Source organism: Papaver somniferum, unplaced genomic scaffold (genome assembly GCF_003573695.1).
Source record: "Papaver somniferum cultivar HN1 unplaced genomic scaffold, ASM357369v1 unplaced-scaffold_76, whole genome shotgun sequence".
In the NCBI taxonomy this organism is placed as follows: Eukaryota; Viridiplantae; Streptophyta; class Magnoliopsida; order Ranunculales; family Papaveraceae; genus Papaver; species Papaver somniferum.
In genome coordinates, this window is record NW_020650526.1 from 2,106,360 (window position 1) to 2,178,448 (window position 72,089).

The 72,089-nt window shown below is 36.6% G+C and overlaps 2 protein-coding genes and 1 long non-coding RNA gene across 5 annotated transcripts; all 3 read left to right on the forward strand.

Annotated features, from left to right (window-relative positions):
• Positions 1 to 10,446: 10,446 nt before the first annotated feature.
• On the forward strand, positions 10,447 to 12,881 carry LOC113344445 (chloroplast envelope quinone oxidoreductase homolog). Its single transcript, XM_026588417.1, has 4 exons — positions 10,447 to 10,580; positions 10,727 to 10,868; positions 11,555 to 11,646; positions 11,957 to 12,881. The coding sequence occupies exons 1-4, from the start codon at positions 10,515 to 10,517 to the stop codon at positions 12,644 to 12,646; spliced, it is 990 nt and encodes a 329-aa protein (XP_026444202.1). The 5' UTR covers positions 10,447 to 10,514; the 3' UTR covers positions 12,647 to 12,881.
• Positions 12,882 to 15,808: 2,927 nt separating this feature from the next.
• On the forward strand, positions 15,809 to 19,903 carry LOC113344386. Of its 3 annotated transcripts, none has more exons than XR_003357783.1 (5): positions 15,809 to 16,161; positions 18,034 to 18,292; positions 18,735 to 18,877; positions 19,263 to 19,393; positions 19,521 to 19,903. It is a non-coding gene; the product is annotated as an uncharacterized LOC113344386 (long non-coding RNA). The 3 variants fall into 3 exon arrangements; XR_003357784.1 differs by having other exon boundaries at positions 18,043 to 18,292; XR_003357782.1 differs by lacking the exon at positions 15,809 to 16,161 and having other exon boundaries at positions 17,098 to 18,292.
• A 28,311-nt stretch (positions 19,904 to 48,214) lies between these two features.
• Positions 48,215 to 51,081, forward strand: LOC113344319 (3-oxoacyl-[acyl-carrier-protein] synthase I, chloroplastic-like). The gene is made up of 8 exons (XM_026588322.1): positions 48,215 to 48,452; positions 48,699 to 49,057; positions 49,177 to 49,608; positions 49,772 to 49,945; positions 50,052 to 50,165; positions 50,335 to 50,436; positions 50,549 to 50,615; positions 50,757 to 51,081. The coding sequence occupies exons 1-8, from the start codon at positions 48,296 to 48,298 to the stop codon at positions 50,822 to 50,824; spliced, it is 1,473 nt and encodes a 490-aa protein (XP_026444107.1). The 5' UTR covers positions 48,215 to 48,295; the 3' UTR covers positions 50,825 to 51,081.
• Positions 51,082 to 72,089: the final 21,008 nt, after the last annotated feature.

Below are 72,089 nucleotides of genomic sequence, written 5' to 3' on the forward strand. Positions count from 1 at the left end.
TTGTGTTTTTGTTTTTATGAATTGGAGTTTTAATTAAGTTGGTAGGTTTAGGAGGGAGGTTATTAGGTTAGTCATAATTTAAACAGGATAAAGGATAATTTAATCATTTCCTAAATGTAGGACGAACACCCCTTATAAATGTAGGGAAGGTAGCCTAAGTACATCATGGCCCCGTCCAAAAAAATCGTTCTTAATTTTATTTCCCGGCTTGGTATCCTTGTAAAAGCCTCTTATTTATGCCCTCTAATAGGCCCATTTGTTAATAAAATCATTTATTAATGCTCTTTCCGTTTAATTTTATAAGCCGGCTTTGGCAAAGTCAAGATATAAGGAGAACGGAGAAATTTTCGTCTCTACCCCTATTTAGTGCTATATTTTTATTAAAAATAAAAATAAACATGAATGTTTGGTGATTTTATTATTATTGGAATGGAAGGAAGGAAGATAAAAAGAAAAGAAAACGGATTCGTTTCTTACTTATGAAAATTCTCATTAAGATTTTAGATTGTGTTATATTAAAATATACTTTCAAAATTATAAAAAAATTAAAGGGCATATTGAGAATTTAATAGGAAAGTATAACTATAAACATATGTAGGCCAATATTTTAGTACATATGAAGATATAATAGAGGACGAAAAAAGAAAAAAAAGATGGGGCGAGTATGACTTATAAGTTTAGTTATATATTTCTTGTTTAACAATTTCAATAAATCTCTTACAGTTATATTAAATTGCTATTTTTACTCTAAGCGAACAAAATGGGCCAGAGACAATCACGTGAAACTGAATTCACGAAATAATTTGATCATTGGAAAACATCATTGTGGTACGTGAAGTCGTATTGTTAAATGCGTCATTGTGAATTATAGTTCAAATTTCTTTATATATGGATTCCGTGTTTCAGGATTTAGAATAAATTTCCATCGGGGAAGAACCATTTCTGTCGAGATGACAAACCTATTTTCTATACAGTTAATACGTTCAATTATATTTGAAAATAGAAAAACAAAGAAAATTTCACGATCGAGCTACCAAAATGCTCTATAAAGTCCTAAGTAATTTCCTTTTTATTAAAATCCATGACTTCGTAGTTCTTATGAAGCTAACTCATTGAAATATCGTCCAGTAAAATAGAAGAATTATCAATCTTTAAAATTGATACATAAGAATACCGCAAATAAAGCGATTGGGACATCCATACATATAAATTTTTTTAGCTATAATCAATACTTACAAAATATTTACGACAATACATTTTTCAATTTTTCAATTTTCTTTTTGTATCCTTATTAATTGTTTAGCATAAGGAAAAAGATAAGAATTTCATTGGACAATCAAAATTTAAATATAAAATTATTTTAATCACAATATTATTTAAAATAGTATTACGCACAATATGTTAAACTTGGAAAAAAGAAACAGACACTCTATAAAAAAGAAATAATAAAGTCTGAGAACCGTATTTGAAACTGAAGGTTTAAAAATTTCCAACTTACGAGATAGTGACGTGTCTTGCCTAACCTAGCGCTCCTGCATAGAAAAGGAGGCTTTGGGCGTTAAACTATTTAATTTTATCTATGATAACGCGAGACTTAATAAAAATAAATAAATATATTATTTAATTATTGTTATTTATATTTTATTAGCGATATTTTAATATAAAATATACTAATTTTTAAATCTATTTAATAGGATAAGCTCTGGATAGTTTAAAGGTACATTTAAGAGTTTTAATAAGTTAGGTTTATTTAAGAGAAATTATCTACATAAGGAGGTCCAGAAACGCGAAAAATAAAAAAGAATTATTTTTTATTGTTTAACTTGATTTTTATTTTTATTTATAGTCAGGTTCACCCTGATATATAAACAATTATATTCTCCATTGTTGTGATTCTTTGGAGTTGTGAGGTCTGAAACATTTATTCATAGCCGTTATTTGTAAAAATAATTTGAAATTCGAGCAATAAATCATCTCCTTATTCCATTTAGATATCTGCTAAATCATTATCATATTTCCCTCCGTCTTTTTAAATATCTATTCCACTGGAAAGTAATTATCAATTTAAACATTCTCAATCTACACCAGAGCAAAGTCGATTTTAGGGCCAATAAGTTGTACTATGAGTAGTATTCACTATTCAGGTTTAATAGGTTGTCACTAAAACGAGGTGTGATAAGACGTGAAGATCTTGATTAAATTAAAAAAGGAGATTCTAAAAGATATCTATGACAAATTTCACTAGGTCGATCTATTCGAAGAAGTCACAATAGTTTTTTGCTAATCAATACTCGCTCAGGAAAGAAAATAATAGCAAAGACTGCGACGTTGAAGATATATTATCCTTTCATGAGGGTGAACAACATAAAGTTATTGTTGATTGGCATACAACTCTGATCTGCGATAAATATACCGACTCTGGTACATGAAATTTACTTCATAAAAAAGCAAAGATCATTCACTGCTTACTAATAAAAATTGTCCTAGGAAGTCTTACATGATTTTGCACCATTCGATGGTGAGTCATCCACTCCTGATAAACTTGTTGATTTTCTAATTCATCTTATTTATGAGTTGTGTTTGACCGAGAGTAAGCTAGTTATTAATTATCGTGATACATAAATTATATCACATATCTACCCTAACAAGGGAGAATTTGTTGAATCAACTTATGAAGATCCTTTCCGGGTTTCCATCATACCTCATGCTTCTATATGAAAATTAGATTATTATTTTACGACGACAATTCATGTGTATAAAGACTCATCAACGAGTTACACGTGCATAACATAGTACAAATCTTCTCTAACACCGGTAGAATGATGGAACTAAATTTATAAAAAAAGAAAATATTTTATTAAACTTCACCTCCGAGGGCCTTTATTAAAGAAAAGAATCAAGAGTTGTTTTTAGATTAAGTTAGTTGGTAACCTAGTGACAAGCTGGACCCCAACACCCTTTTCACCTAATCTATGAAAAAGAAAACTGCCAGCACCACTATTCGTGTCATTATTAACTAGAAAATTCTTCAGCCTCTTCACAAAGGTGACAGTGTCATCTCCAAGTCCGTCTAGAGTCAAGAATGCCAAGATACTTACATTGTCCAATGACGGTGCAGATGATGAGCCTTAAGCTTTGAAGATTAAATGCAGACCGAGTTCTAGGCATGGTTTCTGCAAAACCATGAAAATGTATGTAACTTCCCTAACTGAATTAATGACGGAAGAGAATGGCGGTAAGAGAAGCATCAATCAAAAGAGAAAAACAAGGGGGAAGCACTAGGAAAGAAAGAACTTGTGGTTGTGTAAAGAATCACACATAAAAAGCTGGGGATTGATTAAGGCTTTTTGTCTCCAATATAATCGGGTGAATATTATTATTATTTATGTTTTAATGATAATATTTTAATATAAAAATAATAGTTTTCGGTGACTATTGTTATTATTTACACCACAATATTTTAAAAATCAATCTATAAGGCCAGTTTCTTAAGTGATCATCCATGAACAGAGTCGAGACAATACAACTTAAGTCTTATACCTTGTGTGATTCTTTCTGGACGAGGTAGAATCAATATGACCACAAGATATTTACTTCAAATAGTTAGGATAATAACCGATAGACTATTAGGATCAATTTCAAGTGATTCGGATTAACGTACTTGTGTAATTTACTTAATTATAATAAAAATTATAATGCCGAAAACAAAGCAAATGACACAACAAATTTTTTTTAACGAGGAAACCGCAAATGTAGAAAACACGGGACCTAGTCCAGTTTTCAATACTCTCTGAATTAAGACGCTATACAAAATCTAATACCAAATTCATATAGTTGAGACCATGTAGACTACCCCTAGCTACTTAGTTTCCTTAGTATCCCTGCGCCTTCGACTTCTAGAGTCACGCACGTGAACAAGTCCTTTGGATCATATTCCAAATAGAAAAGGAAGAATTTTTTTGGTAACCACTCTACTCAATCTTTGTCATAAAGATATTATTGGCTCATTGACAAAGGGTCTTCCATTTAAACTAATAAACTCCTTTGTATGGTTAGATCAACCTAAACTTTGATTATCGAAATAACCAAACTCTAGATTTGCAATCAATTAATATAGATCTCAAAGAGAAACTATCAGGTGATGCCGATCTCACGCAACTAACCAATCAAGTCTATCAAAGATAAAAATGATTTTAGTTGGATCCCATCTGATCAAGGTTTGTGCACACAAATCACAAGATACGAAAACTAATAAGAAAAAACTTTGTCGTCTTCAGATCTTCGTTTGTCTTTAATAATAACATGGTTCTAAAGATCCCGTCGATACTTTAATCTAGTTTGAGTGAGCCTTATATCAGAAGAGAAGGTTCTCAAGAACAAATAAACTATATGCAATCAAAGTTTCAACAACCGTTAGTCAATCAAATCAATAAACGAAAGCTAAAATATCAACGAAATTATCTAGTTCCCACCAACGGTACTCGTAGAGCTTCTTGATCCCACGGAAGTCTTTAAACGAGCGATCATAAGAGATTTCGCCTAATTAGGGTACTTTCAACTTCGGATAGACGGCTCCACCAGAAACAACAAAAAAGAAGTTCACATGGCTCTTAGGATAGTTTGTAAGAAATGCAAACTCAAGTACTTATAGACCAAAGTTGTTTGGACAACAAGAAAATTCCAAAACTGAAAATATTCTCGAGATATTATCATTAAAGTACCTAAATTCGGTTTTACTATTTTGAATTAATTACCAAATCATATTTCCAAAAAATATCTTAGAAAACCTTTATTATTAGTCTAGCACATTAACTAATAATATTTTCCAGATGATATGCTTTAATTACTGGTAATTAAAACATTTATTATATATGAAAATCATAATTAAATTCTTTTCAATTTTTCGGTATGGGAACACCTTGAGAATCAAGGAATATTTTTGAACAATTAATGATAAGAGTTATGTACATGTTCAAATATGTCGACATCTAGAAGTTTCTCAGCAAACTATAATTCCAAGATTTACACAAAACATAAATTGATATGTGAATATTGGAAACTTGGTTTTTCTCCTTGGGATCGGTTGTACCAAACTCACAATATAAGTTGTGATCGGTTATCCCATGCTTCCCAAACTAGGTTATGACCGGTTACACCTTGCTTCGCAGAGGTAGCTTGTGATCGGTTACAGCTTACTTCCCGAGTTATCTTGTGATCGGTTACACCTTGGTTCCCAAAGAAACTTGTGACCGATTACAACTAACTTCCCAAATTAGCTTGTGATTGGTTACACCATGCTTCTAAAAGGTAGCTTGTGAACGATTACAACTAAATTCCCAATATAGCTTGTGACCGGTTACACCATGCTTCACAAAGTAGCTGGTGACCGATTACAACATGCTACATAATATAGGGTATGACCGGTTATACCTCAAATCTCAACAAGTTAAGATAGTTTATACTTTGTCATCTTATATTAGTGCATTCAAAAGATATTCAATGAAGAACCTAACCAGTCATAATTTCCTTTCGATTATGAAACAAGTTCATATATGTACTTCCTTTAAACAAATGTTATAAAACATTATTTCCTAGGGTGAAATCATACAAATGTTATAAAACATTATTGAAGTTAGGGTTTCTGAGTCTGTAATCAGGTGGAGAAATCAGTTGAAGTTGGTCCGTGGATCGATTGAGTCAATGGGTCTGTGGAATTGGTGGTGGTTAAGAATTCATGGGTCAGTGGTGTTTGAAATGGAATCAAACTGCAATTGATGTTGTTCGCAGTTAGGAAGAATGAGGCAGTGCTGGTACCGTTAAGAAGAATTAGAAGTGCTGAGCTTGAACTGAGTTAGTATGAGCACAAGAACAAAGTTACAGTGGATGATATGGGGTTTGAGTGGCTGTTGATTTTGAGCATAATTGGTGACAAGATGATGCTACTGGAGAAAGGGTTACTGCCGTCGAACTACAAACAGAAAGAATGGGTTTTGCTGTGGTTGTTTTAAGAGGTTCAAGAAGCTACCGAAAGTGGAGGAGATGGCTTGAATTAGCGGTGCTGTGTAACAGCTAAATGGAGTTGCAGTTAGCGTGAGGAGATGGTACTGATTCATTTGGTTGCAACTGAGCTGGAGCTGAATGTGGTGGATGAAATGAGTTCGAGTCACTGCTGTTCGTTCCAGAAAGAAGAGTGATTTGTTGTGCTGTTTCAATGGGTTATGGTGGTCGTTCTGGAAGGGGTTTAGAGCTTCAATTAGAGATTGTCATGGGTTTGCTGTTGGTGTTATCACAGTGGAGTTGGACTGCAGCTGTAGGAATCAATTGAGAGATCTTTGTTGGTGAGATGTTGCTTCTTGGTTGGAATAGATGGAGGAACTGGCTGGCAGAAGAACTAGGAGAAGTTGTTGGATGGTGTTGATATTGCAGCTTACATGGTTTTGAATGTATGGCAATGCAGGGAACTACAAGTTCACTTGTGCCGATTAAATGGGATGTTTGCTGAGTCGAGTTCAAGAAGAAATCAGAAATGGAGATTTCCAAGGTTGTGATGCTGAGTTTGTGGTTTGAGTTATCAGTTATGAGCAGCCGCAGGTGCATTGGGTGTGATGAAGATTAGGTAAAATATAAGATGAAATGGAGTGGTGCAGAGGCCAAGCAGAAAGAGTGCATGGCATGAATGTGTATGCTTGTGTCAAATTCAGTATTTACAGGGAACTGAGCATGGGAATGTGAGCTGAGTTGCAATAGAATTGGTGATGCAATCAGTGATATTGGAGAATTGAACTGCATGCGATGGTTGTGGCCTGAATGGTGGATGTAGGAGCCTGAGCTAGCCGTGTTCCTGGTGTTATTAATGTCAACTGGCCATGTCTTGTTGGTGCTGGAATGGCTTGTCAGTTTTGTGAAACTGACAAGCATAGCAGTTAATGGGCTTTGAGGCCTGGATTGTGGTTGTGAGAATGGGCCAGACAGACATTAGGCGTGACCTAAATTTAGAACTTGGTGGAGAAAGGAACAGGATATAAAAGGAACCTATCTCAAATCTCTCTATTCAATTTTTTATCTTCTACTTTTGTTCTAGGGTTTGTGAACATGATAGATTATTATTATTGGTTATGGAATAATTGGATTTCACATAATATGCTTTTTGATATGATACATTAGTTTTGTCTCCATATTATCGATTATGATTCACTATTTATATTATTACATGATTTGAATGCTTGTTTGATCGAGTCGCGAGTCAGTTGAGTTTGTATTCATCTCTATTGCTAGATTAAGATTTGTTATACGCAAAAGTGGTAAATTTCTGTTTACAAGTAGCATCATTAAATATGGTTATAGCTTGTAGTGATGCATCCTTGTAATCATATGTGAACCATAACCTTTGTTAAATCGGATTTGTGCTTTTACACATTCAATTGCTTTGATTGGCCTGATTTCATAGAACTTAATGCATCTAGGGAATTAAACTTGATTAGTGCTTTTACACGTTAGGTTGTTCTCTAAGATAGAATTCATATTCGCATCTTTTAATGTGTTTGTTGATGATAAGAGGAGATTTGCGGGATAAACTTGCGATCAAGGTATCCTAGGGCCTTTGATAAAAATTGAGATTAAAATATAAATTCTAGTTATTGTGTCGAAAACATGTTTGTGATTGAAGACGAAATCCTTAACCAATATCTTCACATATTTGCGTGCTTGCTTTGCTTTGTTTGTTATTAGTTTAATTTCCTTTACATAAAATCAGAAAAATCCCCCATTTGTTTATATAAGAAATCGAAACATATTGACAACCTAGACCTCTCTGTGGGAACGATCCTCTCTTGCCCTTGCTATATTTATATTTTGAGTAGTAAGAAAGTGTAATTATTTTTGACGCCTACGACAACGATCAGTTACTAAATCCAATGGTTACTGATACCGATTGGTTTAGTTAGTTATCAAAGGAAAACCATATCTGTAGACAGGTCCTTTTCTAGACAGACATGTCTTCTCCTGGACAGACATGAATCTCCTCTCAATAGGTACTTCTGGCCTATAAATAGAGGATTGTTAAGGATAGCAAACATCAGAAAAATCTCTGCAATACTAGTTACTCAATTAGGTTTATCTTTTAGGCATTATCAGCAACAAGAATACTCTTCGGTATGATCAAACAGCGCACATTTGACATCACACAAACTGTTAGACTCCATTGTATCCCGACGACAGTTATTTCTTGGAATCCCTTGTGCATTCTATAGGGAAGAAATATTGTTTGAAAGACAGCGATTATGTGCCTTGGAGTGCTTGGTTTCTCATTGTTTTCTCCATCACATTAACAACACCATTTTTGATAGATAGTATCTAGAGTCGAAGTTAGAAGCCATAACTTTTGTGTCATCCTCGTCTGTGTAATCCACAGTATCTTTGTACACAGCCATTCCGACATCGTTAACCTATGCCAGTATACAGATTCTTTCATCAGTCAGGATTGAAGGTAGGAAGGGGCAAAAGAAAAAAATCCACCGAATGAGACAAACAATGAATTAAAAACAAGGCTCCTTGTTTGGACGCTGTTGTAATTTCAAATAATTGGTTAGTCAAGAAAAGCAGTTGTAAACACTTACAAGGAAACAGTCTTAATTAACTTCTCTCTATCACCTGGAACCGTAGCATCACTGACTGAACCAGTTACTGTAACCCTTTTTCTCTCCAATTTCGCAAGCACTGCTGAATAGCATTTTCATTTCGAGCAGTGATATGAACAGCTGCACCAAACCAGCCAGCTCCTCCGCTATTGCGTGTCCAATCCCTTTGGTTGAACCAGTGACAACAGCAGTCTTTCCTTTAAGAGACCATCTAAGATTTAGATCGCTACTACTTTATGTATTATCCATGTTTTTGCAACTCTAGTTAATTTGTATTTGCATTGATTCTTACTGAGTTATGTACAATTTGATTATATCACCAATAATTACAAAGACGCTTAGTGAAGCTAAGTAGCTAACAAAATTGATAGTTGACCGTTTGGTATGTGAAGCAGTTAATAATTAGTGTACGAACAGTACTAGTCAGTCACAGGACTAACTTCACTTTTGATTTGATGGTTCGACAACATTTCCCATCTAACGAGGCTGGTTCTGAATTATTTAGTCGCTAAGCCTTTTCTTTCCGGTCGCGCTAGGCGGATCGCTGTTTGCTCGCCACTTTCACGCATGGTGAGTTGGGTCAATGATGTGGCAGGAGAGTTGGATTTTATGGATTCCACGTATCAGCTTCTGGAGATAGAAATAAAATGAGTATTTTTATTGACCAAAACACTCTGTGACTTTCTCACTCAATGTTCTTCAGATTTTAGGTTTCTCATCGTATTCCTCATCCTCATACTCCGCAAAAAAAATGCAAATTAAGACAAATTAGTACTTCCCTTTTTCCTCTTAAACCAGAATACATCGACACCACAATTTAACAATTCGAGTTAACAAATCAATATATACAGACAGAAAAGCAGAAAAATTGTTGTTTGCCAAGAATTAAGGGGAAAAAAAGAAGATGTTACAAGAAACTTACACTATTACTCATCTTATTTTGTAATTAATTTGGAGAGAAGTTGTTCAGATTTGAGATCTGCTGTTAAGTTTTCTTAGGATGAGTTCTAAATCTTTAAGTCTTGATGAGAATATTAGGGTCAAAAGATTTCGCGGGATTTTGATATAATCGAAGGAACGAGGGTTTCACTTTAATTTGAATTAACGGCTGAGACTTAGATCTAATTTTTCTCTGTCTTATACACTCATCACTGACGTGTAATGTCCTAAATCTCCAGCTAACCACTGTCACGATGGAGTGCGTGGAAACAGCATGAATAAAGCGCGCTTTCTATCATTTCCCTTATCTTTTTCCTACACTCTCATGCGCCTAATGATTGCCTAATGGATCGCAGATACAACCATTATGAAACTGCTACTCATTTCTTCTTTGAATGTTCGTTTGCTGTAGATGTTTGGAAATGGTTCAGCTCTATCTTCTGCGTAAATCTCCATTGTACTTCAATTTAGGAGCCATTACTTAAAGCTTTTTTTTTTTTTCTTTTTGATAGAAAATTAAGGAAAATTTTACTGAAGACTGACAGAATTTACAAGATGTACATAGAATACAAAAATGGACCCTAAGGTTTATCAGCAGCAAGTCTTCAAGTTGATCTCCATCCTTTAGACCACTGACCATTAGGCAATACGAGGGAGTCGATATGATTAAAAAGCTTTATTCCTTAAAAAAATAAAAATAAAAACAGATTGAAACCTTCCTTACAGCCTAAAAATGGTTATATATTCAACAACAGTGCTTCTCCTCGTTCACCTTCATATATATTAGTATGTTATATAGTAAAGGAAACCTTTTTTAAAGCTTGTGGAATGACCTTTTTTTCATCTTTATAATCAAGAATATCTAGTTTCCCAAATTCATATTGTTTTCGTCTTCCATTAAGTTTTTGCTCTCTGTCTCTTTCTCTCAGCGTTTGATTAATGGCTGGGAAACTTATGCATGCAGTTCAGTTTGAAGGTTATGGAGGTGGAGCTGCTGGATTAAAGGTTCTGATTAATTTTCACATTATTCAGTTGCTTACCAAGTGTTAGTTCGTGGTTATGATTCCGTGACTCTTGTTTTACATGCATGCAAGGCTTCAAGTAAATACTCGATGTTATATGATTAATAATATTAATTACTGTTTCAACAGCATGTGGAAGTTCCTGTACCTTCTCCAAAGAAAGATGAGGTTTTGCTAAAGCTGGAAGCGACAAGTATAAATCCAATGGATTGGAAACTTCAGAAAGGGTATTTGCGACCGTTTATGATACGCAAGTTCCCTTACATACCAGGTAACTTTGATGAAATTTTGTGGATATTTATTTTTGTCATTGGTTCAGGGCTCAAGGGATACTTTTCTTGTTGTAAGTTCAAAAAACCGTGGATCTAAAAGAAGAAATGAGAACAGTCCAAAGCAGAAGTGGCCTAGGAAGTGGGTCCAAGTTGAAATTTTTGTTTCAGTGTAGGTGGATAAAAAGTGAAAATGAATACGTGGTTCCATAACCTTGGGACTTGTCTAATCTTAGAGTAAGATCGTTCCCGACTCAATACAGTATTCAAGTGGAATGATAAAAATATTTGTACAGAACAGTTTTTTTTTTTTTTTTTCATTATATTATAATGAAACGTATTTCGTATGGGTCGGAGAACCTGAAAACAATCGGACAACCTTACAGTTGTTTACAGCATCATACGTAATCCCTGCCCACCTTACCTCCTTGATCGAGGTTATTCTTTCGAGTTCATAAAACTGATGAGGTGCCCCTTGTTGGAAAGCGGGCATCTATGAACACAACATTTTAGCACAAAAGATGTATTTGTGTATAACTGCCACTTTAATGGCACAGTAATCTGTTTAATACTTGAAGTTACAATTCATCTCCATTTTATAGCATAAGATTTTTGAAATTTATGAGAGTCATTACTCACGAAAAATAGGCATCACAAACATTTCTGCTGACCTTTCTCCTTGAATCAGGTACTGATGTTGCAGGTGAGGTGATAGAGGTTGGTCCAGGAGTCGATAACTTTAAAGCTGGTGACAAAGTAGTAGCTTTTCTTAGCCATGCTGTGAGTGGTTATACGTAATTGTAATTTGTTCCTAGAATTATGCATATAGCTTATTTTTCAAATAACTGTGTGGTTGATGGGTTGCCAACGACTTCATGAACACCATTACTGTTCATCCTAGAGAATGACTCATTTTCCAATAAATTAAGATACGAGCATTGATGTTCAGAACTAGAAGCATGCATATTTCACATTGGGGTAACTACTATTACTGAAAAATATCCCGAAAACTATGATGTTCTTGTATGTATTACTTCTGATTCATTGTTTACTTAATAATTTTTTGAACATTTGCAATTGTGTTTGTTAGAGTGGAGGCGGATTAGCTGAATATGCAGTGGCTTCGAAAAGCTTGACAGTTGAAAGGACAAATGAAGTATCTGCTGCTGAAGGTGCTGGCTTACCTGTAGCAGGCCTTACTGCACTCCAAGCCCTGACTGATGCATCAGGGATCAAGCTAGATAGCTCAGCGAAACAAACTAACATCCTTATCACAGCTGCCTCAGGTGGAGTGGGTCAGTACGCTGTTCAGCTTGCAAAGCTCGGAAATGTTCATGTCACAGCAACCTGTGGAACACGTAACATTGATTTTGTGAAGAGCTTAGGGGCGGATGAAGTTCTCGATTATAAAACCCCAGCAGGGGCATCCCTTAAAAGCCCATCCGGATGCAAGTATGACTTTGTCATCCATTGTGCGACAGGCATTCCATTTTCTACATTTGAGCCCAATTTAAGTGAGAACGGTAAAGTGATTGATATTACTCCTGGTCCTGCTTCCCTGATGGTATCTGTATTTAAAAAGTTGACATTTTCGAAGAAGGGATTGGTGCCACTGGTTATGACTCCAAAGAGTGAGAACTTGGCATATCTAGTTAATTTGGTGAAAGAAGGAAAGCTTAAGACGACCGTTGATTCAAAGCATCCATTGAGTAAGGCTGAAGATGCATGGGCAAAGAGCATAGAGGGCCATGCCACAGGAAAGATAATTGTGGAGCCCTAAGCACCATTTTGGCTGCGCCACCCTTATGACCAGCATGATATACTCAATTCTTATATAGAATGTCACAAACACCACAATCGTGTATGTCATCTGGAAATGTAACTTGTTTTCATCTGAATATGTTTGTAATGTAAGGAGAGTTTATTTCTTATGCACTCTGGATCCATAAAGATGTACTACTGATACACTGCTGTATTTAGGTTTCTTCAATATGCGTTGGTTTTCTTTTGGGTGACGCTTCATTTGACACGTAAAGTATATTACTTCATTCGTGTCTAACCTGATTCAATAATTGAATTGCTGCATTTCACTGTATGTAACCCAACTTATTGGGCAACCAGAAGTAAATTCCCATAACTTTTTCAGAAAAATCAAGGCCCTGTCTGTGTTAACATACATTTCAAGTCTAATTGTCAAAAATGGTTCTTTAAAACTCAAACCTACTCTTCAGGCTTCCAAACATGAATCCCCCCGCCAACGGATGAAAGTGATACTGATTTGAATAAGATCTATTTATATGATTATACCTGTATTGTTCACCGTTAAACTCTTACTAAAAGAATGTTTGCATTATGGGCTACAGGTTGACGTAATAGAACTCATTTTTCTTGGTATTTTGCTTGAGCCAGATGCAGTGGCGGAGCCAAGAAATATTTTTAAGGGATGCTAAAAATATTTATGTACAAATATGTGGACTAAATTCAAAATTTTAGGTGGGCTAAATAAAAAAATATCAGATAAATACAAGGGATTTTTATCGACTTTATTGATTATAGGGGGTAGAGCCAGGGTTAGTCAATCCTTGGCTCCGCCCCTGGCCAGATGAAATTTCTGCGTAAAAAGTACTACCTCTGTTTCCAAAAAATAAGCTTGTTTCATGCATAAATTACACATGAAATAAGCCTATCTTTTTGAAACAGAGAGAGTATCAAATTTCCCACAAAATTTTTACTCTGACAAAGCGGGTCCGGTCATTATGAACATATTCCATGTATTCTAGTAAAATGTATTGTATGCTCGTTAATTTGACAGCGTATTTTCTGTTGAACTTCCATTGCGTGATTTTACAATTCCTTATCAAAAATTTCGAAAGCGGCATTTTGGACTTTTTGCAACATTTTCGTACCTTTTTTACCCCCACGGTGGACTTTTCACAATATTTTTGTTAGAGAGTCATTTTAGAGTCCAGTTTTTTTTTTTTTTTTTTTTTTTTTTTTTAATCTAAGGCCTTCAAAAAGGCTAATGATCCTCCTCAACTGTTGGTAGGAGCCAAACAGGAGGGGCAGACCATTACATAGTAGAATTTTTTTTCTTAGCCCATAAAGCTAGTTCATGTGCTGCAGAGTTACAAATCCGAGGTTGAAAACTAAAGACACAAGCAATTAACTTAAAAGAAAAAAGTTGAATATCCTTAAAAAGAGCATTCGTACGCGAGGTTCCTTCAAACTTTCCAGCTGAAAATTGGTCGATGAGAGATTTCGCATCACTTTCAACAATGATATGAGTAAACTGTTGCTCCAGAGCTTTATTCAAGACTGCCCAGATGGCTCTGGCTTCACCTTCTTCAGCAGAATGAACTTCAAAGACTAAGGAAGGTTGCTTTTCTTGAGAAATCACGCATCACATACCCTACACCATTTGCTCCAGAAGTAACATCAAAGGAACCATCAGTATTGCATTTAATCCATCCAAAATATGAGGGCATCCATTTATCACAAATACTGACAAAAGTGGTAGTAGAAACTGTAAAGCTAATTTTCCTAGCAAGGAGCATAGCTCTAGCTCTAGCAAGGACGGTGGTATGATTTTCAGAGAGGTTTTGGAAAATAAAATTGTTTCTACTAGTCCAAATAGACCATAAGATAGCAACAAACAGGCTTTGATCTTCATCAGAAAGTTTAGACATAGGGTCAGTTAACCAAAAAAGAAGCCAGTCAATGAAAGACTTGTTTTGAAAAAACTGGGTGTTTATATTGAGATCAGAGATAAACCAGACTCTTCTAGCAAAGGGACAAAGGACCAAAGCATGCATAATAGATTCATAAGGATCAGTACACCTAGGACAATCCACACTATGCATAGGCATTCTAGTATGAAGAATAGTTCTGGCAGGCAGAGCATTTCTAGCTGCTCTCTAGACAAACACTTGAATTTTGTAAGGAACTCTGACGTTCCAGATAGGCTTCCAAAGGTTTTTACAAGGGGAGGTCCTAAGACCTCTGAGCCCCATGTAGGCAGATTTAAAAGAAAACTTGTCATTCTTTGAAAGATCCCAAGCCCTCCTATCGAGAGTGCAAAGCTGGCTTAAGGGAATGGTGATAAACTTCTGAACAAAAGCATTATCAAAGTGGGTGTTGAGTCCAGACACATCCCAACTTCTGGTTTGGGAGTTAATAAAATAAGACACTTTAATACTAGGATCAGGGGGGACAAGAGGGTTGGGTGTAGCAGAACCCAAAGTGAGTATCCATTTATCACACAATGGGTCAATAAATTGACCATCCCCAACTATCCAAGAAATGAAAGGCTTAATTAGTTCTTTAATGGCATGCGATCACTTCCAAGTCCAAGACCACTTACTAGTGCACTTGGCATTCAAGAAATCAGTTCTAGGAAAGTATTTAGCCTTAAGAACAGTAGCTAACAAGTAATTAGGATTTTCCAGAATCCTCCAGGCATTTCTGGCCAACATAGCCAAATTTTTTAGTTCAGCCTTTCTAAAACCCAAACCACCTTCAGCCTTGGGGGAGCATAAAATATCCCAACCAAACAGGTGTAATTTCATATCTTTTGTATCTAAAGTTTCACCCCTCCAAAACTTACAAAGATGAGCATCCATTTGTTTACAAAGGTGCTTAGGAATAAGAAAAGCTCTCATTTAAAAAATGGGAATAGCTCGGCCAATCTTACTAATATAAAGAAATGAGGATTTTTTGGTACGACCTCAAATTTCCGTGTGTATTTTTTATGCTGTCCATCAGATCAGATGATTTAAAAACTCGGAGTTTGATTACAGCCGTCCATTTAATGAGGATCTCGGTATGATATTTATGAATTATGAGGGTTTATATTAAATTACTTAAATTTTTAAGGACCTAAAAGTTAAAATTATATATAAGAAATCTCAGGCACAAATTTCATTTCTCTCTTTAGGTTCTTCGACTTAGGTTTAGTGGAGAAAAAAAAAGGTTTCGAGGAGAAAACGCAGACGAGAGCAATGACATATGTTCTGATTTAGCTCCAATATTCAATCTTCTCCAACTCCAACTTCAATTCAAGCAATTCAAGTTTTGTTCGTCAAATCTACTAAATTATTAACCTTCATCTCAATTTCCCATTGAACTTAGGGTTTCCCATTGAGTAATTTAAACAACAAAAATTGAGCCGAGAAAAAATGGATTGAAGAACTGGAATGCTTCAACTACACAGGTATGTATGAACACCAGATTTCTGAGGGTCGGATTGATGTTTGAATCAACATTATCAAATTGGGGGTTTCGATTTTTCTTTTCCAGGTTTGTACGAAACTATTAATTCCATCTCTTTGTAGTAATAACATGTATCATTCCTTTCAATTTTGGTTTTGTTAGATTCAGATACCTCTCTCACTTTTTTTTTAATCCCAAACATAAGACTTTGTTTTGTAATGTTTCTGTCAATCCTCCTTCCTTGTGAATCATTCAGTTGGACTGACATTGGAATTCCAATTGGTTAGTGAATATTTGGACATTAAATGTAATACATCGTGTTTTTAGCATGGCGCATGCTAAAGGATACGCCATGGCTTGTGATGAAGCTTCATCCAAAGCTTCTTTGCATAGTGAGATGCATTTTAGCGAAGGGCCATATTTGGTGCTAAGGAAGGCACATAGCGTAGGCATATTGGCAAAAGTACAATGTTGCATCATCATGATGCATTAGGACAGTTGGGTAGGTTTCCTTGAACTTGCAGCGTAATCATTGTGCATTACGAAAGTTATTGGCCTACAGCATATGCAGACTATGTACCAAGTAAGCTTCATAGCTTAGCCAAAGGAGTATAAATGATGCCTAAGGCTCATTTATAGTTGAGTATCCTTACGAGGAGGACATTTGATGCTTATACATCACTATGCCATGTCGCGGACCCGATGATGCATGATCATTGTGCATCTTTGACAGAATGGCTTACGGACCAGGACATTACCATTTTCGCTAGCTATGGCCTTGCAAACGAGTTGGTTAAGCTTCTATCCCTTCGTTGATGAACTACGGTCTGTGCTTGATCCCTTTAGAGTAGGTAAGGGTACGTAGGCAGCCGCAATGAGTTGCAACATTGTCGGTCCAACACTTTGTCGCTCATATCATCTAATTGGGAGATGATTGCGACATTTTGGCCCCTCATATCATCTGGCTCGGTAGCTCGACGCAAGAGATGATTGTGGCCAAACTTGATGAGGAAAGTTGCATTCCATTCATTGGATGCTCATACTTCCTATCAAGCTACAAAGAGCAAGTTATAGCTTATCTGGAGGCTAAAAACCCGAGTGTCGTAATTTAGCTCAAGAGGAGTCCATTTTGATGGGAAATGACCCAAAGATTGAGACATGTTGATCTACAGATCCACATGGTCACCAGAATTTAGCCAAATTCCATCGTTTAGGGCCTCAAATGGCCATTTTTATCGTTTTAGGAAAGTGTTTGTTTTCTTAATAAACCCTTCGCGGATCAAGGGTAAGTTGGAACGGTGTGGAAGCTAAGTTAGCTGCATCATGCTCCACGAGCATGCTTGGAAGGACAAATGGACGTGCATTTATCGATATTTTAGGCCCGGATCGTAACTTCATCATGGCGCATCGGGAAAGTTACGGCGTGCGGGGCAACGCGCCAAAGGCGTAATTTTCCGGTCCGTCACATTAATAGTCATTGACCTGATATGTGTGTTACTTTGTTTGAGCACCAATCCCTCCATCCTTGCATGAATCTTACTGTGTTTCTTTTCCATTACTGTTTAAATGTTTTTGGGGTTATTGGAATAAGGAGGCTGCTTTAGTTGCTTCTGTCCTTTCTCGACGTTCACAACCTTAAGTCCCTCCTTTAATAAGACTAATGCATATTAGTAGTTAGGCTTACACTGTGTTTATTTTTGTTTTTAGTTTTTACGTTCATCATGCTTGATATAATTCCTGAATGAGAAGGTTATTTCCATAGGTAGTAATGGCTCTCTATTCAATTTCGTATCCTTAGTTTATCATCTTGGCATATAAGCATATTAGGCATTCAGCATCAGGGAACAAAATTTTGGCATATAAGCATTGGCCTCTTGAATCTTTTGACCCAGGTACAAATTGGAGCCTGAATCCATTCCTATTGATTCGAATACTATTAGTACTAATGTCTTCTTACAGAAAATGCAGCTGGCTAAAACAAGAAAATTTTGCTTTGAATGCGTCGTCATTGATCATGACCCTGAAGATAACCTAGATAAGGATTTTAATGGAGCTAGTAAAGGAAGTAGAAATTCACTTGCTATGAGTAGAGTGGAGAAAAGCGAACAAATAGAGATTTGGTATAAAATTCAAGACAGAGAAGGTATGGGTGGTAATAATGTTCAGACTTCAGAGTAACGTTTCTACCAATAGGAGGGGTTCAATTGCTGCTGCTATTGTAAGTTGTTTCTACTTCTTCATGATTTGGATTTTTTTTATTGTAGTTGGGTACTTCTTCTCGAGTGTTTTAATGTAAAGTTAGTTATAAATTGAAATGTGATTGAAATTCGAAACCATGTTAGTTGTTGCTTAATCTAAAGTAATAAATTCTCAGCTGTGATGGTGCTCATATAGATGGGGCAGAAGTTAGCTCTAAAATTGTATGTTAATGTTAAATGGACACAATTACATGAGTTAGGCTCAACTGGAAAATAGGGTACTTCCAGAGTATTAATTGACAACTGAAGGGATTCTCAAGCATAATTGGTTGGTGAAGGTGTAGTTAGGCAGAGAGAACTTTCTGCTTTGGCACATGGCTGAACTTTGTTTCTTCATCTTGGCGTTCATGTTTATACTCATTCTCATGGTCATAACTTCCTTCTCCTGTTACATATATGCAGGTGGATGTAGCTGCAGAGATCCGGGGAAGCTCTAGGTGGCATGGTCAGACAGCTTTCGATGGATCAGTTTGACTCCACAGAGCGCCATAACGGCTAAGAATCTAATGGATAGACAATTGTGTGTCACTATGGTGGCTTGGAAGGTACAATTTCAGTCACAATGCTTAGTTCCTTTAGAATCTACCAAAAGGGCCATAACTTGGAGCTTCCTTTTATGTTTTCCTTAATGAGAGCGCAGACTTATGTAAACTGATTCTACATATTTGGAGTTAGCTACAACAATACCTAATTGCAGGTATTGCCAAACAAAAAAAAAGGCATTGCAAATAAAAATGTAATTTGTGTGTTCTTATAGGATGGCTTCAATGGCTAATGTGATTCTAACATTCTAATTGCCGGTCTTCACAAGTTTAAATGCCGCTTAATAGACTGACATAGTTAACTTTACCATACACCTTTTTTCGGGTGTCAACCTAATAAATACTGTCATTCTGGTAGTACTCATAACCGATATTTGTTTTAATGTAGCCACAGATGATCGAAGCAGATGACTACATAATGAAATTGGCTAGACATGCAAAGTTATCAGATCATTTTATGTTAACAAAATTCACCAGATGCACATGCCGGATGCTTATATGTGGGTTTGTTTGAACTTGGTAAGTCAATCTTGCTCTAGACCAACCACTTAATTTCATTAGCCTTAATTAAATCCTTTTCCTCTGACCAATTTCATATAAACTAATATGCAAGGTAGATTATAATTTCTTATTGTTCGGTGTGCAGGTTGATTTTTTGCTTTGCCTACACTCTTTCTTACTAAGAAGAAGTGATGAGAGTGGTAATACTTGCTTAATTAGTATCTCCTTCAATTCATTTGCCTTCTGTAATTTTACTCAAGTCCGTTTTTGTTGTCCAAATAGTCATATATGGGACTGTTTATTTTGAGTTAATTTTCGATTACGTCTAACATTATTATTGTTTACCCCATTTTTCTTAACTGGTCTGCGTTGAAAAGCATATTGATGTTCAAGGTCTGAATGTTTGTATCACTCTTTATACAAATGATCCATATCTGTAGTAATTGACATCAATATCAACTGCTTGCACTAATTTGCTTTTATTTTAAGTAATGTCAGACCATTGGGTGTGTAACAGGAACATGGTAGAACACGAATGAATCTTTAGTTTATGCTATTTTTTAGTTGAACTACAAAATTATTGAATGCAGTGTTGTATTTTCTTTTGAGCGAAATGGCAGGCGCATCGCGCATGCGTGTTATACTAGTATGCTTAATCAGAGTAGTTCTAGCAGCTTGGGACAGGAGCTTATGAAGCCAGATGGAGATTCTGACATCAACAGCTTGGAGAATACCCATGTGAGTCTGGATTTTAGAGGTTTGGAACACAATATGGGTGCCAATATATTTTTCTCCTAAGTCCCTGCTCTGGATCTCTAAAATATTAGCTAGGAGAGTTTCCTATGCTCAAGAATCTTCCTGCTAAAAAGAATACCATATTTCTCAAAATTTATTTCTTTCCCAGAAGCTAAGCAGTATTTTTGAAGATAGTCTTTGATGACTTGAAAATTTTGAGAAGTAGCTTTTGAGAACAAGAGAGAATCATCATCAAACAAAAGGTGTGTCATTTCAGATGCATCTTTACAAATTTTGATACCTTCTAAAATACCCTTTTTCTAAGGCTATCAATGTAAGAAGATAAAGCTTCAGAGTACATGATGTAAAGATATAAGGGACCCCAAAATAGCCACATGTCGCTTCCACAATCAGTTTTGATTTTGGTGAAGCCACATCAGCACTATCTTTCCCTATCATCGTAATCTGATTGGCCACTCCAATAGTCACTTCCATATTAGATGAAATCCAGTTGGCACCTTGAATAATGCACACAGATGTCGTTTGGAAAAAATTCTCTATTCAAGATTTTTGTAAAGACACGACCGTTGGGAAGTGCAGCAAGTCCAAACTGCAGAACTCCATTCGACGGATGTATCCTCCTATGCAACCTTTGGCCCAAGAGATAATGTTAAAGGTAACCTTTCCATTTAGCATCTGTAGACCAAGAGGCAAGAGATAGTGAGATAACGAGTACACAAATTGAAATGCGCTCCGTCTACGATATGGTCGGGCCACATACAATGAGTATGTGGCTCATCTTTATTTCTTGACACCTATATAACTTAAAAATCTGCCCCCTTTAAATCTCGTAAAGTATTCATTTTTTGAGAAAAAGTAGGAAGGGGTAATTTGCGTTACCTCCCCTGGAGAAGATCATAATTTGAGTTACCTCCCCTACAGAACAAATATTAGTAAAACCTCCTCTCGTCACTTTTTCCATCCAAACCCGATTAGCTGAGTCAGCTGCTTCGTACAGCTGGATGCTCTTACGGGAGGTAACTCAAATTATGATCTTCTCTAGGGGAGGTAACTCAAATTATGATCTTCTCAGCTAACTGGATTTGGATGGAAAAAATGACGAGAGGAGGTTTTAATAACTCAAATTATGATCTTCTCAGCTAATCGGATTCTCTAATAATGTTGTTCGATCTTTAGGTTATATATTGATTTCCGTAATTATAGGTGCTCATCTGTGTAAGTAAATTTGCTGAAGGTACTTCCCCATTAGGAGCGAATCCAATATTTCATCGGTTTGATTTACTAATAAACTTCAACGTTTTGATCACATTAATATAATATCGCTGTTCAATCTCTTCTCTCGTTTTGATCACATTGTGTCAGATTTCGAAATGACCACCACCAAATGACGAACCTTTGAAATACTAACTTACGCCAATATAGACTTTCATGTAGGTTACCATTCATAGGTTACCTGCATTTGCAGCATCATCAAATCCATCCCAATCTCCACCTCCATCGTCTTCTTCTTGCATAACATCATCAAATCCCCCACCACTGTCACCTTCCCATCATCATAATCCATCCCTAAACTATAACCCTAGCTAGATCGAGAAATTCCCTCCTCAATTAACATTTCCACCTGAAATTCAGAAAAGAGAGAATTGGGTGATGGTAATGATTCTGAAATTGCAGATGGAGAACAAGGAAGTATTAATGGGTTTTAATGCTTGTCAAGAACAAGAAAATGGTGTTTCTGTAGAGACTAGAACTAATTGAAGGAGAGATGAAGTTGTTATCAGATTTACAGGGAAGAACATTGATTGGATGAACATCGATTGTTGCTGGTGATTTGAGAGATTGGTGGAAATTTATGGTGATAATAAGCTTGAACAGGAGGATGAAAATAGGGTTTGCATCAATTTTGGGTTCTAAATCTAGTTATGAGAAGACTGTGAAATTAGGGTTCTTAAACAGAGAGGAGTAATGGAGACGGGTACTAGATGTTGAACATTATTATTGTTTACCCCATTTTTCTTAATTGCAAAATGCATAGGTGCTAATGAAGGAAACGTTCACCACATATTTTCTCATCATGTTGTTCACCAGAATGGAAGGATTATAATTAAAACTCCATTGGCTTAAACACCAGCAATTACCCAACACAACCGAACACATACCAACTAGTTCATGATGTTAAATGGAAATTGATAATGCTGAAAACAATTCCCTTATATATATATTGCACAACCATACATGATACTGAAAACAAACGAAAACCAGTTGAATAAAGACGTCGTCAGCGGTCTTATCAAAATGCTACATGAAAGTACTCTTCTCGCACAATGGTTCATAACAGGGCTGTAGCAAACTATATGGGGCTTTAGGCGAAGTTAGAGAAACGGGGGCCTCTGTAAGCCAATTTTTTTTCTCTCGTTTGATAATCAACGGTTTTGGTACATACACAATGAAGTGTACACCGAGAGGGGATCCAACGGTAGAAAGGTCATCCTCTCTGTATTGGGATAGGGGTGCATAGAAATGGGCCCCGCCCCTCCCTCACACGGTACATACACTTCGTTGTGTATATATCATTTTCGGATAATCAAATGATAAAATTGGCTCAGAAAAGATGTTTAAAAAACCGAAAAAACACCCTATCTTACAAAGAGATATTCCTGTCCTTTTCAAATCAAAATCGTACGAAATAACTTTATCCATTATCAACTTCCAAACTGTGTTTGGACAAGCCTATTGTTGCTAGGATTGTCAATAAAAATTTTGCATGACATACATTGAGATAGCATTTTTCAATATCTTTTAAGTAAATCAACAAAAAAAAATTCCATTTTTGTTTGGGCGGAACTTCAAAAGGTTTCAATTATGCATATAAGTCATGTACGTTAATATATCAGGACTCATATCATGCCTTAGATAACTTTCAAGTTGATATAAGAAACTGTAAAATTAGTTGTTTGCCAATCGCCCAACTTAACTTTTTTTTTCGAAGCACTTGCACCATATTTATATATATTTTATACACAACAACTAAATTGAATTGTTGATTTTCTTTCGTTTTTAAGACAGTGGATTTTTGAATTAAAAGTTTGGAAGTGGAATCTGAACAGAAGAATTAAAAGTCAAATTTACTTTGATTTCATTAGCAAAAATTTTGTTCTTGTTCTTTAATTATGGAAGGAGAAATCGTAGAACTTGTAAATTGTAGTAAGTATAAGGACATAAAAACAGTATAATGGATTAGACAGGAAATGAGATCAGAGAAAGAAAAAATGAAAGAAAAAAAAATCGATTAGTGATGGGAAATAGATAGGATTTGGAACCCTAAGATTTGGGGGCCCTAGGCCGTCGCCTAGCTGGCCTATGCTCAGCGACGGCCCTGGTTCATAATGGCAAACTGATCCCAATCAAGAATTTGAAAGTGTGCCAGTCAGAGTCGTACTGATTCATCAAGGGGAAAAAAAAAAGGCGCCAATATAACTCACCAACAATATCAGAGGTGTCTGCTTTATAACTTAAAGGGAATTGCTAAATTTCGTCCAAGTTTTATGGAAATACAATTATAACGGTTACTGTTTCCTCATGATTAAGATGAAAATGGACATATCCAAACTACCCGACACAGAGACGTCACTTCCAACAAACGCAAAAAGGTCAGAAGCTTATAATAACGCTGGAGTATTATGCATATAAGAGCAACCACAGTGGGCGAGTATAACCAAATATTTGGTTAAAAAACGAGACACAGCGGACAGACTATCGATTAAAAACCGGACCAAAGACCAAATCCCAGACTATATTTAGTCCAAGACCAACACCAAAACCAAATATAGTCGAGCGAACGTATAGTTAATGCCCCACCACCAGGCGAGTGTATAGTTAACGTCCCACATCAGGCGTGCATAAAGTCCCCGCCCCACACCAGGCGTGTTTTATACCTCCGCTCCATTTTTTTTTTCTTTTGGGTGGGGCGGGGTTTATACCTCCGCCCACTCTTTTTTTTTTAATTCACCTTATATATGGGGCGGGCTTTATACCTCCGCCCCATTTTTTTTTTTGTTTACTTTTTTTTTTTGTTTTTTGGAATCTCATCGGGCGTACGTATAGTTTATGCCCCACACCAGGCGAACGTATAGTGCATGCTCGACCAAATTTAGTCTTCTACCCATAATGTCACACACCAGACTAAACTCAAACTTTGTCGTTTTTTTTAGCCTTTAATCTTTGGTTATACTCGCATCACTGTAATTGTTCTAAGGCACAGCAACGACCAAAAATAAGAAAAAAAACATCATTATTATTCAGGAAGGTGGTCTGTTCCAACCATGTTTGGCTAAGAGTCCAAATTGAGATTTGTTGTGAAAAGCCAAAACAATTAAGAGCTAAACTTTAGAATGGTTTGAAAGACGAAGTCATATCAGGCCAGGGACGGATCCAAGAAGTTTTAATTTTTTCTAAGCCTGGGCTAATAGTCTTGGTTCAGTATAGCATTTCAATTTTTAAGTTGTTGGGCTGTGACGACTACCTGGGCTAAAGCCCGGATTAGCCCGGGTTGTAGGTCCGTCAGTGTATCAGGCGACACATCACCTACGCTTGCTAGAAAAATTGATTGTGTTACCATCTTCCATTACTGAAGGGCCAACATACATATGTTTTACAACACTATCATGATGCAAATTCAAATTAGCCATATGCAGATTTAGGGGACTCACCACATTTCATCATAAGCCCGATGAGGCCGTAAATAAAACAATCTCTGAATTTGATGATAGGACAAAGAATACATGACCAACCTGATACCGTCTCAAGGTTATTCAAGATTAACTCAAATCAACTAACGAAGGCCTTGAGAGAACAAAAAATATTTGGCAAAGTTTGGGTATTGGTGCGTAAACCGCATCATCTAACTTGAACAAATGCATGCCATGTGGATGACGCCTTACTTATTTATCTGTTTCCACAAATTAATGGAGGAGTAGGGCCAAATATACGATATTTACGTACAACGCATTATGTACTTTCCGTGCGTATGCACCGGGTTAGAAGCTTGTAAGGAGAAAGAGGGTCTCTCCGTCTCAGACCTCTTTCAGGTTGGAAGAACCCAGTTGGACTACCATTAAGAAGAACAGAGTAGGAGACAATAGAAACACACTGATTTATGAGTTTAACCCAGTGGTTAAAGAGATCCATTTTAGTTAATACCTTTTCTAAGAAATCTCATTCAAGCTTGTAATAAGTTTTAGACATATCAAGTTTGACGGCAGCAATGCCTTCAACTTTGTCATTGTGGTTGACAGCATATATGGCCTCATTAGCTAGCAGAATATTATCAGGAATGCTCCTCTTAGGAATAAAGGCACTTTGATTTTGGGATATTATATTATTCATAAAGGGGTTTTTGAAAGAATTTTGTTGATGAAATTACAGAGCCCTATAAATCTGTATTGAGAAACAAGTTCAGTAAGAGGAACTTTGGGATAAGGGCAATATTAATATGGTTAAAAATCTTAGCAATATGCCCAGTTCTGAAGCAGGTCTGAGTCATATCAATGACAGCATCTCCCATAATGTCCTGGTGTTTTTAGTAAAAAAGACATGTGAAACCATCAGGTCCAGAAGCTTCCCCATTTGAAAAACAACATTCTTAATTTCCTCTGGAAATACAACCATATTCAAGGTTGTGTTATCCTCTTCGTAGAGTCCAGTCAAATGAGTCCAGTTAACCAGTCAAAGATGGGGTTGCATTCTCACTACGCACCCGAATATAATATCGTTGACGGCTCAAAATTAGTCCAATTCACCAGTCAATTTTTGGAACGCACTATTAGTGCACTACACTCCAAGAAAAGTACTTACTGCAATCTAAGGTTCTGGAGGATGCAAAATTTCACCTTTTTTCAAGTCCTAAAGCGGCGGAAATGGTGAAATTTTGGTTCTATTTACACGTTGGTGCACTACGTAATGTTCAAAAGAATCTAGCTAGGATAGTCAACATGTGTTTACTAGAATAGTCAACATGTGTTTACCAGAATCTTTTACTGGAATGAAAATTACCGCAAAAAGACTTGAAACGAAAACCGGTATTCTTCGTCCCCTCGTGAGTCATGGTCAATTCCAACACCAGCTCATAGGACTATAAGGGTAAAATATCTTGAAATGATGACGTGTAAGAGTTTAGTAGGAGTAATTTTCGGAGCGCAGTAAGGTGCACTCCTGTTTTTGACCAAGTCCACCATACAGGAGTGGAGTAAAAGTGCACTCGTGTCCTTGACTAGTCAATAACCGCGGCGAAAAGTTCATCAAGGAAAAAAAATAAGTATAAAAGCGTTGCTGAAAGTTAAATGTATTACTTTTCGAAATCATAGCAGAAAAAACTTTAACTTGGGAAAGGATTTATGCGTATAAATCGATAAACAAATGACAATAAAGATAATGGTATATCTAAGCAACACATCGCAGTAAAACCTAGATCAATCTCCACAGACGAGGTTCTTGACTGGTAGTTGGTTTAGTGCTTCACGTTCTCCATAGAATAGATTATTATTATAACGAGCCATTAATTTCCGTAGCCGTGCTCTCATGATTACTGAGGGAACAACAAAAAGACGGGTCTCTCTCTATCTCTTTCTCATTCTCTCTAAAAACATAAAATATCTACTACTTTGAAATCAATCTCAGATGTGTTTTTGTGTTTGAATGATTCTCAAACATCAATCAGTTGAGAATTTTGTTGAATTTGAGTCAGAGAGAGATTTGAAAGAAGAAGAAGACAGTAGTAATAATGTTCATGGATATGCACCAATTTGTTTAGGTCTTAAAGATTTCTATGTTAGACGATTGATAGTTACAAGACAAACTGTAGGGGAGCACCGGAGTATCTATTGTTGATTTGTTATTTTTAAACTGTTGCCAACGGTAGAGGACGACTGCAACGAATATAATCGTACTTAAGAAATCTTCAAGATCTAAACAAATCGGTGCATATCCATTATGACTACTACTGTCTTTCCATGCTCACTACACCTGTGCGCGAATGGCAGGCTTCGAGTTCTAAATTCCTGGAATGCATATAGTCGTTCCTAATTTTTCTCATTTAAATTTTAATTTGATATTCGTGGTTGCATAAGATCAAATCTGATATGGTTTTTTTGTTTTTTTGAAATTTGCATGCATCAAAAGGATTGTTACAATCGACCAATTGCAAGCGCTATTGATTCTTAAATTGATATGATGTGGTTGAGTGTTATATTCTGTTGATCGTAACAAGGCACTCAAGTGAGTTTCCTACTTTGGTTTACGATCGACTTCTTTTATGAACGTAAGAATTGCTACTTTCATATAAGAATTGTTTAGGACTTCTTGGATCTAGTAATACTCGTAATGATACTAAAGATACATATAACTAGAGGACGGCGTAGTTGCCGCGATCTTCTTGGATTAGACCTCTATAATGAGTCTTATCAACTTTTCTTCCTCCATAATTTTTATGGATTTTCTTGTTTACTGTGAGCGTATTGATGTTGGATTACAATCAAGTATATCATACTTTCTCCATCTTGATGTAATTCTATACCAAGAAATAACGAAGTAAGACCATGCATTCGTAATTTATTCCTTGAAATGTTCAATCATATAAATATATATTATTACCCGTAAAAATAAGGTCATTAAAGTGCAAAAATGAATCGGTCGCGCTAGGCGGATCGCTCCTTCCTCGCTCCTTACCCGCACGCTGAGGTGGTTAAATCATGTGGCGTAGTGATTTGGCTATTCCGTATACCACGTCAATAGTTTGAAGAAAAAGAAACAAAAAGAGGAGTTCTCTCCCACGTGAGACTCAGTAAACACAGAGAGAGCAAAAAAAAATCTTCATCTCATCTTCTTTCTACAAGCTGTAGTCCTTGGATTTCTCTTATTCACTTGATTTTTATTCAGGGTTTTTTGGTTCTTCAACTTTTTCTCGAAAACACAGTGGGAAAAATCTGCATCTTTCACTGATTTCGGGTTTTAATGGATGGTGGGTTTGTTGATTTTCGGTGTTCTCAATGTCTATTCAAGGTCATGCAATTCAACTCCTCTTTGATGTCAGCTAACAAATGTTAGTTTTGAGTGATTATGAAATTCGATTTGATCGATCATAAAAAGGAAGAAGAAATTGGGTTTGAGAAGGACTCTTCTTTCTCTCTCTTAATCTCATATCAATTGTTACTTAAATTTCATTTGCAATAGATATTCCTGGAGTGTTTGATTTCTAAAGATTTTTAGGGTTGGATTTTCAAATTTAAGGGTAAATTTGTGTATGTATTTTTTTCTGTTCTTGTTGATGGGAAATTTTAAGATCACCAAATGGTTTGATTCTGGAATATTCAATAGTGCAGCAGCCATTTGATTGTAAGAAGAACAAGAAGAATTTCGATTTAGAGATTTTAGAGGATTTTGTTGAAATGAAATTGGGTTCTTTTTGGAACCCCAGATTTGAGTGTGAAATTGAATTTTTTTTTTGTTGATTCTTAAGAAGAAATTCAGTCATAAGGATTTCACAAACAGAATCTAGGAGTTTTTCTTGTGATTTGTTTATGGTTTTAAAAGTATGTTCAATCCTCTGATTATTTTTGTGTTTCGATCTTAGACAAAGAAGAAAGAAAGATTTCATCAATGGCTGCTAAGCCATGATCGTTCATCGCATTTACCTTCTCTCTGCTAACCAACTGACACGACAACCCAAAGTAGCCACATCACATTGCCACATGGGAGTGCGAATAAATAGCTAGTAACTAGAGCGAGTTTTCTATACCTTGAACCATCACATAAAGTATAGATTCCCTCAATCTTTTGCTGAAATTATTTTGCACTTTCAAGTAGCTAGCTGATAGGACTTGACTGCTAACCATAACTTGACCAGGGATGGTTCGTCGAATAGGCGCAACATAACTAATATATTACTATATTACTGCTGAGTTGTTGGGTTACTTGTTTTCCTTGTTATCCTAGTCATGTAATACATGGTCTTGGAGTGACTTGTAGACAGATATTTATACCCAGTCAGGATATTGGTTTGGTTTATCAAAAAGTTAATCAAAGTACTATTGTTTTGGTATATCCGCACCTCCGTGATAAGAACCCTAGCAAGGTTCTTATCAGTTGGTATTTCAGAGACAACCGCTGCTAAAAAAAGACTCAATTGATGCCTAAGAAAAACGAAATTATGGAAAAACATCTACAAGATTTCACTAGTTAAATTTCTTCTATGGCTGAATCCAGCAATCGATTGGTAAGAGTGTTAGAAGCAAGAAAGTCGGCATCTCCACCTGTGAATACGGGATCTAGAAAACAAACCGACGGAACGGGAAAATTATTGCTTCCTCACTTTGATGGAATCGATCCTAAAGGTTGGATATATAAATCTGAACTCTATTTTGAATTTTATGAAACACCACCACTACAACAGGTTAAAATTGCAGGTTTCCATCTAAAGGGTAAAGCTTTACAATGGTATAAATTGATGAAATTAGTTGAACCAATCCAATCTTGGGTAGGGTTTTCAACTTCCTTGCTCAAATGATAAGCACGTAAGTGCTACATTTTATGCCCATATTTATATTAGTTAGGACTTGATATTTTGGCTAATAACACTATTTTAGTGCTTTTGCAGAAAGTACAAGTAAATCCAATCACGAGAGCGATAAATGGTTAAAGGGAGGCAAAATGATGTTTGTTACAAAAATGATCAATAGGAGAGCCTCAAATGTGGTGGCCTGGTATGTTTATATATCAGCACCACTCAAGCCCGGCCCACTTGTTATTTATCATCAAAGAGAAGTGAGAAACTTTGAGCAGCAAGAGCTATAGAGAAATGGAAAATGAACAGAGGGTTCGATGAAAAGGAATTTCTCTCCATGAAGGAAATTTCTTGATGACGAATTGAATTGGGGGTATTGATATGGATCTGAGATCAGGCTGAATGGCGTTGCTGCTGTATAGAGAGCTCGAGGTGGAGAACATATGGGTATTGCTAAAATGTTGTTAACAGTTGAGTGAGAGGCTGTAATGAATTGTTTGGTGCCGATTCTGTTTGATTGCCATGGGTGGTCTTGTTTGGATGGCCTGCTGGTTCGAGTCAAGTGCGAAATATGTGTTTGAGAAATTATCGCAGTGGATTCTCTGTGTGTTGCTGGAGTTGGCCGTTGTGAAGCTGCTGCAACCGGTAGATGACAATTTGAGGCCGAGATGAAGATGTCTAGGACTGAATAAAGCCATGGTCCTGATGTTGGACGGAAGTGTAATTCTGAAATTGGGTTTAGTTCTTCAACTCGTGTTGGTTACGGTGGCTGCAATCTGGAATTGATCTCAATGTTAATCGTTGTTGAGCAGTTTGGGTATTTTGATTGCGATAACACAAGAAGATGGAGGAGCTAGTGGCTGAAGTAATGCATGGCAGTGGTGGCTCCTCTCATATCGGTGATGGTGAATATAATTGTGACAGTGGTGGTGTTTGCTGATGCCTCGAATGAGTCTGGTTTGCAATGATCTTGGCAGGTGCTGTGTGTGCAGTTGGTGGAGGATAGCCAGTGAGAAGATGAAGAGAAGCAGTTGATGCTGTATCCTGGAATGCAGAATGAATTGGCAGTGTGAAAGTTACTTGAGATGCTGGTGTTGAAGAAACTTGATTGATAGATCTGTGTCTTGATTAAATGGTGGAAAAGGTTGCCGGTTTGCTAGGGGAATCTCATGGGCTGCAGAATGATGTTGGAGTTTGTATGTGTGACTCAGTTTTAGCCATTGCAAGCGGCAAGGAGATGTTCTGAGTAATTGCAGGGGAAGGGCTGTATCCGTTGTTGTATTTGGAATTTTTGGCAGAATGGAATGGAGTCAAATGCTTGAGCTGGTTGCAGGCGATGAAGTGAAATGATGTCTGGTGTTGGCTGAACTTGTTTTCTGTGGATCGAAATGGAAATTTTTAGGAGCGTTAATGGCATGGATTCGATCGCAAACGAAGATTTATAGTTCTATCCAATGTCTTAATTGATTTGTATATTGATAGAGGGGACCTTATTCGCGACGCGCCCCTCCCACGTTCAATATAGCTCTTATATCAAGTAGAGTAGATCTATTTCCAAGTAGAGTAGGTCTATTATGGTACAATAAGTCTATTTTCAAGGACAATAATCCATGTCAGAGTATGCCATGTCAACGAACACTGTCTCGCAACACTTTCACATCCCCATCCCACGTGCTAATCATCTTCTTAATTGTGGTGTTGTGAACTTATGATCCACATCATCACATACAAAGTATTTAATATTTTCCTGATACAGAAAGCCTATAAACAAGTAAGGAAAGAAACAATATAGATCTGGTCAAGATTTGACAAGCAGTAGGTTAAGTAATTCTTTGAGAAGAATCATCCATATGAACTTTTTTTCTTGATTTAATGGAAGGACTTAAGCTTCTGTTGAATCATGTATATGATGTCCCTGTATATGTGATCGTTAATGGAAGGACTTAAGCTTCTGTTGAATCATGTGTTGTTAAACACCCAGCTGCCAGTGATGGTAGTATGAGCTGCCATGAGAGCGAGACAAGGAGCTGGTGGTGTAGTTGAATGCGAGAAGAGAGAATGGTCAGTTTGTTAGCCGGAGTTCATGTGGCCAGAATACCAGGGAGAGGACAAGGAAGAACGGCAACAACTCTTGGCAGTCCTGAGGGTGAAATCAATGGAGATGCAGGTGACGATTGAGTGGTTCTGATCGGGAAAGATCGGCAGTGGTGATTGTATTCAGATTTAAGGAAAGAACTGGTAATGTTACTGTTGATATTTAGGATTGGTTTTGGCTGTATAAATCAGTAGAGAAAGAGGACTCGAAGGACGCTTTGCTATGAACTCCGGTGGTGCATGGACGGATCGAAACTGGTGGTGATGAACTGAGGCATGAACGAAGATAGCAGATACCGAAGTTAGCCGTGAACTTAATGTTTAGAAGTGATGACTAGTGGGTCTAACTCGAGATTCAGAGAATGGAAAGTTGTTGTGGCCGGAGTTGGGAGAATCCAGTAATAGTGCTCGAATGGGATTGGTGTTTTAGTTGGATCGAGAAGATGGCGGGCAATGGAATTGGTCTTGTGGTCGGTCTGGCAGAAGACAATTGGTGGAGCTGGTGCATTGGCCGGACTGGAGATGGAGTTGGATGTTCGGGTAATTGGGCTGGGCCGTTGCAGTGGCAGATGTCGCTAGGTTTTGTCTTGAAATCCTTTGCATCACCTATATGAAGAGATACGAACAGAAAGTTGGGGGGAGGCCGACGAGGCTTCTGAAGCCGCAACAGAGAGAGCCAAGAAGAGGAGGTTGCGGCAACAAGCCAAAACGAGGAAGGAGGCGCGGCGGAGAGCCGTGAACAGGAGCTAGGATTTGAGAAGTTTCATTACCCATTTTTCAATTATTTTGGTTTAGCTAATTTTGATTTCAATTTGTTTATGGTTTTTGGAGAAAGCCATAGCTAGCTAATCCATATTAGGGTTTAGATAGAAGCCATTTAGTTTTATAAACTCTACGATGATATTTCTAATAATGATTCATTGATTAGTGATTTCTCTTCATATATCTTGGTGTTTTATCGTTCATGTGATTTTCTAGATTATTTATGCTTTTGAATTGATATTTCGTGCTTCGGTTAAATCCCTAGACGAGGTATGCAAGGATAGATAGGTAATGCTTTAGGATCGCTACTTACGAAGCGAAGGAAGTTACAGCGGAGAAACTATATTTTAGAATTTAATATAACATCTTCCGGGACATGAGATTGATTTCGAAATTTGTCTTGAGTGATAAATAGAGATTACTAGAGTTTTATATGATTGAATTGGTGGAAATCGAAAACCCTAACAACCCTTTCTCATTTTTGTTACGTCTTTGTTATTTATTATTTCATTTTGTCCGAATTTCTGAAAACTCTCAAAAACATCATTTTACGATTACTTAGTTTTTGGTATTAGTTGGTAGAGTATTTCACACTCCTCGTGGGAACGACCTGTACTTGCCATTGTTCTACTAGTTAGACACTGTGCACTTGCAGTATTTTATTGTGGGTTTTCTGAATACATCATCAAACGATTTGGATGAAATCGTTATGATGATCCGACTGCATCACTTGCAAAGTTAAGCCAAACGAGTTCTCTAGCTGAATATCAAGAAGAATTTGAAAGATTATCAAATATGGTGACAGGGTTATCTGAGGATTGCTTGATTAGTTGTTATATTGGAGGGTTGAAGGAGGAACTTCGATTGGAAGTACAATCATTTAACCCATTAACCCTGGTGAATGCAATTGGAATTGCTCGATTACAAAATCATAAGTTGGCAATTTTAAGTAAAGGTTATCGGAACTATCAGAAAACCCATGTGGTTGCAGCTCAACCTTTAGCCATCAAAGCAACACCACAAGCTACCAATTCACCCCATATTAAACGGTTAACACCTGAGGAAGCTGCTGCAAGGCGTGCACAAAAGTTGTGTTATAACTGCGATGAACGTTGGGTTCGAGGGCATCGTTTCAAGAAGCAAACATTGTTCTTGATTGAAGGAGAGGATGGGAACGTTGGCGAGGAAGAAAAAGAGATCAGTGATGATGAGAATGGCGTGGAAACAGTGGAAATATCACTTCATGCGTTAGCTGGGTCTGTCACGCCTCAAACAATGCGTGTGCAAGGTGAAATTAAACGTTTACCCCTTACCATATTAATCGATACAGGAAGTACGCATAATTTCATTGATCCTTCAATTTCTAAGCGGGTGAACCTAAAATTCGTTAAGGATACTCAATTTGAAGTTATGCGGACCCGTCAAAGATCAGCAACATGGTAGATTGGCCGATACCTAGGTCAATCAAAGCTTTGAGAGGTTTTTTAGGACTTACAAGATATTACCACAAATTTGTCAAGAATTATGGAAAAATAGCTCATCCGTTAACGCATTTGTTAAAAAAAGACAATTTCAAGTGGAGTCCGGAAGCTGATGATGCTTTTGTTAACTTAAAGAAGGCTATATCGTCTACACCAGTTCTGGCATTACCTGACTTCTCAAGGCCATTTATAATAGAATGGGATGCTAGTGGACAGGGGTTGGGCGCAGTTTTCTTGTAGGATCAACGTCTTATAGCCTTTTCAAGCAAGGTTTTAGCGCCTAAACATCTTGGGTTATCAGCGTATGAAAAAAATGTTAGCTATTGTTTATGCAGTCACAAGGTGTCAACCATATTTGGTGGGAAAAGGTTTATCATTCATACTGATCAGCAAAGCCTGAAGCACCTTCTCGATGCAAAAGCCAGCACTAGAACTATTCAACAAAAATGGCTGAAAAAACTGTTAGGTTATGACTACACTATCAATTACAAAAGAGGAGTTGAAAAAAAAAGTTGCTGACACTCTCTCTTGCATACAAGAAGACGGGGAAATCTCTGCGATAACATATACTAGTTGTACATGGATGGATGATCTAAAGGCTGAATTAAGGGATGACTTGTGGGTGCAGAATGAAATTAAAAAAATCAATAATTCGAGCTTTGCCGCGAAATATTACACAGTTGAAGATGGCTTGCTCAAATACCATCAGCAACTAGTTATTAACCCAGATTCAAGGTGGAAAGAAGTTTTATTAAAGGAATATCACTCAACACCCATGACAGGGCACTCTGGCTACTTAAAAACAATAAAGCGGTTAACGAAAATGTTCTATTAGAAAGGAATGCTATCAGACGTCAGGGAGTTTATAGTGCAGTGTGTTGTGTGTCAAAGGAATAAGTATGACACACTAGATCCGAGCGGTATTCTTCAGCCACTTCCTATACCGACACCATTTTGACAGAAATTTCTATGGATTTCATCGATGGGCTACCTAAATCTTTCGGTAAAACAATAATATTTGTGGTGGTGGACAGACTCACAAAATATGGACATTTCATGGCTCTTCAGCATCCGTATACAACAGTTTCGGTAGCTAAAATATTTGTGGAGAATATTGTGAAGTTGCATGGGTACCCAAGGTCGCACTAGTACAAAAATGGCCTTTAGCCACGTCAGATATAAATTTCCCTGTCACTCCTTTTTGGTTTTGGCGTGTTTATAGGGTATACTTCTACCCTATATACACGCCATGTTCTATGGGAGTGTTAATATAAGTGCTTTCAACCACGCCAGGGCTAGTAGTATGTCCAAGTATCAACCGTTTAGTCACGTTAACTTTTAATTTTTGATTGGGAGTGTTTATAGACCAGTCTATGGTCACGTTAACCAGTTGTGGTGTGTCCATAAAAATAGTCACGCCACTTGAGGCGTGTTTAGAATGTTACTTTTATTAGACACGCTAGCATGCGTGTCCATAGTGTACGATTTGCATACACGCCGGTTAATTTGCGTGCATATAAAGTTGGTTTTATTAGACACGCTAGTATGTGTGTCCATAGTGGGCGTTTTATAGCCACGCCGTTTGTATTGCGTGGCTAAAAAGTTCGGTTTATTGGACACGCTAGTATGCGTGTCCATAGTGTGCATTTTATAGACACGCTGGTGTATATGCGTGGTTTATATGCGTTTTATAGACACGCTGGTTTATATGCGTGGTTGAAAAGTTGGTTTTATTAGACGCACAAGTATGCGTGTCCATAGTGTGCGTTTATAAACACGCCAGTTCTATTTATTACTGGGTATGGGTATACATGAAATGGATTGTAACTGCGACAACACTGGCCCAGCTCTGTTGAGGGCCTTTTTCTTCTCCAGCCCAATAATAATTAACTGACTTTCAAAAAATAAATAAAAAAGTTTCTGCCGAAATTCGAACGCATGGTCTCGACTCGAAGGAGGTAGGTAACAAGACGAATCAATCCACCAATATGCACATCTATAGTTGTTTAAGATTAGTTACAATAACCTGTTTCTGCTATTCCATAGGGACCAAAGGATAGTTACAATCTAATGATGAATCATTTGATTCTCCGCAACTCACAAAGAATAAATTATTCCTCTTCCTCCTCATGCTCTGCAACTCATTCATCCCTTTTACCCCAAACCTATATTTCCATTTCCTCCTCCTTTACTACTCTTTCACCCCTTTAATCCCAAACACTAGTACTAATGCTTGGACTTGGTTTTGTTGTTGTTTCTTGTTTGTTGCTGAATCCATTAAAATATTTTGGTGCTTAAGTGTTTTAATGGATTCAACAGCAAACAAGAAGACAACAACAAGAATAAGTCCAAGATGCTTTGCCAAGTTAACCTGCAGCTGAATGCCTATAAATAACTCGTCTGATAGACTTTCCTTCTATGAATGCATAAAACCAAACGATTGACCTAATAATGCACCTCTTAATTGGAGTAAATGCAAAATTAAGCGACTAGATTTAGGCTTTGGAAATAGGGTTTAGCAGAGTAATGACGGCTTTGAAGAGGGTGAGCATGGCATTGAAAAGGCGTTAATAGCCAAGCGACAGACACTTGACCAAGCTCCAAAAAGACCATTTATGGCTAAGCTTCTCCATTATTTAAACAAGGAAGGGGGATAAACGAACTATTATACCAAAAGAAGAAATCATAGAAATAGAGATTAAGAAAACAGATAATGGCAGAGAATGCTAGTAGTTCAGCAAATGGAAATCACAACGAGCCACCACCCGATTCAGATGCAATGGTACGTGCAAAGTTGACAATTGGGACTTTATCAAGCTTTGAGATTGAAAGTTTGATTCCTTTTCTGAATCAGGAGAAGATAAGGAAGAAAGAGCAAGAGGAGAGAGAAGAAATTTGAAAGATTAAGGGTTGAAGATGTTGAGGAATTTCAGTTGTGGATGAGAAAGTTGGATGCCAAAGAGGCATGTCGACACAGGAAGAATCTTCAACGATGAGAGAGTGGAAGTGTTCATGGGGGAAAACTCGCAGAGCGACTGAAAGTGATTGTGAAGATGAAGAAAAGAACCGTGAAGGAGTAGAAGATGAGGAGAGCAGTGATGATTTGATGAAGAGATATGAGAGATAAAAAGAAGCAGAGAGGAAGAAGAGGAAAAGGCAAGAGTTTGAAGATGTTATGTACAAGTGCTATCTCGCCGAAAAGAAGAACAACCATCGTAAGTTTGCTTGAACCATGTCAGAACCCCTGAACGTGGATTCTGATGGAGAGGAGATTCATGGGTTAGACCTCGATGGGGAGACTGTTTTTTCCGGCGGTGAGATGGTGGTTTGCAGTGAAGAAGAAGATGAGGTACAAGAAACCGAAGATGATGATCTCCAGGGTCCCTCCACATCTTCAAACAACGATGATGGTTCTGGTGCCTACTATGAAGATGGTGAGTTAAACTACGTACAGCAGCAACAGTGATTGCGATTCTTGGTGATTGCCTTATAGGTACTGTCAAATCCCTTAGAACTAGAGTAATGTGATATTTTGATTACTATTTCTCTTGTGCATCTTCGTGAAAACTTGTGGGGATGTTGATGGTACTTTATGTTGTTGAAGAAGTGTATTGAGAATGGGGTTCAATTTCAGACATTTGGTGGTTATTTTTTGTTTGATAGATGCATGGTGTTGATGAAGATCTTAGAAGATGTAAGGTGATTTTGGGGTTCAGTTTGCAGCAGGTGCATTGTTTGCATAGCTGCTGGGAGAGTTGCAGTGGTTATGATGGGTAAACCTTTTATGGCAGGCGTGGCTATAAGCTACCTAAAACCACGCCGTAATACCTAAAACTACGCAAGTATAAGCCACGCCAAGTCCAAACCAAATTGGCGTGTCAAAACCCCTATGGACACGCCAATTTTGCGTGGAAAAAGGGTCTGTTTGTACTAGTGTCGATAGTTTCAGATTGTGATGTTGTTTTCACTAGCCGCTTATGGCAAGAGCTATTTCACCTGCAAGGAACGCAGGTGAAAATGAGTTCCTCGTACCATCCTCAGACGGATGGTCAAACGGAGGTTGTTAACAGGTTTTTGGAGACATATTTAAGGTGTTTTGCTGGGCATAAACCTAAATCTTGGTCTACTTGGATTCATTGTGCAGAATACTGATATAACACAACGTACCATATTTCTATTAAAATGACCCCGTTTGAAGCGTTGTGTGGTATACAACCCCCGTCACTTCTTACTTATCTTCCGGGTGAAGCTCAAACTACACCAGTTGATGACGCTTTGTCTCGCAGAGATCATATACTAGCTATCCTTAAAGATAATTTAGCTGTACCGCGCAATCAGATGAAGCAACAAGCTGATTTGAAAAGAATCGAGAAGATTTTCCAATTCGGGGATCATGTTTATCTAAAACTACAACCATACAAGCAGCAATCTACGGCTAGAAGAGGTACCCAAAAGCTTTCTCCTAGATACTATGGTCCTTACAAGATTATAAAGTGTGTAGGAAAGGTTGCATATGAACTTGAGCTCCCAGTTGGATCCCGAATACATCCAGTATTTCATGTATCGAATCTGAAAAAGGCAGTAATTTCGACGACTATAGCTACATCAGAATTACCTGACCAAGTAGAGGGAGAGGATGGGATATCTGTTGCAGCTTTAAACCTTGAGGACAAGGTTCATCTGAAGGGGGAAGGAATGGTAGGACGTGACTGCAACCATAACTTGACCAGGGATGATTCGTCAGAATAGGCGCAACATAACTAATATATTACTGTTGAGTTGTTAGGTTACTTGTTTTCCTTACTATCCTAGTCATGTAATACGTGGTCTTGGAGTGACTTGTAGACAGATGTTTATACCCAGTCAGGTTATTGGTTTGGTTTATCAAAAAATTAATCAAAGTACTATTGTTTTGGTATATGTGCACCTCCGTGATAAGAGCCATAGCAAGGTTCTTATCACTAGTTATCTCACTATACAAACCTCTTAGTGATTTCTTAAGGCCATACAATACTTTTTTTCAACTTGTATACTCTAATTTTCTTATTAGTATAGGTTCCCTCTTAGTGATTTCTTAAGGCCATACATAAAGTATAGGTTCCCTCTTAGTTAGAAAGAGGGTTTTTCAAAAGCTTTCCGATGACACCCAATTTGACCCCATTTGATAAGTAGGTATTAATTTATGCCTAAAACATTAAGTACCATGTTATAGAATTATTGATAAAACTAGAACCATTAGTTATTTCACTTAGCCTACAACTAGAAACTTGTATGAAATTGTGTTTTGATCATTGTGTGAGCATATTTGCTAAACTCTTACAGTGATTGTGTGATTAATAGTTAGCCTTTATTATCAACGATCGATTCAAATTAAAGGATGCACCAGTGGATTGTGGATCTCGAGGTAGGCGAGGCTTGTCATCAAAAGAGGTGGGAATCGATAACGAACTCTCTTGTATTCATTATAGTGAGTTTTCCATGGTCATTTAATTTTATGTTGACGGTTCCTCAATATTATGGGTGAGTACCACCCGATATATAGGCTTATATGCTATGTGGACTTCCCCATGTTTGTCGGTATGGAATGGTGCCGAGGCCCGGGCTTTCCTCGTAGTATTTAATACTTTTATTATCTAGAGGAACCTTTAACATACGAGATGAATGCGTTTTGTTTTCATTCGACATGCATTATAGTTTTGATGAATGTTTGAAAGTTTGTTTTATATTTCTTCTGAGCACCCCTTTGGGGATGATGTGCTCATTCGTTTCCCAATGCAGTTTCAGATAACAGGTTCGATAGCGTTCGCGAAGATGATCAAGATTGGATGATTCTGCTTTTTTTTTTTTATGTATATACATTGTTCGAAAACCAATACACTATTATATATGTATCATTGGAGAGGAATTTTGTATATATTTTCATAGAGAGGGTTTAGATTTGGGTTAATATATTTTTAGAATTTCTTATTATTGTTCTAATAGACATTTTAGAACCTTGATGCCTCTGAAAGTAGAATGGTAGTCTAGATTTCTAAGTAGGTGAACTTAGGGGCGTCACAAACAGGTTCCCATGCTCGCCTACCAGCGAGCCTCATGAGGAATCAACTAAGGGATCGCAGCGGCAGAGGCCTGATTATATCGCAAAGGTGGGAAAGCTAACTCTACATTCCATGCCAAATTCTGCAATATTGCACCATCAGGAACTCGAATCTAGGACCTCCTAGAATGCATCAAACCTTTGAGGAACAGGGACGACCAGCTGAACTAGCTACCGGTTTTATAGTTCTAAGTAAAGGGAATCCCAAAAAAATTGAAAGCAAATATCGGATTTTAACAAATCTCATCTCCCAAATCGCTTCCAGATACGACATATGATCAATATATCTATAATCGTCAAATGTTTGTCAGCAAGAGCACAAGCTGCTTCTTTCTTCTTCAAAAATTGGGTATGAATTGTGAGTCCAATTTTTTTTGATGAACACTGAAAAAACAATGAAAAAAACAATGTCAAAATAACCACTCGCATGTTTTCTTGTTTGTTGGGTCCCTTGCTGAACAACGAGTTCATCATCACCCTCCACTCATGAAACAACTCATCCTCAACTGATTGCCATGGTTCGCAGTTTTTTCAATGATCTTAATATACATCCACTCATGAACCAAACAAACCTAACACTAATACCCGAAGTGGACCACCCATCGAAACCTTCTCAATTCAGACCCATAGGACTCTGTAACGTCACTTATAAAATCATTTCCAAAATCCTAGTTAATCGAATTAGACCACTACTCCCTTTTCTGATAGGCCCTTTTCAAAGTGCCTTTGTACCACAAAGATCAATTCATGATAACATAGCAATTGTTGGAGAGCCATTTCACCATATAAAAACTTCAAGCCTCACCAAAGACCCGAAAATAGCTCTAAAGCTGGATATCCAGATAGCCTACGACAGCTTAGATTGGGGATTCATCAAAGCTTCCTTCTCAAAACTTGGATTTCTAACAATCTTTGTAGATTACATTATGCTATGCGTCAGTACATACTCGGTCAACATAAATGGCACACCTCATGGACATATCGGCCCAACTAGAGGTATTAGACAAGGAGATCCACTATCTTCCTATATATTCATAATTTGTGCGGAAATCACGTCAACCAATCTGGGAAACCTTCAAAATCAAAAGTTGGTTCGAGGACTTAACATTTCGAGAAAAGCGCCACCGATTATTCATTTAATGTATGATGATGATCTTCTAATCACATATATAGCTTCTGCTCATAGTAATCTCCAACTCAAGAACCTGCTTCACTGTTACGACACTTCAGCATGCCAGGTAATTAATACTTCCAAATCAATAATTATTCATCACCCGAGATTAGATCCGGTTGAAATAAGTAATCTGCAACAATTTTTCGATATGTCATCCACATCAAAACCCCCAATTTATCTTGGAGTCCAATTCAAACAAGGAAGAGCATATAATCACACCTTTGCATCGCTCCTTCAAAGATTAGCTCGAAAAGCTAAAGGGTGGATGACAAAATGTCTGACTCCAGCTGGAAGAATTGTCCTCATTAAAACCTCCCTAACCCCCACCTCAAACCACCTCATGCAAACACAAAATCTACCCATCAATGTCCACAAACAAATAGATCGTATCACGAGGAATTTTTTCTGGGGACATGATTCGTCAGTTAAAAAGCTTCATCCTATTGGATGGGATAAAGTAACAAAACCAATATCTGAAGGAGGGTTAGGCATAAGGAAAAACAGTGATCATAACAAGGCACTTCTCATGAAAAGAATTTGGAATTTACATGAACAACCTAACTCCATTTTTGGAAGTCTATGCAGTGAAAAATATCTCAACCAACAACCAATTATAAAGGGCATTGATACCATACCGTCTTCCTGCAGTGCTCAATGGAGACAATTAGCATCACTAGTCCCTACCATGCAACAATTGGTTTTTCATTGTATTGGAAATGGGTTATCAACACCAATAGAAGCCAACTGGATTCCATACTCCCCAAACCTAGACCCATCTCAATGTTCCCCTATCCGAAAAGTGGCTGATATCATTGATCCGATCTCTCATAACTGGAACCAAGAAAAATTAAACACCCTTCCCAATCATACAACTCAGAAAATAATAAACATCCACCTACCCCAAGATAGCCCCCAGGACAAAATAATCTGGCCCCATTCAAAATCTGGAAAATACACTATCTCATCAGGATACAAATATCTAACCCAAGGTCAACCTACTCAAAACACCCTCCCACCTACAAAATTCTTGTGGACTTTACGTGTCCACCAAAAGTTCAGCTTTTTTTGCGGAAAGCAATCAATGAGGGTCTACCAACCTTCTCTCTCCTACATCACATCCATATGACCAATTCCGACATTTGCCACAGATGCAACGCTAAACAGGAATCAGCGACTCACCTGCTAATTCACTGCCCAACGACGACTTCAGCTTGGAACACCTTATTCACTCAGATATCAACCTTACCAAACTCCAATTATAACCCCACATGTCTTTTAACGCCGCAAACAACCATTTCCCAAATTCTACAACAATCAGCACCAATATCTGTCATCTCTTCTGTTTGCTTTCTATTCTGGACCTTATGGCTGGCCAGGAATCAACTAATTTACCGTAAAAAACAAACAACATCAGAAAAAATACTGGCTTGGGAGAAAAACAACAACAAGAATATTCAGTGGCAATAGAATCCTTACCTCCAGTGTTACCAGGAGATTCACCGGTTCTTAACCACTCAAGAAATGCCAAAAGGATTTCGACAATTTCGGTAGGTTGGTCCACGCCAAACTTGAATTGGATTAAGATTAACACCGATGGGGAAGCCAGGGGGCATCCAGGTTTCGCAGGTGCCGGTTTCATTTGCAGAGACTCCGAAGCGCGAACAATCACGGCTTTAGCCCAACCTCTAGGAATTACAACTGCTTTAACTGCAGAAACTTGGGCTTTTCTATTGGCATCAAGAACATCAGTAGAAAGGCGATGGCCAAAAGTTCTCTTCAAGACGGACTCAGAGAACCTTCTGCTCTTCGTCACATCCTCTACTGATCCTCCTTGACATATCTCAGGGATGATTGAAGAAATAAAGATTAGAATACGGCAGATTCCGCAAGCCGCTATCCAACACAATTACAGAGAAGCAAATAAAGCAGCGGATGGCTTGGTCAATCATGCGGCTGACGGAAGTCAAATGGGAAATCTTTCATGACTCCGTGGGTACCACATACGTACGTCAAATTGTAATCTAATTTTCTATCAATAAAATGCATGTTTCAAAAAAAAATAAAAAATTATACCACCATTTTGGTTGAGATCACGTCAACCATCCGGCTGGTTTCTCATGCGTTAGATATAATATATACAACTACTTTTCTTTACGAAGAAAACAAGTAGACCAGAGCGAAAAGAAATCGATACTCTGGGTGAGAGTTATCATTAGATTCATCACAACCACTACTCTTCAGGTTATGATTCGGATATGAACATTTGGATAAAAATTTGGAAACACATACAGTTGCCCATACAAGGTTAGGGTTTCTCAAGACTTGATAACTGTTGAATTTAAATTTCCCATACGAACAAATTAATTAGCTCTTTTTCCTTTCTAAAATGTGGAAATCGCAAAACTATTGGACCAGCGAAGTAAAAAGCTAATTAACAGGCGTGCAAAACTTTCCAAAAGAAGAAAACAAACATATGAATATTCCAAAGAAAAAGAAGAAAACAAACAAATATTTTTTCCGATTAAAAAAAAATGAATATTCCAAAGACACGGCAGTTGGGTGTCATGTTCCCAGTTTAGATTGGCAACTACTGGTTTTCTACTAGTCCTACTTAATTATGATGATTATCTGAGATTCCATACTTTCATCACACCTTTAAACTCATTCATATAATTATATATCCTAACAATAGGTATCGTTATGATGAAGGCTGGACTAACATTATTAATTAATGTGATAAAGCATGGTTCATAGAATCATAATCAACTTTCTTTATGTCTCATTCTGTAATCCCTTGATATTGATTGTTCGTTGTGATGTATTGAATAATGACTACCTCTTGGTCCCCTCTCTTGATTGTTCGTTGTGATTATTACTGAGTTTGAAAGGTACATTGATCATCAAAAAGAGAAAGATTAAGATTCTATCAGAAAAGAATAAGAAAAGTACAACGGATAACTAAGACAACTCGCCCATGGAAGCCTAGTTAGCAATTCGTGTTACGGGAACCGTACGGAACGGCATACACACGGGTATTATTCGAATTCTCAAAAATCAAATTCGGTCAATAATTTTGTCAACGGTTCGCGTTACGTTAGTAAATCGGAACGCTATATGCACGCATATAATCCGTTTTAAAGATATGAATTCGGTACATAAAATTCGGCATATATCAAATTACATGTAAAGATTTTTCAGTGGTAGAGTACTCGAGGAAGATGATTAAAATGTATATATAAGTAACATTTGAAGTTAAATTCGACGAGCTTGTGGCCAACTGGTTAGAGTCCCTCTTATTGTGCTACGGGTCCAAAGTTCGACCCACTTTAGCAACAAGTTTTTAGACGAATTCATTAAAAAAAAAAGAGGTGACTCGGGCTGACTCAAATCAGTGGTTAGAGTCTCTCTTACTGTGTTACAGGTCCAAAGTTCGACCCACTTTAGCAACAAGGTTGTAGACGAATTCATAAAAAAAATATAAAAAGAGGTGACTAGGCCATTGATTTGAGTCAGCCCGAGTCACCTCTTTTTATATACTTTTTTATGAATTCGTCCAAAGTTCGACCCTTTTTAGCAACAAGTTTTTAGACGAATTCATAACAAAAAAATTTAAAAAGAGGCGACTCGGGCTGACTCAAATCAGTGGCCTAACCAGCTGACTGTATTAAGTCGCCGTATAAAACGCGAACCCGAATAATTCGCGCATTATTCGGGTTCCCATATTATATACGTACCCAAGTCGGAGTTGGAGTTGGATACATACGCGAATAAAGGCTAGTTTGGTATTGTTGTGAGTATTATAAAAGTGTTTTTCTGTCGTGTTGTGTGTTGCTGTGCTGTGGAAATAAATTGACATGATGTTTGGTAAAATATAATTTAAAAATCACTGTGAAATTAACAAAATGTTTTGGTAAACTTGTATTTTAAAGTGCTAGTGATGTAGTTAATGACGAAAATAGACATGTTTCAAAAATTAGTTTTAAATACGCTTTAAAAATAATAAATTATATTTTTAATTTTACTCCGCGAGTTATAACCCCAAAGGTGTCACTATCCATCCACAAAAAACCCATCAAAACAAAAATAACACAAAAACCCCATCAAACAAAAGTAACACAAAAACCCTAAAGAATTCGATGAAGCCAATTTTGGTTTCATCATCAAATTTGATGAAACGTCTTAGAATTTTATGACACCAAATTTTGGTTTCATCATAAAATTTGATGAAACTAATTTTGGGGTTTTGTATCAATTTTTAAAAATTTGGGGTTTTGTATCAAGTTTGTTTAAGATGGAGTTTTAATGGATCCCAACATTTAAATGTGGTTTTTGTACCATAAGTTTGGTCATCTTGGGTTTTATGACTAGTTATGTTAATTTTAAGATACTTAATAAAATATAAGCAATATTTATTTTATTTATTTATTTTTATTATTTTTATTATTTAATAAAAGAATTATAATTATGCTTGCTTAGAAAAATATTATTATATTGTAATTATTATTTATTATTTTAAAATAAAAAATAAAGAAATAAAATAGAAGTTAGAAATATAACGATAAGTGTACAATATTCAAGGATAAAACTTTTCTTTATAATAAAATAACAAGGTTAAAATAGAGAATCAAGTAAATCAAATTATGTGGGTCTATAACTTCTGCTTTTCCATCTTTTAAAAGCTAGTGCTGAGTAGGCCTAAAATGAAAGTGTTTCTCTTCAAAATCATTTTGAAAAAATTTACCAAACACAATTTTTGGTAAAAATTTGTTATAAAGTGCTTTTGGTTGAAAAAAAGCAATCCCAAACGGGGATTAAGACGTTAAAATTCCGAGTTCGCAAAAAATCGCGAATAATACGCGAATCATTCGCGAATTTCCTAACTAGGCATGGAAGTGCAACCTTTTTAGACGAATTCAGAAAAAAAATATAAAATGAGGTGAATCGGACTGACTCGGGCTGACTCAAATCAGTGGCCTAACCAGCTGACCGTATTAAGTCGCCTTATGAAACGCGAACCCGAATAATTCGCGCATTATTCGGGATTCCCATATCATACACGTACCCTGGTCGGAGTTGGAGTTAAATACATATGCGAATAAGACGTTAAAATTCGGAGTTCGCAAAAAATCACGAATAATACACGAATCATTCGCGAATTTACTAGGCATGAAAGTGCAACCAAAGTACAAAAGGATAACAACCTTACCCAGCAACACTGACACTCTACGTAAATAGAAAACTAATTAACTCTCTACGTATATAGAAACTAATTAACTCATGTAGCCGGAGAGAAATGATATTATCATATGGAAGAACACAAGGGAGAAAAACCCTACGCTCTCTTATTATTGATATTAAATTTCTGTTGTTCAGTTGGTCCGTTAATGTTGATTCATTTAAGAACATTAAGCTTGATGGTTTAGTTTTGGATTGGGTAAATTTATTTAGGGAGTAGTTGGCTGTAAACTCTCTATTCATTTTCTCTTTATATCTTCAAAGGGTGCTATCTTGGCACTCTTTCTTTTTATTTCAATCTTGCCTTTTCAAAAGAAAAAAAAATTAACTCATGTAGCGGAAGCCTAAACAAAACTAATGTCTAAAGTTCAAGAAATTCAAATACTTTTTCATTCATCCAAAACTATCTAATACTACTCGAACAATTGATTTTTTTTCAAACCGTCAATATACTTACTCCATCCATTTTATTTTTGATGAGGGTTTATGGGTTTTTTTTTTTGTAGTTCCAAAATATTTGAGAGTATTTATATTTTTTCCACAAAAGTACCAACAAACAATACCTTTGAATTTTATATAGGAACTATAAGTTTTTTTTTAAACATAGTAATGTAACAATTAATGTTTGAGGATTTTTTTCATGGACATGAATGGAAAAAGTTTAGTGCCGTTTTTCTAAATATGTTGAAAATTTCAAAGCCATCTAAAATGGAACGGATGAAGTAATTTCTTTTTTCTTAAATTTTGGGTTAAAACCCAGAGGTTATATTAAAGTGTATACCTCGAAGATGTATACTACCTACAAGTCTAGGTAGCTAGGAAAAAAAGAGATAAAATAAAAGAATCCCCCACCGGGATATTGACATTGACGAATTTCTTCATGTAATCTTGCTTAATCATGACGAATCTCTAAGACTTCATGCTTTGCTCATTATTACACATTGGAACTCAAAGACATATGTATCATAACAAGAGTGATATGATTTATTTATGTGATAGAAACGTGGTTCCTAATCCACTTTCTTTTATATACGAATTTATTTAAGTCATGGTTGATTCTATAATCCCTTGTTATGTGATTGTTCGTTGTACCGGTTGGTCCTCTCTCTCTAGGTATGCGATGTCCTTTTATCATTGAGCTTATTCTCAAAAAAAAAAGGTACATCAATCATCAATAAGAGAAAGACAGAGATTTTGATTGAAAGAAAAAACCAAGTACAATGGAAAACTAAGACAACTATCCCACGGAAGTGCAGCCAAAGTACAAAAGGGCACTACTAGAGACATAGAAAACTAACTGGTCCAGTAGAACGATGAAAGAAAATTAATATCTAAAACTCATGCATTTTTGAAATAATATTCCAGAAACTCAATACTGTTGTATATATCCAAAACATAAAATTCTTTTTACAGACAGCTCTATTCACACAATCAAACATTTCCTAAACTATCAAAATACTAATTATCCAAAATAACAGATATTTTTAAACTAACAATAACTCTAAGTAAATAATTACATTTCTAATATATTCTTAGTATTTTTTATTTTTTTAGTATTTTTTTTTTCTGTACAAATGAAAATTACCTTAATTTAATACAATATATGATAAAGTAAATAAAGAATAATAATCATATGTAACCAACTTTTCTTTCCATAAATACTCCACCATTTTGAAACCTAAATTATCATCTTTAGACTTTTCTTCATTTCTCCATAATTTGTTTTCCCTTAAAATTCCGTCTTCCCGATTGTTTGTGAACTGTGATGATGGTGGCAACTGTTGGTAGTGCTTGTTCTACAAGTACTCTTCTCTTTGGAAGCAAAGAATTGGTTAGAAATGAATTAGTTTCAGGGATTCGTAATAATAGTCTTGTCAGACCTTTCGAACCCAAGCAATTTCGTTCTATTCTGGCTAAATCAGGTATGGTTTTCGTTTATTTTGCATTTCTTTGTAAATGAATTGTTGTTTGTTGCACTTTGCAAGCATGTTCGTTGGTAGGATCCTTTGAATGATTATGCGGCAGATTAGCTGGCCAGTTGCCTTTGCCGTTGCTTTAGGATGAAAGGAGTTGTCTGTTGTTGATGATTTTAGCTTGTTCCGTTTGCGAACTACTTTTATGTGTGCATCTTTGAATTAATATGATTGTGTACGTTTTCTCCCTTCCAGTTTCAAAGAGTAGGCAAGTTAGAGCTATGGCTTCACAAATTCCCACAGCTCCGAAAAGAGAAAAAGATCCGAAGAAAAGAATCGTTATAACAGGAATGGGAGTTGTTTCAGTACATGGGAATGATGTTGATACCTTCTATAGTAGACTACTTGCAGGAGAGACTGGAATTAGTATTATAGATAGGTTCGATACTTCGTCCCTCCCTACAAGAATTGGTGGTCAAATCCGTAACTTTTCGTCCGGAGGTCACATTGACGGAAAGAATGACCGACGTCTTGATGACTGTTGGAGGTACGTTTTAGTTGCTGGAAAAGGAGCACTTGAAGATGCCAATCTTGGAACCGAAATTCTTGAATCCGTAAGTCCTGTTGTTCCATCGTTATACCTCGCTATAATGATTGGAGTGGTTCATTCGTAATAATATATCGAGTAAGTTGGCTTATTGCAACATATACTTGAATTTTGCTCATTCAACAGATGGATCGATCAAGAATTGGAGTTATAGTAGGGACAGGCATGGGAGGATTAGCAACATTCAGCGGTGGAGTTGAATCTCTTATACTAAGGGGATATAAGAAGATCACCCCTTTCTTTGTTCCTTACTCCATTACGAACATGGGATCAGCATTAATTGCTATTGACAGAGGCCTAATGGGTCCGAATTACTCCATTTCTACTGCTTGTGCAACCGCAAATTTCTGCTTTTGTGCTGCAGCAAATCATATTAGAAGAGGTGAAGCTGATATCATGGTAGTGGGTGGCACTGAGGCTGCTATTGTCCCAATTGGTGTTACTGGTTTCATATCTTGTAGAGCTTTGTCTCAGAGAAACGGTGAACCCCAAAAAGCTTCCAGGCCATGGGATAGAGATCGTGATGGATTTGTCATGGGTGAAGGTTCTGGTGTACTGGTAAGGGGCGGGCTTGGCTATTTTGAAAGCGGTTACTCCCTCAGTTCCTAAAAAAAAATTATTTTTGCTTTTTCAAATTGACAAATTTTTAAACTTAAATGAAAACGTGACAATACCTCTTATTTAGGGGTTATATTTATTTTATTTTTTTATTTTGGAGTAGATTATGGAGAGCTTAGAGAGTGCAACGAAAAGAGGAGCCAACATAATAGCGGAGTATTTGGGAGGCGCCGTTAACAGTGATGCTCATCATATGACAGATCCTCGTAAAGACGGTCTTGGAGTTTCTTCCTGCATAATCAAGAGCTTGGAAGATGCTGGAGTTTCTCCTGAAGAAGTGAGCATACCACGATGCCTATTTCACATTCTAGTTTTTGTAGAGTTTCCAGCATTTTTTTTTTTGGAAAATGATCTAATTTCGAATCAATATCTGAAATATTAAGGTGAACTATATTAATGCTCATGCAACATCAACCCTTGCGGGAGACTTAGCAGAGGTTAATGCCATAAAGACGGTCTTTAAAAACACATCCGAGATCAAAATGAACGGAACAAAGGCAAGATTACTCATCCTATCACTCAATGTCTTTCTGAAAATGATAAGCTCCGGCCATACTTTTGTGTGCAGTAACATTCTAGCCTGCTAAGAGAACCAAAATGGTTAGCTTCGCCACTTTTTCTATTCAAATGGATTTGAGGTGTTTGTATTTCTTTTTTTCTTTTCAGTCGATTATTGGGCATGGGCTCGGCGCAGCTGGTGGATTAGAAGCCATAGCTACAATCAAAGCTATCACAACTGGATGGTTACATCCAACCATTAACCAATTTGTATAGCTCCATTAAGACTATTTTTCTCTATATTATGATTTTCATTTATGAAGTACTATGATTATGGTTTTCATTACATTTCGTTATATTTGCTCTTTCGATTTTCTTGCAGAATTTGGAGCCGGAGGTAACAATCGACACCGTTCCAAATATGAAGAAGCAGCATGAAGTCCATGTTGGTATGTATTAATTGACCTGCGAAATTGAAATGCCAATTACATAATACCTAGTCCTGCGAATATGGCGCAATACCATTTTCTTTTTTTCGTGTTCGAATAGCTTACATTGGTTATTAACTTGTTTAAGTTCATTACCTGCAGGTATTTCCAACTCATTTGGCTTCGGCGGGCACAACTCAGTTGTTGTCTTCGCTCCTTTCAAGCCCTAAACTGAAGAAACATTCTTCGTTGTCTCCTCATTCCCCCCTCTTTAGTCCCAAGCTTTCTATTACCTTAATGCAGGCAATATGAGATTGTAAAATGCTTCTTCGCAGCTATATCGATTTCATAGTTGCAGGCACAGTCATTACCGCAATTTTTCTATCATGTTCTCTAGCTAGTATTAATCTCTTTACCAACCTGCCGAGGTTATTTGATTTTGTATTTTGACCTCCATTCAATAAAACTGTCTATGAACTCTAATGGAATAACAAAAATAATAACTGAATAACAAAAACAAAAACAATAACAATAACTAATAAGCATTAAGAATGTTAAGGATTCAATTGTAGAAAAAAGTGGCAATGACTCTGCTGTTCGGAACTTATTTTTGATCGGGCATCTTTAATTAAACCATTTCACATATAGTTGGTTGTGATAATAAAGAAGTTTTCTCTCCCCAATCTTTTTTTTTCTCGAAAACGTAGATGTTAGAAATTTTTATATACCGAAACTTAGAATACTCGATTAATATCACAGCAGTGTTGCTCGTATAAGCCTCCTAGAAGTGAAGCAAGAATTGATCCGTTAAGACGGTCATAGATTTAATAAAAATACTTGAAGAGTCAAAAACGGTCATTGAATGAAAAAATTTATTACCATTTTATCCGCAAGTTCAACGGCCCACATTATGACGGATGAGCCTAGATTTTATTATGGTTCAATTTTCTAGGTGGCTGCTCACCCCGCTCTCCTTATCTCTTCATCCTCTGTTATCCCAAACACATTTCTCTTCTACTCGAGAGAGAGAGTGTCTGCAAACTCTGCACCTTTCTTTTCTTCTTCATCGCTCGCTTCAATCTCCACCATCCACTACTTCGATCACCTACTTCTTCATCTTCTTCTTCTCCATTGACATGCCGAAATTTTATGTTTGTGGGGGAGTCAAACGCTAACTAAAACACTAAATATAATCAGATTTGAGCTCTTATACCACCACTGCACCATAAATGGGCTTTCGCAACTGGCTCCCGATGTTCCAAAACGGGGTCGCAATTGCACCCAGTTGTTGCGAAGGGGGCGACTCGAATTTTCGCAACAGCTGAATCCAATTGCGACGACAAAATTTTGCAACAGCAACACTGCAGTTGCTAATTTTTTAATGTTTGTTGCTAAATCTTGACTGAGTCAACGGAGACTAACTCCAAAAGTCGCGGTAAAAAATTAGCAACATGCGTCAGTTGTTGCGAATGTTTACTGCGGTTGCGAAAATGTTTGACTAAGTCATAGTAGACCGACTTTGTGCAAATTTAGCAACAGTTTGTAGCAGTTGCTAATTTTTTGCCACAACAAGAAAAAAGGTAGGTCTTTGTTGACCTGGTCAAAAAAAAATTCCCTCCATTATATTTTATCCTGCAACTACCCATGACCTAGAGATTCAATCCATTCGATCAAATTCTACAACTAACTCTTTAAGAACAACTAGAAGTGCAATCATATTCTGCAAATACTCATATGCACTAAACGAACAACATTTAAGAAAATTACAAAAGAAGAGAAGAAAACAACTATATGTTCATCTGCACATGGTATACATATGAGTTACTCTTGATTTCAATAAGACTAACTTAATTTAGTGTCAGAACTCTAACTTAGTTTAGTGTCAGAACCCCAATTTTGTTACCTAAATCGTTCACCTGATGCTTTATGCTTTTCATCCCTACACTTCATTTCAGCAACTTTCGCACGTGCAGGAGCTGAATAATCATATTGTGTACGAGAAACAGCACCAACAGAATGAACCCCTCCCCTTGTATCCTTCCCAAAAGCTAAAGTTAATGGATCAGATTCATCGAACATGAATCTTGTTTTTCCTTTATATCTAGCTGCGCCTTCTTAAGATCATCGTGTAATGTCGAGCAATTGTATTCAGTTAAATATAAAATTACCAAACTAGTGTGTGGTTGAAGAAAATAGTTTAACAATATTCTCACATAATATTTCTGCGCACTGGGTAGTATTTTCCTACCCTCTTGTGTATGGGCTTTAATCCGTACATCAGAGATAGTGATTTCTGCTCCAGGATTCTCCAGTTACTAAATTTACATATGCGATGAGTTGAGTAATACATTTATCAATTATCTACATGTACCCTAATGTTGATTAATACATTTATCAATTAAAGAAGAGGACCATACCTTAGTAGCAATAGCAGCTGTAGTAACTCCTTATGAAATCTCAGATTGAATCTTCCACCTGCATAAATAGCATAAGAAAAACATGAGCGAACTTAAGTACTCACATCTTTTATGTTTAAAGATACATAAGCAAGGATAATAAGAGAACACGCAAATCATTTTCAGCTCGAAGGATATAAAGAGTGGAGAATTATGAGATAGCTCAGATACTTATAATCTAATGAGCTATTGGACACCCTTACTGGCCAATTTCAGATAAGATACTAATTAACTACTTGGACTCATAATATGAATTCATTCCTTTAAAAATAGGTGCACATGTGTGTGTGGGGGAGAATTGGACCTACTTCAAAGGAGCATAGGATCCCGAATTGTGAAAAGTTTATTATATCTTCATAAAACAATGTAATGGTGGTACACAGTCAAACAAAACAAACATATATTATTTCGAAAAGAAAGGAAAACAATCCATCCCTGCAATCCCAGCTAGGATATGTGTTTTAGAAAAGGTTAAAGAGGGGTCTGAGTCTGTGAGTACTAGTATTATACATAGTTACCAATAAAACATCAATTGTTAGGTAGTGGCTAAAAATGAAATGATCAAATTATGGATTCAGAGTGGAGTATAGCAGGATTCACCGACTAAAAACACACCAAACCAGTACTCGTTCATAAGTTCAAGACTCTTACTAGTACTACACACTTGGTTCAAGGAAGGATAGTTCAATCAGTGCTTATCTCCACCCTGCACATACATTTTCCAGCTTACAATTGGCATATAGACGACAAAGAAACTTCTAAAAAGAATTAAAGGCACAAATTAACTATCAGTGCTAGTCTTCCAGCTTAATTCATTTCAAGCGAATCTTTTATATACAAGAAACAAGGAGAAGGCTATGATAAAAACAAATTAGCGTAATCTATATTCAGTAAGTGCATCTACAGAGTATCAGTTCCCTGCCAGTCAAAAATACTCTGATACATCGTACTCCCTAAAATGCTAAATAAAATGAGAGACATCTGGCATCTAAAAATAAGACTCCTTGAGCATCTTTAAAAAATATTCCATCTCCCCTTGCACTTCAGCAACGCAATAAAAAAGCATTTGTGACACGTGACTTGCTAAGTTACCTTGTTATCCCAGGTATAAGGGACAGATGATGTAAACCCCTTGAGAATAACAAGTGCAATCCCAGGTGAAAGCATAAAACTTAATATTCTAAATCCACTTTCTAAAGGTGGATGTACATATCCTAACCAAAGTATCAGATCCATTGTAGCTATTATATCCTCTTAGGAGAGATGGCAAATAGGCACTACAAAACAGAAGGTCTCTTGGGATGGCCAAAAAATATCCCAAGAGGACAAAAAACCGTTCCAAGAGGTATTAGGGACGGTTTATGTACCGTCCCCTGTTCCACCGTCACTAATACTATTTGGCCGTTTTCTTTTTGGGACGGACATATTTTAGCCTTGATTTAAATATTTTATGACTATTAGGGACGGTCAGGCCATCATCGTCCCAAATATCCTTCTTTAGGGAAGGTTTTTTTAAAACTGGCCGTCCCTAAAAGCCTTCTTTTTTGTAGTGAGGTATTGCCGATGAACAAAATACCAGTCCTACAAGCAACGAATGCTCAAAGTCCTGATTGTGTTAGGATCTTCGCGGACCGCCGGACCCTACTTCTGGGTCCGATCACATAACACCGATACTGTTCCCACTTGACCACCTGTTGCAGCAGGTGTTGGGTTTTAATCTAAAATGCCTTGGTGCTATGTAAGGAGATGCCCAAGATTATTAGACACTACATGTACTTCCTCTTATTTCATGTGTGACTATCCTAGCTATACATATGTGGTTTACATCGCGCCACAAACTCCAACAATCTCCACCTTGACGAGATTAAACTACCTCACCAATCCAATCATACTCCACCATATGATCACCGTCCGTATAGCTACCCATCGAACATGATTATTGTCACTACGTGCCCTGGAACCCTACTCCACCTTGAGTTAATGAGAAGGCTAGCACTAACTCCACCTTGAGAACAATCTTGCCCACCATAGAATCCTGCTCCACCTGAGTTAATGGGGTGTGACACTAACTCCACCTTGAGCGCCAACTCTACTTTGGGCCTTGCCTGCTCCACCTTGAGTTTGACTCCACTTGTGCCCTAAACCGGGTGACATACACAACCACTTCTCCGTTCGGACAGTATCCCCAACCATACGCTTTGATACCAGTTGTTAGGATCTTCACGGACCACCGGACCCTACTTCTGGGCCCGACCACAAAGCACTGATACTGTCCCCACTTGACCACCTGTTGCATCAGGTGTGGGGTTTTAATATAAAAGGCCTCGGTGCTATGTAAGGAGATGCCCAAGCTTATTAGGAACCACATATACTTCCCCTTATTCCATGTGGGACTATTCTAGCTATACATATGTGGTGTTTATCGAGCCACATAATCCAACAATCTCCACCTTGGCGAGATTAAACCACCTCACCAAACCAATCATACTCCACCATACGATTACCGTCCGTAAATGCTACCCATCGAACATGATTATTGTCACTATGCGCACTGGAACCCTACTCCACCTTGAGTTAATGGGAAGGCTACCACTAACTCCACCTTGAGCACAACCTTTCCCACCATAGAATCCTGCTCCAACTGAGTTAATGAGGTGTGGCATTAACACCACCTTGAGCGCCAACTCTACTTTGGGCCTTGCCTGCTCCACCTTGAGTTTGACTCCACTTTCGCCCTAAACCGGGTGACATACACAACCACTTCTCCGTTCGGACAATAGCCCAAACCATACTCTCTGATACCAATTGTTAGGATCTTCACGGACCGCCGAACCCTACTTCTGGGCCCGACCACATAGCACCGATACTGTCCCCACTTGACCACATGTTGTGGCAGGTGTGGGGTTTTAATCTAAAAGGCCTCGGTGCTATGTAAGGAGATGCCCAAGCTTATTAGGCACCACATGTACGTCCTCTTATTCCATATGGGACTATCCTAGCTATACATATGTGGTGTTTATTGAGCCACATAATCCAGCAGATTTTTCTCTCGGTTCCAGGAGAACAGACAAACCTTAATTTGTGAGTCACAGAGATGCGACTGTGATTGTTATTGTAACAAATGTAAGAAATATCATTATCACCTAATCCTGATAAGAAAATCCAGTTGAAGGAAAAAAAAATAAACAGCTGAAGCACCTAGAATACACAGACTAACACATGCACAACCGAAACAGAGAAAGGGACAATGAGAATACAGATTCATTATGTGTAGATATCGTATTAGAGATACCCTGTCTTTCAAATATTCTACATTTCTACGGCGATATAATCCCTAAATACTATAAAAAATAATGACAAATCTAGTTCCATGCACTAAATGATAATTTATTCCAATTATATCTTTTATGCACAAGAAAATAAAAAGATGGTTAAAAATTAACTTGAATTTAACAAATATGTATTCCCTATTTTGATCCATCCAATTAATCGAAATTTGCGACAAAGGGATATGTATTCTTTCAGCTCGTTGTGCTTCAGCTACCAAAAGATTCAGAAGTATAGCCACAGTACATCCAATACTTTCCAAAATAAAACTGTACTCAACTCTAATATGATCTGACAACTCCACAATCACTACGACACTATAGAACAAGTGAGATACCTAAATCTCCAAAAGAGATGTTTCTTTGATTCAGGAATCCGTAAAATGTAAGGTTTCTGAACAACTGTTTTTTCCTTTTTCTTTCACTCAACATCAAAATTATATTTTTATTCAATGTAATCTACATTTGGTCTTCATAATTCATTCTAATACTAATTTTGTAGGATATTAAGAAATATGCCTGGCAAACTCGGTTTATATGAACAAAATTTCAAACTTAACATCAAGATTTCTTCTAGATGACTGTCACTGACAAAAATTCACATCTTTTATCAAAACTGACATGATATATACTGACAATCTCTCATTAACTAATTAATGAATATAACCATTTTCAAGAGAAAATAGTTAAACAAGACCCAAGTTCACATTTAAATTAGTATCAAACAAACTAACAAGCATGGTTTAATGTGAATTGGTCATTTCAGATTTTTCGGTATTTGTCTTTGCCTGCTAACACACAATGATGGTTTAAAGTTATTCCAACTGTACCGCTCCCTAAGCTAGCAGCCGACTAATCTAAGAAATTAACTAAATAAGAGGCACTAAAAATCTAAACCATCCTATTATTCTTTAAAAACTCCCCACCTGAAAGAATAATCCTCTCTCTTTTCTAAGCGCAAACATGAAACAAAGCACAAACCTATATGACTTTCTACAACTAAAATTTGTGGCTCTAAGTTCAGTAGACTAATTTCTATTTCAATAAATTAATGGTTCTAATCTTATAAATAAAATTCCAGATCTAAAAGTTCATTATCAGAAGCAAGTTTTCTTTCTATGCCTAGTGATACAAGAATGCAGTTGTCCTGTCTAGGTTCGCGACGCCTGAAAATGTCTACCTACGTAACAAGTATCACCCGAACACATCTAAATTACCAGCCTCTCTATTCCCCAGTGCTGGATTAATTAAATTTTAATTTATTAAGGTTAATTAGTTTTTAAACTTTTATCGTAATTAGTGTAAGTCTTACAAATTTTATTGAATCCCAAAGGTATTATTAACATTGATGAAACTATAATTTGTTACTCTTCATAAGTCAATGTGTTCATTAAATTTCCAGGTGATATACAAGTTCTATTAATAACACAAATCTCACTATTATTATTATAGTATTAGATTTTTACGTGTTCATACTTTTTAGATTAATTATTCTCAGATCCTTATTAGCTAAAGTTACTGGTGTACCCTACAATTTTTACTTCATTACCTACACAAACAATCAAACAAACAAATCAATCAATCAAATAAATCTTTTAATTATAGATAGCTTTTAGTGATTAAGATTTATCTCATAACCCAACCCAGTTCTAAACTAATCAGGTTCACTAACTGGCACTGGCTATTTCCATTGTTTCCCATATAAGATCTAATAGTGAGCTATGATACCAACACTGTAGCGCCCACTAAGCTAGCAGCTGACTAATCTAAGAGATTAACTAAATAAGAGGCACTAAAAATCTATACCATTCACTTAAACATTCAATTAAAAAATCTGCCACAAAACTTAACCCAAAACTAGCCCCGCTCAGAAATATATATATATACAAGAACTCCTCTCAAATGATACATATACAATAGTCATTTGGTTTACAAATACAATATGCAATATAATCAATATAGGAAAAGTTAACCAACTAACGAAATAAACCCTTGAAGCTTTCGCTGCGCAAATCTGATCTGTCTCTGAAACTGAAAGTGGGAATGGGTGAGCACATCATCCCTAAATGGGTGCTCCGTAGGAATAAACATTTAACTTTTTCAAGGAATCATTGGAATGATTTTGAAAACAGCTCATGTTTTCCCTATCACAAAAACACAACCAAATCACAGAAATAAACAATCATGCATATGGAACTAACTCCTTCTTCAAATAATGTACTATATTGAGTGTCGACCAATTCCTTCCACACCCTATTAGTTTATATTAGTGCCAAATTCCAAACCTCATAAGCATAAAAGCTGAATTCATGTATATATAAATGAAGGAGCAGTATCCTATATACCACAGATAGAAAAACTCTCGTTTTCCAGATAGGTGTAGACCAATTCCTTACACACTTATCATTTTCCTAATAGGTGTCGACCAATTCCTTACACACCTATTAAGCATACAAATGGAAATTCTTATCTCCCAAAATTTCATAAAGACATGCAAAGCATTAAAATTTCTTTCCAAGCAACGGAAAGTTTAAAAGAAACAACAATACTTTCGGAATTCAAAATAAAACAATGTAACGAATACACAAGAAGATAATGCATGAATTTGTTAAACATAAACTTTTGTAAAAGAAAACAACAATAATCACAGGGGAGTTAAATATAAATTCCCACCTCTTTTGATAACAAGCCACGCCTACCTCGAGATCCACGATCCACTGGTTCATCCTTTGAATCGATCGTTGTTAATAACTAACTGTTAATCACACAAGAATTCTAAGATTCTAGCCATAAAAGCTCACACAAGAATCATACAGTTTTATCTAATGGTTATAAGCCCATTTAAGGTTCTACACATCTTCGTTATCCATCTCTTGCATATTTAAAGGTTTTGATAGTTCAATTAGGTTGTTTCTCTAGTCCACTAGATAAGTCTTATGAATATCTACAACTCTGTAGAAGAAGTCAAAGTCTAATTCGGACCATAAGGGTCCAATTAACACTAATTGACAATTCTTGCATAAAGCCCAAAACAACTAAGCCAACCCATTAAACTAAAGCCCGGTCCATCTGGTCCTCTAACAGTCACTAACAGTCAACAGGGTAAACTAACAGTCAACGTCAGGTTAGAGTCCAGGGTCAATGGTCAAGTCTAAATCGGTCAACTAAGTCAACCCGGGTCAAGACAGGTAACTCAGTGGGTCAATACGATTCAACTCAGTCAGATTAACTGAGTCAGCTAAGTCAGATACTGACTAGGATGACTAACAACCTAAAGCTTCTACACAGGCCAGAGGCATTGCTCAGACCAAAGAACACTAATGCACAATCAGGGTGCTACACATGACCTACCAAGACTAAAATGATGCAAACATTACAATTATCAACTTCAATTTTTAACAATAAACTTTCTCAAATCAAACTTCATAATTCATTTAAAAATACAACTTCAGCTTACCTGCAATGCAGCTTTAAGCAACATCTTTCTACACTACCAATTCAACTTCATTTCTAGATACATTTCTATAACATCCATCCTATGCTCAAAACCACCATCATAGTTTCTACCTACTCACAGATGCACCTAACAAACCATCTGCAATTCCAACTCAGATAACCCTTCCTTAATATCATTTCAATTTCAGTTCCAGACAACCACCATTTTACACCCACCAGACTGAAAACCCATGACCACTACCACCACTCGCATTCATTCCTGCAATATACACCACCATCACACACATTATCAGACCTCCCCCAATTTAGTTCCTGCCTGCACAATAATCTATTAGCTCATTGTTTCTTCTTCTAAGTATCTCAATCTCAATTTCATTACATCTTCAATCACAACTCATAACTCAAAACTCATTAATGAAAGTAGATAAAATTACAAGGTTTGCTGAGAAGAACAACTACCTTTAAATGATTCTATTCGAGCCATCCATCATAATCTCCTCCCTTATCTGTCAGTTCACCACAGCCAACCCAACAATCCTTCATCAAAACAAAATCAAACCCTTATCCTCAAATTAGAGTTATTCTTCAATACCATACTCCAATTCAGGTTAAACCCACTTCAAATCAATCGTTTATAACCTCAATTTCATCATCTGTGACTTTTCATACCAAACCCTAATCATCTCTGAGAACCCTAACTCTTGATTCATCTTCAGAACTACTTCATGTCACCAAATTAACAAAAACCCCTCAATTATTCTTCCATTAGGCTTAGTACTATGGGCTAGATATCTAGCTGCTAGATTGGCCATCCACGTCAGCATGGGCAACCTCCTAAGTCCTATGGGATGGCTAATCTAGAAACTAGATTAGCAGCGGGACCACCATATAACGCCGAATCGTTCGGCGCTCAGTGCTGAACGGTTCAGCTCTTTAAATCCCAGCCGTTAGATCAAAAAAATTTCTCCCAGCGTTTAGACCACTTTTTGAGCGCTGAACGGTTCAACATTTCAATCTCGCTGATAGTTGAACTACGAGCAGTTGCTAGGAGAGAGAACTATCAACTAGCAGCGTAAAAAATTTTCCCACACTTTTTTCATGATTTGCAACACTTTTTGGCCAATGTAGTTGTTCAATTTAGCCCATAGGGGTTAGCCTTAACAACTCAATTCACTTCTCAATTTCGACCCAATCCCTAGTTCTGATTCTCAGTGATTTACTATTTCAATTTTTAAACATCTTCTCTGCAAATCACCGATTCATCCTTAGCAATAACACCTAGTACCTAACTTGATCCTTCTCATCACGAAATCATCTCAACAACATCAATCGCCATTAACATAACTCGAGCAGAGGAGAAGAAAATAAACGGAGGAGAGAAGAAGAAAGAAGAGGAAAGAGGAAGAATAAGAGAAAATGAAAGTCTTCTCTTGACACGTTTTGGAGATAAGGCCAACGACCCATGATAAATGCACCCTCCCAAAAGTTAAGGGATTCCCGGTAGATTAAGCTCCAAAATGACTATTTTTCCCTTCTTACTAATCTGATAGAATCTTCTTCATCCGTTATCCGAATGACACGTTCGAGTAGTCCATTCCGCATAACTTTTTGAGACCTATCCAACGGTTCTATTTTCGTATCTAGATCATTGTTAGATTAATTTCTAATAATTGACGTTCCTATTAAACTAATCGAGTTATTATCCGCTAAAACGTCTCTTGATCATCGCTAGACCAGTCAAATAGCGTTGATAAGCTTTAGGGTCTTTACACCAACTAAGTGCTATATTGTATAGCTGGATATAAAAAATAGTAAATACGGATATTAAGTGAACTGGTAGCAATAAAATGAACTACCAGTAACACTCAAAACATTTCAGCTTCTTTGTCAAGGTTTAAAATCAGTAGGAATCATTTTTATACCTCCTTCAATGTACCTGCAATAGGTGCAGGTCCTTAGCAATAGAAGCTGCAGTAACTCCTTATGAAATCTCAGATTGGATCTTCCACCTGCAGAAATAACATAATGTCATGACCCATACTCATTAGTTCCTAACATATAATGCTAAGATGCTAAACGAAAATAAACAGGGGGCGAGAAGATTGACAAGGACTACCAAAAACTGACTACATTACTTGCGAAAGGGTAATTAAACTTTCATACTATTAACAAGGTTCTTAGATCAAAAATATTATACATATTAAACAATATCATTGTGTCTACCTGTACAGTATGCTACTTTCTTAACTACAGGACTCATACATTCGAGATAGCTTAATCCATTAACCAAACCTAGTACATACATATTATCAGTCGTTGTCGACACCACAAAAGACATATACAAAACGTACAGATTAGGAAAAAGCTTTTGCATACTCACTCAAGCTGAATATAGTATTCACTTTCCGCTTCCTTAAATTCGCTTTCAGCTGTAGATGTATCGCCCTGGCACTAAAAGGAAAAATAATGAGCAAGGTCCAGCAGAAGCTTATAGTAAAAATGGTAATTACTGAAAAAAGGTAGAACACTGAAAGAACATATTATAACCCAGACGAAGGAATATCAATTTCATCATTAACTCACTAAATAGTCTATCCTCATGAAAATCCCCCAAACCATGAGGTTAGTATTATCGCAAACAGAAGAAGAAAATAAAAGAGAACAAAAGAATCACGTGAAGTATGCACACGAATGGGTCTCCTAAATAACTTTATATATGTCCAATAGAAAATAAAAGAAAACAGAACACGCAAACAATGCATACTACACACACCCATCGACACAGTTAATATGCACATCAATCGAATGAAAATATCCAATAGTTCACAATTGAGAACAACATAAAAAGCCGATGAAACCCATTAACATACTAAACGTCTAGCATAAAAAATTCTCACCATGTCTCTGAAATAAAATATTACATACATTTGTCCGCTTCTGCAATCCCGACCTCTTAAACCAATACGAAACTATCGAAGTTAGCCAATGCTAAACTACAATTACTATTTCAGCTGAAGTTCCTATCTAGACAATTAAGTGGTTGAATGCCTTCTTATACTGGTTCTGATTATTAATGAAAGTTTCCCTTTGTACATATAGTATGGTATACTTTGTTTTTGGTTTTAAGTAGTTTCTTATGAACACTCTCTCTATTCTTTTCACTGTGATTCAGTGCCTTACTGGATTTTTGTTTTTTCTTTTTCAGGTTTCTCCGCTTTGAAACCTGTTCTGGTGGTGAAATTCTTTGATGGAGGAGGAGATGTTGAAGATCATAATGGATTTATTTAGATCCCTGTGTACTTCTATTTTCCTTTGGTGTGCTGTTTAGTTGTCTCATTATGGTTTTTCTGGTTAGCTGCACTTTGATTTAAGCTTGCAACTAATTAGCTAGTCTTATATTGGTTTGAACTCAGTTACTCATCATTTAAATCCTTTCAAGTAAATTTGGACCTAATGAATGAATGAATCGTAAATGGAAATATCATTTTCAATTTTATTTGAGTTTGATTTGAATTCTCAATTTCTCATTTAAGATTTAGTCAAACTGAGTCAGGCCAGACAGATTCAGTCAGCCAATCTGAATTTTTTTTTTATATTAAAATTTATATCCACGACTGACCGGGATTAGTCGTCATCCATTGACTGTTAAAATCAGTCGTTGATATGAGTTGTTCCGCGACCCGCACAACCACGTCATAGATGAAAAAGACGCTTAAACAGCGACCATTTTCGCGACCGTTAAAGAAAGTCATTTAACTCGAATATATGACTTGTACTGACGGTCGCGAAACTTCTATTTTCCACTAGTGTATATAAAGCTAGAGACTTCTTCTAATCTCTAACTATTTTCGCATTACAAGAACCGACTTCACTCGACTTAGTCAAGATTTTTCTTACAACAGATACTAAATGACTTAGCTACATATCTGTAAACACATGTACACAATTCTAGAACTTTCATAACATTATAAATTACATGTCCCAACCGTAAATCCTCGAACCCTGATTTCTTCTTCGTCTTCAAAAACCCTAGTTTTTTATCTGAAGATTTTAATTTGTTCGTAGTTAAACTCTAGATATCATTATCATGGAGTAGAATGCAGAAACCTTAAAAATCTTATCCGATTTTTTTTTACACGCACTATCACCAAACCATGAACCACATAGACAAGATGAATACTACTTATCAAAATTTCGTTTTTCATCTAGTATCCGAACCAAACATGGACGGTCAAATCCGTATATCCGCCGCTGTTAATTTAAAAAACCACTTAAAAACTTGTGGATATTAAATAAGGGATGAAATCAATACAAAGATTGCATGTATGAGAAGAGAAGTAAAGTTATGAAAAAAACTGTTGAGACGTGAACAGAAAGATATAAAAAAATTCGGAATACAATGTCTATTTTAATCTTCACAATAATGTAATTCTGAAAACGCACTCTGCCAGTATATATAGGCTATAAGATAACCAAGTAGACACTAAATAAAGATGTTTAACTAAGAATAGAATACGTAAACATAGACTAAAACTATTAAAAGAAAAGTAGGAAACTGAGAAAAGACAGGTAGCATCTATGCTACGTCTGTAGTTGAGGAAGGATGTTCTGCATCAATCTACCTTTTTAAAAATAGCTCGTCTCGGAGTTATAAGTAACAAGAAAGAGTTCATTATCACCATGAAAGGTGAAAATCTCTTGGACATTGAACACATTGGAAATATTCAAGTCTTTAGTCAGATTAATTATATAATCATTGACATTGATCTTATTTAAAACTTTCAAAGGATTGTACTTCTTTATCTTAGTCTTGTTATATATTCTAACTGGAAATATTTCCTTGTGCAGATGAATCATGACTAGCTCTCATTGCTGAAAATACTTATATCGTTTATGCTTATATGCGGCATCCTTGTACTTACTATTAGAATCCTCAAGTTCTGGTTTCACTTCATGATGAAGCTGAGAATCTTGTTGCATCAAATTATCATCCTTGACATTGGATTTGTTTAACTTAGGAAGTAGTACCTGAAAAGGCGGGGGTATAACAACCACACCAATAATTCGTTCGACACTTTGTATGGACTAAACTCCAATTTAATTTCGAGAGCACCAAGTTAAAAGCGAGACTCAATCAAGAATTATATCAAAGAGTTTTTATCTCTTTCTCAATACAATCAACAAATCAAACAAATAGAAATCTGCGAGCCTGATTGATATAAGGAATAATTTTGACATTACTTAAGATCAATGCCCAAGTGTAAATCAAGTTTTATCCAACAAACAAGATCGGATTTATCAACTGATTGAACTATGCACAACCTGTGATATTTCAATTATATAAAAATATAATGCGAAAAAGAAATAACATGGACACAAGAAATTTTGTTCACGAGGAAACTCCAAATGCACAAAAACCCAGGGACCTAGTTCAAATTTGAACACCAGACAGTATTAAGCCGCTGCAGACTCTAGCCTACTATAAGTTTACTTCGGAATAGAATGCAATTGATCCCTAACTAAGTCTCACAACGATTAAGGTACAGTCGCGTTCCTTACGCCTCTAGAACCACGCCGGATTCTGCACACTTGATTCTCTTAGGTGATCTCACCCACAACTAAAAGTTGCTACATCCTAAAGTCGAAGACTTATAAAAAATTTTTGTCTCCCGTAGATAAGTCTGTTCTTTATCCTGTTTTTGTTCCGTCTTTTAAGACGAAAATCAAGGCGAACAACAACCAACCAATAATCTGGTCTTATACTCCCGAAGACCAGCCTAGAAATATTAGTCACGTCACAATAACCCAACTGATTAACAGGAAAAGTTATTGCGGAATCACAAGAGTCTGAGACGAAGAACTTTTGTGAATACTTTTTATATCTTACCTATCAAAGATATGTCTTTAGTAAATCTTAGAGAAGATAAAACTCAATACGATAGAACAAGTAAGATCAGAATACGCAACTACATATAAAATAGTTGAATCTGGCTTCACGAATCCCAAAAATGTGGGGATTAGGTTTTCCAGTTGCTAGAGTTCTCCCTTATATAGTCTTTCAAATAAGGGTTTCTTACAATCAAAGCTAAGACAGCTTAGTAACAACGCATTCAATATTCACCGTTAGATAAACTCCTGATTTAAGATTCAAGCGAAGTCTGCTTAGAAATTAAGCAATCAATTCCTCCGTTAGACACAAATGAAATATACTTATATTTATATATACGTTACCGTCCCTAAACGTGTATATTGAGTTGGCAATAACAGTTAACCGAAGTTAGCCATATGAACACTTTTTGTCTTAGCCATATTCATCTAACACTTCTAGATCAAATATGATAATCAATCAATCATGAAAGATAATCAAATGAATCTAATTGTGTTTCAAATAGGGTTGTCAAATGTTCACTATCTCATGGAAATATATACGAACAAACTGAAACAAAATCGGTTTGATTCGTAATCGTACAAAGTACTTATACAAGAATCAATCCATGAACATTAAGCCACGGTTTGAAAAGATTGCATTCCTTAAATCATAAATGTTTTAATTCATGAGTATGAAAATCATACATAACTGATATTAGAACTATACCACTGTGTTCGCAAACTTGGTACGCGAACAGCAGCTCCGGACCTTGGCCTACACAAGCCGTTCGCAAACCCGGTTCACGAACAGCTGTTCCGGACTCAACTCCAGTAAACACGTTCGCATTCAAGGTACGCAAACAAGAGTTCCGGACCTTCTCAGGTAAATCCGTTAGCATAGTAGGTACTCAAACCAGAGTTCCGGACCTGAATCATCACAATACAGTTCGCATACTAGGTATGCATACCGTGTTGTATCCAGACATGGGTAATTGTTCTAAACTCTCATTTCAATCATTTAAACATCCTTGGAAGACGAAAATGGTAATCTGACACATACCATTAGCTTCCATTAATTTTCAAGTGATCGAATGATCAATACAAAACTTCCCAAGCTAACATCAAATGATTGTCTCAAACAAACCATATAAGATGTTCAAGGTAATTTTCGCATGATCGTGTTTTGACTTAACGTTTAGTTTCCAACAAATAAATTGTTTCCAACTAAACTTGTCAAGAATATGATGAACATAGCTAAAGAAAAAAAATCTTCCAACACATATTTCGAGAAATAGATAAGTGAGATAAACTCGGCTCGGAATATCAAATGTGTATATTGTAAAAGTCTATATAGATATATGACTTAGTCTCATTAGAAGATAGAATAATATAAACTTCTGAGTGATAGATAAGTTTTAGTCTCCACATACCTTTTGTTGATGAAGTTCCTCCAAGCTCCTTAGTAGATCTTTTTCTTCCACTACACCATTTTAAGGAATTAATAGCCCATATGAGCAACGACACTAGCGCCATTGCGAAATTTCTGTTGCTAATCCTCGTTGCTAAATTTTCGCAACGACATCGATCTGTTACAAATTTTGCAATCGCACATGTAAGGTTGCGAATAGCAACTGCGCTGGGTTCAAGCGTGTGTGTCGTCCGGAACACTAGAATTGATAAATACTCCCCAGTCAAACTTTGGTCAAGCCTTCTCTTTTTTATTTCCACCCTTCAGACTTATATCTTATCTTCCGTTCTTCGATTTTTCCTTGTCATTTCTCAGCCACAAAAAGTTCATCGCCTCTCTTTCATTTCGGGAACTTGATGTAGTTTTTCAAGTGGTAAATAAAGTTTGTTCAAAGACTTGTAAAGATTTGATTTCAGACTTAATACTAAAAAATATATACAAAAGTTGTCACAATATCGAGAGAAACTGGGACTCAGGATTCCACCAAACTCATAACATAAGGTTCATATGTTAATTCTTTAAACAATTATAGCTCAATAAATAAAGACATGGACTCTTATTTTTGCCAAGGAAGATTCTCAAAACATTAGTTGTAAATCCTAAGCATGGGACATCAAAACATCTAGGAAAGCATGACCCATCAAACGAGATGACAACTAATTAATCAAAATCATGAATCAATTTAAAATAGTGCAAAAGTCATATAAGAATTAAATATAATTACCCATGTATGATATTAGGCTTCCTCCGTCATCCCAATATTGGGTTTTACCTCTTCATGCTGAATACATGCTCAAAATATTTATTCATGGCTCCAACGTGTTTGAATAGAGTGAAAATACAAGAAAAAGATAAAACAGATCAACTGCAACGTTTATAAGCGTTACAAACTGACTGTTATAAAGGACTACAGAGAATATAAGACTGCCATCTAAACGATACTTATTTGTTGCAGTAACTAAACTACACCTCTCTACGACTGACTTATGGCGTCAGTTCTTCTTCTTCCTCCTCCTCTTCCCTGAAAGTGCAGAAACGACTCTGCAACTTTCTTTCTCCGAGCAAAGACCTTCGTTGGCTCTCCCGTGCCTCTCTAACTTCACCCCAAAGTCTCGACCCCTCTTCCAGGACTCGTACAAGCCTTTATATAGCTAACAGGTGCAAAACTATCCCGAGAAATATTTTTTTCTTCCAACGAAAGTCTCGGACTTTCTCACCTTTTCTTTCACCGGAATTCTCTCACACGTCTTCTGTTTTGTGTCAACCATTCCCTTTGAATCGACAGCTCCAAATCTAACAGAATATATCTTTTTTCACCTCACGTAACTTCTTAATATAAGTCAACCAAAACTCCGGAAACTTCCTCATGCCCTGTTACATAAAGAATAAATGTAAGCTGCTTTCTTTCCCATAAAAATCCGAGTACCAAGCCTGTTTCGATAAAACAGGGTACCATCTGTACGCGCCAACTCGAATGATTCTCGTCCAAAACAAAACCAGAAAAGACCGAGCATAATCCTCCTCTGTTCTTTCCAAACTCGACTATATGGTTATTTTTAAACGAACCAAACACCCATGCCAACTCTTCTCAGCCTTAACAAGTCCAGCCCAATAAAAATCTACGATTGAATCTAATTAAAACTCCTTCAAAATCGGTCTAGAAATCTGCAGATGGACAAGGTTGTTTTCCCGCCAAAACCATTTCAAATGGGGAGGAATATGGTGTCCCTTAACCTCTTATGGGGTGCCTTTATCAGTTGGGTTCCCTGGGGTGAAAATAGCAAGTGGTTGCCCCTTAGTAAGTGAATGCCCCTTATCCAAATGAGGGTTTCCTTAGCAACTGTCCTCCGGGATTCTCCGCGCAACTTTTTGAGCCGATTTTTCCACACATGTTTATTTCTCCAAAAATACCTACAAAGACACAAAAAGCCATAATAAATACAAAATCGAGCACTAACAATATATACAATTGAGATTATATCAGACACAAAAATGTCTCTATCAGAACTGCAGCTCTGAAGAACCGAACCAAATCAAATCAATCTAAAACTACTGAAATCAACTGCTAGCAGTTTCTACTAAAATCCAACCAGGTTTTATGTGGTAATAATCGTTGTGTTTCAGTTTATTGATTCTAGGGTTTTACGATTTTAGAGATTTTGTTCTTATGGTTTCATCTCTGAATCTGTATTTTTCGATTTTAGGGATTTCGATTTCATTTTATCTGATTTTAGAGCTTCATTTGTGAATCCATTTTTTCGATTTCAATTTCTCGATTCGTTATTTCTCGATTCGTTATTTCTCTTTCGATTTTAGGCTTTCAAATACGATTTTAGGGTTTCATTTGTGAAGAAAGAGATCAAGGGTGAATCGGAGGAGAAATGGAAGATGGTGGTCGTTGTCATCGATGTATTTTCTGATTGGAGTGGAGATTTTTTTATGGGAACAAGAAAATCACCTAACTTAGGTTATGTTGTTCAACCCTAATAAGGGTTGTTTTCATGGTTGTTGGAAAATTACCAAGAACAGCGAAAATGATTGTATTAATGTCTTTAATTTGTTGGTTGAAACTTTTCTGGCCTAGGGGTGCAGTAAATAGACTAACCAGGAATTTAGAATGGTCTTCATGGTTTCAAACTGAGTGCTTTAATTTAGAACCAGTTTAAGGTTTCTGTTATGTGATGTGTATCTTGTATAAATGATGAATTACTCGTGATTCTTATAGTCTTGTGTATTATGCTTACAAGATGATAGTGCAGACCTAAACAGATATCACAGAATCCAGCATAATTTCGGATTTTGCTGACTTCAGAGGGATTACAAGATGATCCCAAAATTCTGGTGCATATTCAATGTGTTTACAGAACACCAATTATATGCGCAAGCTTTTGGTGTATCATTGTTTTAACTTAGGTCATTGGAAGGAGGATTAAAGACAATGGAAACTATACAGTTCCCCATATTTATCATTTCCACATATTTTTCCTGCTTGTACTTATTATACAACATATTATTTCTTTATTAGTTTTGACTCAATCTTTACAAGCATACTGGTTATCTGATTGGAAGAATTTGTGATGCTTTGTTCGTAGGTTGATTGAAAGATTTTGTGTCATGAGATCAGAAATTAAGGTTGGAGAACAAAGCAGCATCCATTAGGTCCCTTAGCAGCTGCAAGATTTGTAAGTTTATGTAGTATCTCCTTATAGTGATTTAAGTTGGAAGAACTTAGGAATTTTGTAACTTTCCATGAATTGAACTTAGGAACCAAGTATGTTTCTATGTGTACACTAGTTTGTTGTGATATTTAGAATACATTTGTATCAAATACTCACACTTTTTGTTAACATCAATTGAAGAATCTATTTTTCATAATATGATATAGTTTTGTATGTTGAATGAAGTAATGACATAGTTTGTATATCTGTGGAAATGATGAATATGGGGAACTGGGTAACTGCAGGGGGAAATGTGGGGGGAAATGGATTTTGACCAGGTCAATGAAGACTTGAACTTTTTTTTTATGTTGCAAAATATTAGCAACGTCTTTGATCTGTTGCTAAATTAGAACCAGAACCAATAAATTAGAACCAGAACCAATAATGTTTAGTTCCGGGTAGGAGTATTCCTGAAACTAACAACAACTTAGCAACGGCAGATCTCCGTTGCGAATAATCAAGGTCGCAACGGCAAGGGACGTTGCGAATCCCCGTTGCTGACTGAGAGTCGCAACGGAGCTTATGCCGTTGCGAAAAATGCATCACGGTGTTTTGCAACAGGGTTCTGCCGTTGCGACCTCAGTCAGCAACAACCAGGGGCCGTTGCTAATCCCTAAAAATGGTGTAGTGTTCAATTGGTGGACTCCGCGAAGTCTAAAGATCAACTACACATTCTATCATAATTCGAGACATACCTATAAGTAGACTAGAGATCAAGTATATAGTTTTGATCAATTAAACTTGACAAACAAGCTTGAGATAGCAACGCTTGCGAGTTCGACCGAGCAGTGCGCTAATACTACCAAGTCTAAAACATGATTTGGCACCTTAGAGTAAACAATTTCAAATGAAGTCTTATGAATAGATCGCAAAAGGCGTTCTGGAACTGTTTCTTGTAACAGTCAATTTGTAACAGTGTTTACAGTTGTGTTGTTTTTATTCTTTTTAATTCTTTCCTTCTTTGTAAACACTTTTTGAGCAATGAAAAAAATCTTTTGAGCGTGTTTTCTACATAAGGAGCTAAACTCCTTTGTTGAGGCGGCAGAGGAAGCTATTTTTCCAACAATTACGTGGTACTATCTGTTTAATTAATTTCTGAAATTCTTTTTATGATAATTTGCATTAAAAAAAATGAAATAATGATTTTTATTAACTATTTGTGTTTTCACTTGATGGTACATGATTAGTTTAGGGCTCTTGATATTCCATGCTTGAAATTAACAACTAGTATTTAGGAAATCTACTATTGGTACTTTAGAATCTATTAGATGTATGCATTGCATGATAATTATTAATATTGAATCACTAAAAAAATTGGTGAATGGTGGAACCTTAGCCTCAGTGTTCTCAATAATTTCGATATCAACTTTAAATTAAATTTGCTACTTTTAGTCTTAGAATTTAAATCTATAGTCGAATTTGTTTAAGTCTAAGAATCAAACTTTTTTTTATCACTTTCTACGACACATCAGCGCCCCCCAAATGGGCTTTTCCGTGATTCCCCTATGGGACTGGGAGATCGAGGATCAAGTGAGTTAGCAACATGTTGAGTTGAATCGGCATCTCTGGTTGTTTATGTACCACTATTACAATCTTTTGCCTAGTTGTGTGTGTTGTCTCTAGTTGAGAAGGATGTGTTTACTCCGAACTAAGTGATAATATTGGAAGTTTATTTCAGCCTTAGTAAGTGATACTAGTATACA

Coding starts and splice junctions, on each gene's coding strand:
- LOC113344319 (XM_026588322.1), top strand. CDS start 48,296: ATGATGGTGGCAACTGTTGGTAGTGCTTGTTCTACAAGTACTCTTCTC. Junction 49,609..49,771: donor GTGAAGGTTCTGGTGTACTG/GTAAGGGGCGGG, acceptor ATTTTGGAGTAG/ATTATGGAGAGCTTAGAGAG. Junction 50,616..50,756: donor GCAGCATGAAGTCCATGTTG/GTATGTATTAAT, acceptor CATTACCTGCAG/GTATTTCCAACTCATTTGGC.
- LOC113344445 (XM_026588417.1), top strand. CDS start 10,515: ATGGCTGGGAAACTTATGCATGCAGTTCAGTTTGAAGGTTATGGAGGT. Junction 10,869..11,554: donor CAAGTTCCCTTACATACCAG/GTAACTTTGATG, acceptor TCCTTGAATCAG/GTACTGATGTTGCAGGTGAG. Junction 11,647..11,956: donor TAGCTTTTCTTAGCCATGCT/GTGAGTGGTTAT, acceptor TGTGTTTGTTAG/AGTGGAGGCGGATTAGCTGA.